The sequence below is a fragment of the Lactuca sativa genome, chromosome 2, assembly GCF_002870075.4.
Source record: "Lactuca sativa cultivar Salinas chromosome 2, Lsat_Salinas_v11, whole genome shotgun sequence".
NCBI lineage: Eukaryota > Viridiplantae > Streptophyta > Magnoliopsida > Asterales > Asteraceae > Lactuca > Lactuca sativa.
The window spans coordinates 46,855,252-46,927,340 of record NC_056624.2 but is presented as its reverse complement, the minus strand read 5'-3'; positions in this window follow the sequence as shown (position 1 = coordinate 46,927,340).

The following is a 72,089-nucleotide window of genomic DNA, read 5'->3' as shown; positions in this document are numbered from 1 at the left end:
TTTTAAATAAAAGCACATTCAACAAAATGTATATAAGTGGTTTCCCTGCTCATATATAAATGTATTGTGTACACTCTCAACGTTACAATGAGTCCCTATAATTGAGCTCCTGATTGTATATAATGCCCCTCCTTACGGTTCGTTGGACATCGTAAATGTGTAGTCAATTATAACCTGGCATGAATTGAGCGTCAAGGTTGTAGCTACCAACCACATATTGGGTTGTCCACCTATATAGATCTATACATAACTCTCTCGCTTGCTTAATATTAACCATTAAAGGTCAAGGGTCTTCTAAGTAATTCACTTATGTAATGAATATGTCTCATGTAAACCTGTGAGTGAAATGCTTCTAAAAGTTGTAACCCCTAACTTATATACCAAAGTTTCCAAGTAAAACTTCGACAACATAATTGTAAGGCATAAGTTTAGTAATCATAAGTTCGATAGTGTAAATAAATACAAATTCGTATGTATAAACATGCGTTTAAATAACAACTAAATAAAAGTTTGACATGTATTCTCCACCGAAAATGTTATACCATTATAAAAAGGGGTCGTGAAACTCACTTGAAGGTTAGTGTAGCCTTAAAATCAATTTATGAAAGTAATGTAGAAATATGTATGAAAAATACCTGGTTAGAGTATCACTTGTTGGATGGATGTTAAATTTTCAGATGAATAGTGATCAGCAGAGTTTGGTCATAAGTTGGTTGGGAAAATATCGATGGTCCCTGAAATAGTAGTTGTCGGCATCATAAATAGAAACCAAAGGTAGCTGTCAATAACAAATGATCGGAGGAAGGTTGGATGGAGCAACAACAGTTGGCAAGTGGTTGATCAGATCTGTAGGCGGCTAATCGAAGGCTTCCACTGGCACGTTCCGGTGGTACTGTTGCAAAGGAGGGTTACCGGCAGTGGTGCTCATGGTTAGAAGTCGTGAGAGAGAGAGAGAGGGGGAGAGTGGGAGAGAGTTATATGTAGAGAGAGTGAGAGGTGAGGCTTCATATAGGTGAGTGTTATTAGATTGGAGGTCCGAGATCATTTCTAAGCGAGTGGCGAGATTATCCTCTGTGTGGCTCATTTCTAAGCCACACGTAGCAGTCTTGAGGTTTGATTTTTTTTCAAGAAAAGTTAGAGTGCTTTTAAAATACAAGATTAAATTACGCTTCTTAGAATATTAAGATGTTGTTATGAAATATGAGATAGCTAGGCAAACGAATCATTTGATGTTTCGTTAAAGGTAGGATCTACCTTGTTGTGATTCGTTCTAATCCGTAACAGTGTTGGTTTTTCATGAGAAAGAGAAGTTAGAGTTCTATTCAAATACTAGATCGTTTTATGCTACATGGATACTTATTCACATTTGCTAATTCACATTCTAAAGTGCCAAACAAAACTTTTTAAGTTTCATTATTTCAATTATGGGTCGTGTACTAAAGTTCGTTTGTTCGTTTTCTATGATTAATCAAAACGTTTGCACATGTATTCCGTTTTTGATGTTCTTTTTGTCCATGGTTTGGTAATTTCGTGTACTCTTTGTTTAGTGTATCATCTATGGATAATAATACTTAATATATATATATATATATATATATATATATATATATATATATATATATATATATATATTTCAATCATATGTAACAAATCATTACTTATGAAAAATGAAAAAAGTTTGCTCGTTAAGGATCTACACTAATTACAGATTTCACTGATAATCTAAGGTCCCGTTTGATAATTGCTGACTGAGAAAGTATTGATTAGGAAAGGCTGTATGGGTAAGAAATCCTGACTGGGTAAGATACCATGTTGTTTGATTTTATATCTGACACAATGTGCTAACTGATGAAAAAATGACTATTTTACCCTGCTATATATAGTGATGGATGATGTTGTTGAAGAGTTATAAAAACATACAAATTGTCATACAAAATATAAATTACGCACAAATCATTTAAAAATCCAAATAAAAATTATAAAAGGAATCTATCATTGAATGAATTGTACTCAATCCACATATTTCTTCAAATAAAACACATATTTTTACAATGAATTGTTTTTCTATATATAAAAAACATATTTTCATAATCTGCATTCGTAAGGAACAACATGTTTACTATAAAAATAAAAATAAAAAATCGTTGGACCATCAACTCTTGGAACAAATGATGCATACTTTTACTTGACATTAATATGCATTTTCTACTTCTTCGCGGTGAGAGCGAACAAGATGGCATGTTATCAAGCAAAAAAAGATGCAAACGACTCTATTATCAACCATCAATGATCAAATAAAGCAATCCACTAGGCTTTTGTTCTTGAGTACTTATCATCAACAAAAGAAAATTAAACCACCCTCAAATTGTATGAATCAAGTACAAAAAGTATGTTATTATGACATTTCAACATTAAACATCAATTTAGTAGCTTTCCATGGAAATACTTAACACCATATTATTCCATCAGTATGCTTTTAATGTTGTACCCATATTCTCCAATCACATATACACAATGCATCAACAGAGCAGAAAAATCGAAACAAAAAACATCAACAGAGCAGAAAAATCGAAACAAAAAAAAAAGAAAATGCAGGTGAAAGAGAAGATCAGTGTACCTGATGAGTGATGAGAAGAGGAGTGTCGATCGATGGAGGGCAGGAACAAATCGTCAATCTCAAAGAATATTTGTTATCGCTGAAAGAAGATGAGAAGGTAGCTTTTTTAAGGCTCTGAAAAGGAACGTAGGGAGGAGATCTGAAGGGAGATGGCAACAATTAGGAGGGAGCTATCGATGGAGGCGTCTGGAGGAGGCATCTATTTTTGGGCACTCTTTCTTTTAGGTCACCAGAGAATAGAGGGTAGGATAGTCTTTTGGGAGAGTCAGCAAGTTCTTCCAATCTTACCGAGTCATACAAACCAAGTCAGATGGGTATCAAACATGCCCTAAATGCATCTCAAAATATAACAATTTATTTGCACCAAAATGATTTGTATATATTACCTTAGCTCTATTACATATGTATTCAAAGTGATTGTGTTCGATGAATGTTGACTTGATTTTCATAGTTATCACATTCTCCCCATGCTAAAAGAACTTCGTCTGAAAATTTGGCTTGCACTGCTTGTAGCCAGGGCATTATCGAACAGTTGGGGGTATTTGTGTTTCATATGGTCCTTGCATTCCCCAGTAAACTCTAGTCCTCGCCTAGATTTGTATTAGACTTTCACTATGGGGATGTTACTTTGTTATAACCTTTTGATCTCTCGATCCATAATTTCTGCTTGTTCTTCTACAAAGTGAAACTCACAGTTGATTTGCATTTTAACGATAGGGGTAGCAAGAGTGTAATTGGAAAAATACTTATTGAGGTTTGAGACATGAAAAGTATCAAGTAGAATATTAAGTTCATGAGGCAACATGAATCAATAGGCTACAGGGCCAAGTTGTGCCAAAATTTTGAAGGGTCCTATGTATCATGTATTAATCTTATCCCGCTTTCCAAATCATATAACACATTTCCAAGGAGATACTTTCAAGATAACCCAGTCTCCTTGTTGGAATCCTGATAGCTTGCATCTTGTATCAGCATAACTTTTTTGACGATCACATGTCTTAATTATGTCTCTTATATGAACAAAGTTCTCAGTTCATTATTGAATAAAAAATGATCTTGTTTATTATAGCTTTAGATCTAAAGCTATAATAAACAAGGTCATTTTATGAGCTTTTCTAGTCCCAATCTTCCTATCTTTGTAGTTTGGGTGAATTCCAGAGCATTTAAGAGCATTATCTAGCTTCTAGACCATGGTGTTGGTTGGAAAGTAGTCTTGTGTGACCTAGTTTGTGTCCATGCTTTTGGTGCCACCATTAAGATCTTAGGATTAAAGGCATTGACTTATCGGAATGTATTAATGGATACATTGGAAACGTTATCCATCAAAACCTTGAGGAGATTTAGATATGACCTTTGGAGCTCTTAGAGTAAAAGGATAAGAGCTTAATCTATTTACCACTCCCTGTTTAGTTGTCAAGACATGGTGGCATGCTTGCTATGATGTGGTGGCTAGTTTGGTCAAGACTGTTTTGTTGTAAGGCTGCCACGACGTGGAGATCATTTGGGGTGAATTTGAAAATTTACATTTTATCTGGTTGACTTTGGTCAAATAGCTAGTGTGGACTGTAGATTAAGGATTAATCTTCGATATTCGATTGGTGGGTTGTAGCACCCATTCCAAGATTAGTTCGAGTTGTGGTTGATCCTATTTGAGTGTGAGGTGAGTCTTTTCACTATACTATGTAGGATGCTAGTTGTCATTGTGACTCTTGCATGTATGTTGGGCGGGGCCCGTTATGTGGGTGGGGCCAGATGTTATGTATGGTTTGTGGTATTTTCGGGAACTTACTATTCTTTATGCTTATGGTTTTGGTGTTTAAATGTTTCAGGTACTTCTGGCTCAAAAGGGAAGGGCCTGACTTGATTGCTCTGTATCCCCTGGAGTTTGATTCCACATTATCTTTTTATGAATCACTCTGATATTTGAGAACACGTTACAGTTTGATTGTCTTTTGAACAAATGAATGAATGTTTTGGGTTACTTAAAATGAAATTTGTTTACTTGATATTTTAGGGAAATTACATCTGTTTTATTTGTGTCTAAGTCCATAACTATAATCGGTATGTACTTGACCCGAGAGTAGCATGGTCCATTTGGGTTGCATATCACCAGGTCAATTTGATAGGATGGACTTTTGAGAAGAGGTTATTTATGATTTGTTAATATAATATAAGTTATAATATATTAATATGAAATCATATTACTTAATTATTATTGATCAAGAATTAGTTTGGAATTAATTTTGTGATCAAAAGACACTAATTAAATATTTGGGGATTGATTGATAAATCATTCATTCTTATGGTGTGGGCCAATGATCCATGATTCCTTAGGTTGGGCTAAACCCATGTGACAACCCATGGAGCCTAATGAATATGGAAGGTCATACACATTAGGGTTTACATGGTGTAACCCTAATCTTGCCACACTATATAAGAAGCCCCTTAGCATCTAAAATTGGCTACTAGACGGGTACTAGTTCTTGAAAGATCATTCAGCCAATTTTGGTGTGAGGATATTCTCTCAAAAATCAAACTTTGTCCAAAGGTGTGTTGTGATTCCATTTGAGGCATTCATACTATTTGTGCTATGTTCATAAAGGCCAAAACTGATGGGTTTTAGCCATAAGAACTTTCCTATGTGCGCATGCAAAACCCTAATGCTTGGATCTAGGCTTTCTAATTAAACATGCTTTCAATCCAAGACTTCTAATGACTATTTAGGTTAAATAACAACATGGAAACAGATCTAGAACCATACCTTTGAATTCCTTGTTGATCTTGTTGTCTTGGAGCTTCTAGAGTCACAATTGTCACTCCTCTAATGGCTTACAAACATCAAGTAGCAAGGAAGATGATTTGGGAGAGAGGAGAGGGGAGGAATTTGGCCAGGGCTTCTCTTTTTAGGTGAAGTACCGAATTCCCTTAGCCATGGTGTCTATTTATACTTGTAGACTCCTTAAGGGTTACAACCTAAACCCTAATTAGATAATCTTCTCTTAAGGCTATCCAAATCCATTCCTTAGATAAGAAATGGACGATTTGAGCTATCCTTTAGCTTCTAGAATCCGTCCCATCTATATCTATATGGATTTATAGTCTAAAGTTTAACTATCAAACAATTGATAGTTTATACCCTCTTATTTAATTAATCTCTTTAAGTCACCAAATTAATTCTAATTAATTCTATGACTTATATTAATCAAATAACAATATTATTATTCTTTATATTATTCTCATAATATATTAATAATATTTAATCTCTCTTAAAAAAATCATCCTATCAAGTTGCTATGGTGAAGGCAACCCAAAAGGACCATGCACAACCGGGTCAAATACTTGCCTAATATAGTTGCAGCCTTAGGCACTATTCCAACAAAAACTACAAGCTACAACAAATAGGTCATTCTATAACTCATTTCTATGATGTTTATGTCATTTGTATGCTAGTTGTAGGCTTAATGTTTTGGAAACAATATTGCATGTATATTAGAGAAAACATAGATCCAAAGCATCTAGGGTTGCATGTAAACCAGAGAAGTGTAAGAATTGTCAAAACCCAACAGTGGTATCAGAGCCTACGGTTGTTTTCCAATATACTTGATGCTACTTGCTTTCAAAAGCATAAAAAATCGATTTTCTACTTTCTGGACAGTGGAATCGTTAAGTCCACTGGGGAAGTCACGGATTCCCCTCACAAAACTAACAAACTCGCCGAGTCAGTTCATGCACTCGACGAGTTGGTGCTCCAGAATGCAGATTTTCGAGTTCTAAGGCTGGAATTGGACTAAGATCATTACCCTAAACTGTTTTTGAACTTATAAACTGTTTTTGATGTAGTAATGATCATGCTTATCCAATTTAAAAGATAATTATCAAATTTTCATGCTTTGTATTAGTTTATATGGTTAGGCTAATTACATGAAATTTTTTGATATAAATTGTCTTGTTCTTATGAATTTAATTCAGATAATAGACAAATTGTTTGATTTTGTAAGTTACAATAGTTGATCTAAATGTTTTTGATGAATTACGTAACTTGTCCTCAAGTTATGGAATGTGAAGAGTCTCATTTTTAAATGTCATATTAAATGATTTTATGTCATCCATAACTTGTCCTCATGTTATGGAACATGAAGAGTCCTTTTCATAAATGTTTTTTGAACTCTGTAACTTGTCCTCAAGTTATGGATTTTCTAGAGTCTTTTCATTAAAACCAATATTAAACTCTTATGTTATGGATTCCAAAAGTTTTTGAATAGTTCAAAACTTGACCTCAAGTTTTAGAATTTGTAAATGGAAAGTCCTACTTTGAAACATTTAGATCCAAACCGTAGAATTTTAAAAGTTTAAAATTCAACCCTTATACTATTATAATATTATAGGTTTAATATTTATATATATGTATAAGAGTAAATTCAGTCTTACCGTTAGTAGGCCTCATTCACGAAGCCGATCTATAAGAGGGGTATAAGTTATTGTCTATAAAATGGCAGTTTAATTGGTGTCCACTCTCACCTTATAACATCCGTCCATAAGACGTACGTTGGGTGTAACCTGGAGTACGCATGACGTAGTGGCCACATTGGATTCGAGGGACTTGGGGCGTACGCGCAGCGTACCTAGAGGTATGCCTAACGTATGCGGGAAGATGCCAAACCCTAATTTTTAGGGTTTAAGACATATAAATACCCCATTATAGCCTCCCCTTTGGCCTCCTCACCTGTCCCTCACCCTCAGAAAACCCTAATCCACCTTATACTCCATTGTGTGTGTGTTTGACCTTCTTGAGCTCATTTTTGTGAAGAAAGGTTGGAAGAAGCTAGAGAAGTTTAAGGAGAAGAACTTGAGTACCTTGAGCTCAAGGATCTAGAACAAGATCATCATTTGGCAGCAAAAAGGATGTATAAAGATCCTATCTTTTCTCTTAGAAGCCTAGATGTAAGGAAGAAAATTTTCAAACAATTTATTCATTTTTAAACACAATAAAAACTCGTTTCATAATTCTCAAATCACAAATGCATCAATGTCAACAAATAAAACAAAATCCCAGAATCATAAAAATAACAATCTCCTGCCGGTGTGTACGATCATCCTGGTGCCTTGTCGCAATCCTCAGAGCTACCTGAAACACATAACACATAACACGGTAAGCATAAAACTTAGCGAGTTCCCTAAAATACCACACATAGCACATTAGCCACTCGAGGCTATAACTCAATAAGACCCTCTGGTCGATGTGTCTCAGTGGGACCCTCTGATCCCACAACTCAGATGGACCCTCTGATCCCTTTAACTCGACATCTCAAATAATACACAAAAAACATAACACAAATACATAGCAGGATATCTCATTACACAACTCATGCACATAAGACCCTCTGGTCACACATAAAGTTTACCACTCAAGGTAAGTATAGTGAGAAGACTCACCTCGTAAGCTAATGAATGAAAATCTCGCACTCGGGATCTTGATCTCTACCCACCGGTCTAGCCTCTGCCTAACCCATAATAATTATCTCTAATTAATATTGGCCCTCAAGAAGCTAGACCAACCCTTTTACAACTCACAGAAGGGTAAAGTACCATTTTACCGCTCCAAAGCTTAATAGTCCTCAATCTTGACCAAAACCCTAAAACTCAAAAAATCAACAGCATGGAGTACGCTGAGCATTCCAACTCCCTATGCTGGCCGTACTCGGATGCTATCCAGAATCTGGGTGCTCGGCCCCTATGCGGCGCGTACTGGGGGTTACGCCCAACGTACACCCCAATTTTGCTCTACTCATACTCATGGTCTTCATCAGTTAAGACATAAGCTCATATCTCAGATCTGGACCTTCTAATGCCTATTAATCCATAAATTCATTGACTTTAAGCCTTTGCATGGCTGAAAAGTCTCCATCCTCCAAAAATACACTCTTTTGTCCCAAGGGTCTCATAACTCATGCATGGAGTGCTTTCACCAACAAAGATTGGATTTTTATGACATAACACTACTCATACACTCAAAAGGGTTGGTCCTAGACTCTGGAGTTCAAGATCTTATCAAGACTCCACCTTTTTGAGACAAAACCCTAAAATGCTCATCACAACATACTCAAGAAAGAAAAAGCAAAGTCTAAAACTTTATACCTCAAAGTGAAGCTTCCCAACGAGATTTTCTCAGGTCTAGAAGCTTAGACTCTAACTCTCCTTCTTCAAGGCCTTCTCTTTTCTTCAAAACCACACAAACACCCTCTCAAAGCTCAAACACACACACAGACAAGCTCTAGAATGGAGATAACGGCACTCTTAGGGTTTTCTCTCTGGAAATGGTGGCCATAAATGAGGCCATCATGTTCCTTATATAGGGGACTCACCCCAAATTAGGGTTGCATTCTGGGCCTAGTACGCCCAGCGTACCCACGAGTACGCCCAACGTACTAGGTGGTCTCTACGTTTCATGCACGCTGACGAGTACGATAAGCGACCCTCAGGTACGCCCCACGTACTCGTTTTCACTCTTTTATAACTTAAGGCCAAAAATGACAATAGCTCAAAAGATCAAGGTTCTTGAGGTATACCTGAAGTCGGGATGTTACAATTCTCCCCCATTAGGATCAGACTTCGACCTCGAAGTCATGCTCCTCAAATAGCTCCGGATGCTGCTCCCGCATCTCGGACCCCTTCCAATGTTGCCACTGAACCTGAACCAGGGGAACCTCTTTGTTCCTTAACACTTTCACCTTTCAGACCATAATCGTGATAGGTCTCTCGATATAATTCAGGCTTGCATCCACCTAAATATCCTCTAGTGGTACCACTGTCGTCTCGTCGGCCACACACTTCCTTAGTTGGGACACGTGGAAGGGGTCATGGATCTAGCTCAACTCCGCAGGTAGCTCTAAACGATATGCTACCTTACCCAATCTAGCGGTCACCCTAAAAGGGCTGATGAATCGGGGCCCCAACTTGCCACTCTTCCTGAACCGTATTACCCCTTTCCACGGGGATACCCTCAGGAGAACGAAATCTCCAACCGGAAACTCGAGTTCGGACTGTCACCTGTCTGCATAACTCTTCTGGCGACTCTGAGCCGTCAGTAACCCCTGTCTTACCTGTTGAATCTGCTCAGTCGTCTTGAGCACTATCTCAGTGCCACCCATCACTCGCTGACCTACCTCTCCCAAACAGATGGGGGTCCGACACCTCCTCTCATAAAGGAGCTCAAAAGGAGGCATCCCGATACTGGAATGGTGGTTGTTGTTGTAAGAGAACTCAACTAGGGATAGGTATGTGTCCCAACTTCCACCAAAATCCATAACATACACTCGAAGCATGTCCTCTAGCATCTAAATCGTCCGTTCACTCTGTTCATCTGTTTGTAGGTGGTAGGTTGTGCTAAAATGCAATCTTGTTCCCAATTCCTCGTGGAACTTCTTCCAGAATCTGGAAGTAAAACGCACATCCCCATCGGAAACTATAGATGTTGGCACTCCATGCCGAGCCACCACCTCTCTCACATATATCTCTGCCAGCCTCTCAGCAGAAGAGCTCTCACCGATAGCAAGGAAGTGAGCGCTCTTTGTCAACCGGTCCAGAATCACCCAAATCGCGTCGACGCCCCGTGCGGTCCTCGGCAACTTGGTGATAAAATCCATGGAAATTTGTTTCCATTTCCACTGGGGAACCTCTAGTGTCTACAACTTGACATGCGGACGTTGGTGCTCGACCTTAACCCGGCGACAGGTCAAGCACCTCTTGACTACCCAAGCCACATCCCTCTTCATACATGGCCACCAATAGTCTCTTTTTAGGTCCAAATACATCTTAGTGGCCCCATGGTGGATTGAAAATCTCGATTCGTGTGCCTCCTCCATTAGTACACGTCGTGCTCCGCTGTAAAGGGAACCCAAATCCTTCCTTGAAAGGTCATAATCATGCGGCTGTCCGTCACAAACTCGGACACCTGCCTAATCACCTGCTCGCTTTTGCGGTTCTCTGGTCTCACCACTCCGCCTGGGCCTCTCGAATGGTATCAAAGACTAGAGTCATCATTGTCATCCTCATACAAATGTCTCGGATCAGAGCACTCTCTGCTCTACGACTCAGGGCTTCGGCTACCATATTAGCCTTGCCCGGATGGTACAGGATCTCGCAGTCGTAATCTTTCACCACATCCAACCATCTCCTCTATCTCATGTTAAGGTTGGGCTGATCCATAAGATATTTCAAACTCTTGTGGTCTGTGTATATGGTACACCGAACCCCGTACAGATAGTGACGCCAGATCTTGAGGGCAAACACTACTGCCCCCAACTCCAGATCATGGGTGGGATATCTCGTCTCATGAGGCTTCAAATGCCTCGATGCGTACGCTATCACATGCCTGCTTTGCATCAGAACCACACCCATACCCGTAATAGATGTGTCGCAGAAAACCACAAAATCCTCCATCTCCTCCGGGAGGGCCAACACGGGAGCCTCGCACAATCTCTGGCGAAGGGTCTCGAATGAGGTCTGCTGCTCGGGACCCCAAATAAATGCGACACCCTTCCAAGTCAAACTGGTGAGTGGGACGATAATCTTAGAGAAATCCATGATAAATCTCTGATAGTACCCGGCCAGTCCTAGAAAACTCCTGATTTCGGTGGGGGATATCGGAACCTCCCACCTCATGACTGCCACAATCTTGGCCGGATCGACCAAAATACCATTCTAACGAGGTGTCCCAGGAACTGGACCTCTCGCAACCAGAAATCACATTTAGAGAACTTGGCATAGAGCCTCTCCGACCTCAGTATACCTAAAATCTCTCTCAGATGCTCCTCATGCTGCTCTCTGGTCCTCGAATATACCAAAATATCATCGATGAACACAATCATAGAACGATCCAACATGGGCCTGCACACCCGGTTCAAGAGGTCCATGAATGTCGCCGGTGCGTTGGTGAGCCTGAAAGGCATCACCATAAACTCATAGTGCCCATAACGCATCCTAAAGGCCGTCTTCTGGACATCCTCCTTGCGGTATCTCATCTGATGATACCCAGACCTCATATCCATCTTGGAAAACCAAGATGCCCCCTGCAACTGATCAAACAAATCATCGATCCTCAGAAGTGGGTAACGGTTCTTGACCGTCAACTTGTTCAACTCCCGGTAATCAATGCACATCTGGTGTGAACCATCCTTTTTCTTTACAAAAAGGATCGGGGCTCCCTACGGCGAACTACTCGGCCTGATAAACCCCTTCCCCAGCAGCTCCTGGAGCTGTGAGGATACCTCCTGCATCTCTGGTGGCACAAGGCGATAGGGTCCCTTGGCAATAGGAGCTGCACCTGACACCAAATCAATCCGAAACTCTACCTGACTCTAGGGAGGCACACCCGACAACTCCTCGGGAAAAACATCTGGAAACTCGCACACTATCAGAACCTCAAAGAGAGAACTAGATCTCTCCACAGAAGCCCGAGCATCTAACACATACGCAAGAAACCCCGTACATCCCTGCTGCAAACTCTGCCTCGCCCTGGCAATAGAGCATAACGTTGATCCAGATCTAGTGCCCTCGTCGTATACCGTAAGTACTCCCCCACTAGGGTCTCGTATAGTCACTAGCTGGCGCTCACAGTCGATCATAGCTCCAAATTGACTCAACAAATCCATGCCCACGATGACACAGACATCCCTCATCGCGATCGGCACCAGATCTAGCAGAAACTCAACTCCGAAAATATCAAGCACACATCCTCGGATCACATCAATCGCAAACACCGAATGCTCATCAGCTATGGAAACTCTAAGAGGTCGACTCAATGCCTCTCGACGGATACTAAGGTGATGAATAAAAACTAAACATTATAATGACCGACTCGCACCCGAGTCAAATAACACCAAGGAAGGCACATAACACACAAAAAAATAACTATAAATAATCACAATATAAGTACCAAATAGCTCAAAGAATAAAATAAGAATATGTACCGGCCACAATGTCAGGTGATGCACAGACCTCCTCCGCTGTCAGCTGAAAAGCTCTCCCATGAACCTTCGGTGTCTCGGCCTTCACTGGACGGATCTCAGTAGCACACATAAAAGTAGGTGCAGATACCTGCGCTGATCCTTGCACTAGCTGGGGGCGCTCGGCTTTCTAGTGGCTGGTCTGGTTGCAATGAAAGCAAAACGAAAATCCCTTGGGGCAATCCCTCGCCATGTTCCCCTCCTTGCTACATTTGTAACAGATCCCCGTACGATAAGAACCCTCGTAACTCTTGCCGCACTTGCCACAAGTGTGGCCCTTCTGGCCCCCAACTCTGGAATTAGCGGGCTTGGCCCGCTTCGTCACCGGCAACAACTACACTGTTCTCCGGTCCCTCCCCCGGGACTCCTCCTCATCATCCTTGGTCTGTAACTCAAGCTTAATCTCCCTCCTCCTGGCATTGGCCTGAAGCTCGGCCAATGTCCGGTATGACGAGTTCGCCACGAACTCTCGTATATCCCTCCTTAGTATGCTCAGATATCGGCTCACATGTGCCTGATCGGTGGAAACGTGTTCAGGGAAAAAAATCACCCTCTCATAGAACATCCTCGAGATCTCAGTCACTGACTCTGTCTTCTACCTGAGAGACAGAAACTCCTACGCCAAACGTTCCCTATCCACCGGGGGAACATACTCGTCTCGAAACATCTGAACAAACCTATCCCATTTCACTACAGCATGATCTGCATTGGTAAAGCCAGTTGTCGCAAACTTCCACCAGTCCTCCGCTCCCAAGCGAAGCTGGTTCAGCGCAACACAAAATCTCAAATTGTTGGGACAGGAACACGTGTAAAAACACCCCTCGATATCAGAGATCCACCTCATCGCAGCAATCGGATCCTGCGTCCTATCAAACTCCAATGGCTTGATGTTGCTGAACTCTCGGAACAGTAACGAGTCACCTCCCTGTGGCCTAGCAGCAGCGACGACTACAGTGGCCGCGACAGCAGCTGCCTCAGTGGTAGCAGCGTATCACCCTTTAAACATCTGAATCAAGGTTATCTTGATAGACCTAAACATCTCCGGAATCTCTGCTCGGATAGTTGCAGTGTAACATCCTGATTTCCTAGGTATATTATTTTATTTAATTATTTTGGAGTTTGTGCAGGAACTCGGCGAGTTGGACCCAAGACTCGCCGAGTAGGGTCGCGGATGTTCATCCGGGTTCACGTCCAGACTCTGTGAGTCCATGTTGTTTAATGAAACCCTAATCCCCCAGGTTTGGAGCCTATTTAAGGGCACTTATAGCCTCCCATTGCGGCTACCAGTCCCTAGAGAGAACCCTAAGTGAGCCAAATCGTTGTGAGGGAGAAGAAGTCACTTTTTGATCCATGTACCTTTGGTTTAGCAAGAAGAAGGTGACAAGAGCAAAGAGGAGGTGCGATTCAAGCAGTTCTAGAGTTCAGAGACTTCATTTTGAGGTAATAGTTCGAACCTCCTTCAATTTTGGTGTTGATCATTAGAGTTAGGGTTTTCTAACCCCTTTGGAGAGTGATTATGTGGACCAAATGGTCCCTCTTCGAGGTTGTGCCTTGGATCTGGACTCAAAGAGGTCCAGAGACCATAACCCTTGTAGCTTTATGGATCAGTTTGGGGTTATTGGACTTAGGTTGCCATTTTTGGGACTAAATGTCCTTTTGATGCCTTGTTGTGGTTATACAAGCATCAAGTTTCGAACTTTACGTGACATTCATGCTTGGGGAGGCCAAATCTATGGTTTGGGGAAACAAATATGACCTCAGGAGGTCAGTAGAGTTTGTACATGGCATGAACTCGTCGAGTTGTTCTTGGGACTCGGCGAGTAGGGTTAGGGTTTCACGTAAATTGCTCAGTGAGTAGACTTGCCGAGTTGGGGGATGACTTAGTGAGTCAGGAGGGGGTTAGAGGACTGGAGTTCAAGGAGGTACTCGCCGAGTTGTTCTTGAGAATCAGCAAGTTGAGTCGGGGTGGCCACGCGATTCATGCCTGGTATGACTCGTCGAGCATAGGGAAGGACTCGGCGTGTCAAGCGGGACAAAGAGTTAGAGGACATGTGTGAACTCGCTGAGTCACCAGGGTGCACTCGGCGAGTAGAGTCAAAGTGTGACCGTTGACTTTTTTTGACTTTTAGGGTTTGGTCATTAATGGAGTCCTTGTGACAAAAGGGGGGGTAAAATAGTCTTTTACCCTTCTGAGGGTGCCAATGGCAGGTTGAGTCTAGTCTCGAGAGTTATATTTATAAGAGTATTTATTTATGTGAATAGGAGGAGGCTAGGCAATATTTTCCATCGAGTCAGAGATTTACCAAGACGCCTAAGGTGAGTCTTCTCACTATACTTTACCTAGTGTGGTAACAGAGTTATGTGACAAAGTACTATTGAGTTATATGCCAGTGTATTTGCATGTTATTTATGTGTTGTGATTTATTGTGATATGTGATATGCATGATTCAGAGTTATAGAGTTGGGACTTTCGGGTCCCTAGAGTTAGGGTCAGAGGGCCCACAGAGAGTTGGGGCTGGAGGGCCCCACTTAGACACATTAACCAGAGAGTCGACAGAGTTACAGCCTCGAGTGGCGATTATGTGTTAGAGTGGTATTTTGGGGAACTCACTAAGCTTATGCTTACAGTGTTACGTGTTATGTGTTTCAGGTACCAGTGATGACCGAGGGAAGGCGCCGGCTTGATTCGTACATACACACGGGATTTTATGTATTTTGATCTTGGGAGATATTTTGTGAAACAAAGACGTGATACTATGATATTTTATGAATGAATGAGTTTGTAAAAATGTGTTTGAAAATGCGAAAAAATTGTTTTAATTTTTACGGTGTTACAAGTTGGTATCAGAGCCTTGGTTTGAGGGATTTGGGTGCACTTTCGGGCGTATCTGAACTCAAACTGAGGATTTGAGGAAATTTTGATAATAAAATAAGTTTTCAAAAAAAAGAGAGAACTTAAGAGACAAACAGAGCAGAGTCGTGTGTACGAACAGCCAGCGCCCGAACGGTGATTTCCCAAAATACCATTACGATAAGTGTTATAAGATATGATGTGATATGTTATATGATGAGTTATGCTATGCATGCTAGAGTAGACTAGGTATTCTTATTAGGACTAGGGTGGCCTCATATGTGATGCCTGAGTCTAGGAGTCTTGCTGCTAGGAATACTTCAGAGTGTTTAGGTAGCAGTGAGGAGGTTATGAGAGATCTGCTAGCGAGTATCAAATGATTAGAGAGAGTAGAGTACTTGTGATTTGAGACTCTGGGAGGAGGACTTGGGGTGAATGATGATACGGTGTGGACGGTAGTATTGGGCCCGTACTACTAAAGACACCGGGTCAGTGCACAGTCCAAGTAAGAATCCTTGGAGTACCAAGGGACAAGTAGGGTGGAGTATTCGAGTGTGAGCATACTCGAGCGAGTCCCTGGAATTTATTCTTGTGTTGTATTTCAGAGAGAGGGAGATCATGGTTGGGACATGCCACACACCAGGGACCAGCGGTACGAGTGATGAGGAGATCCAAAGGATCATCCAGGAGGAGGTGGCTGCAGCCATTAGGGCAGAGATACCAGAGATGTTCGGGTCTATCAAGACCACGCTGATAGAGACATTTGATGACAAGTACGCTGCACTTTCTGAGGCTGTTGTTGTTGCAGCCACAACAGCTATAGCTACGACTAGGCCGCAGGGTGGTGATGCGTTGCTGTTCCGAGAGTTCAGCAACACAAAACCACCAGAGTTTGACGGGACCCAGGATCCGATTGCGACGATGAGGTGGATTTCAGACATAGAGGGGTGTTTCTTTACTTGCTCATCTCCAGGGCATTTGAGAGTTCGGTTCGCGCTGAACCAGCTTCGCTTGGGAGCGAAGGATTGTTGGAAGTTTGTGACGGAACACTATACGCCTGCTGAGCTTGCTGTAGTGACCTGGGAGAGGTTCACTGCTATGTTCCGAGATGAGTACTTTCCCCAGGTGGAGAGGGAGCATTTGGCCTAGGAGTTTCTGACCCTCAAGCAGGGTATTGAGTCTGTTACCGTGATTACGAGGATGTTTCATGAGCGGGCGATGTTCTGCCCAGAGCATGTGTCCTCCGAGCAGGCACGTATGAGCCGATATTTGAGAATTTTGAGGAGGGACATACGAGAGTTCGTGGCAAACTCGACGTATCGGACATTTGTCGAGCTTCGGGCAAATACCCGGAAGAGGGAGATAGAGCTGGAGACCCAGGCTAGGGAGGAGGCTGAGTCTCAGGGGAGGGATCGGCGACCGGTACAGTCTCATCCGGTAGCCAAGCGGGCCAAGCCCGCTGATTCGAGATCAAGGAACCAGAGGGTCCACACTTGTGGCAAGTGCAGCAAGAGCCATGGTGGGGTGTGCAAGCAAGGTTTTGCTACAAATGTGGAAAGGAGGGGCATATGGCCAAGGATTGCCCCAAAGGGTTTGCAGTATGTTTCATGAGCAGGCGATGTTCTGCCCAGAGCATGTGTCCTCCGAGCAGGCACGTATGAGCCGATATTTGAGCATTTTGAGGAGGGATATACGAGAGTTCGTGGCGAACTCGACGTATCGGACATTTGTCGAGCTTCAGGCAAATACCCGGAAGAAGGAGATAGAGTTGGAGACCGAGGCTAGGGAGGAGGCTGAGTCTCAGGGGAGGGATCGGCGACCGGTACAGTCTCATCCGGTAGCCAAGCGGGCCAGGCCCGCTGATTCGAGATCAACGAACCAAAGGGTCCGCACTTGTGGCAAGTGCAGCAAGAGCCACGGTGGGGTGTGCAAGCAAGGTCTTGCTACAAATGTGGAAAGGAGGGGCATATGGCCAAGGATTGCCCCAAGGGGTTTGCAGTATGTTTCACTACAACAAGACCGGACACCGGAAGGCAGAGTGTCCGCAGCTGCGGTGATCAGCACAGGGAGCATCTCAGGGATCTGCCCCTGCTGCCATCAGAGCTACTAAGAGCCAGCCAGTGAAGGCCGAGGCACCGAAGGCACGAGGGAGAGCCTTTCAGTTGACCGCGGAGGAGGTCCGTGCAGCGCCCAATGTCGTGGCTGGTATGTATTCTTTCGTGTATTTATTTTGATGTTGAGATATTGTGCTTATATTGTGTTATGCGTAGGTACTTTTCTTGTGAATTTTGTACCTGCCTTAGTGTTATTTGACTCGGGTGCGAGTTGGTCTTTTGTATCTTCGGCTTTTAGTCAGCACATCAATGTTAGTCGTCAGGCGTTGAGTCGACCTCTAAGAGTTTCCATAGCTGACGAGAGGGCGGTATATGCCACAGAGGTGATCCAAGGGTGTGTACTCGATATTTTCGGTGTTGGGTTCCCGATTAATTTAGTTCCTATTGCGATGGGAGATGTTTGTGTCATCGTGGGCATGGACTGGTTGAGCATATTCGGAGCGGTTATCGACTGCGAGCGACAGTTGGTGACCATACGAGACCCTATTGGGGTAGTTCTTACGGTGTATGGCGAGGGTACATATTCTCGGTCAGCATTTTGTTCGGCCGCTAGGGCAAGCCAGTGTCTATAGTAGGGCTGTAGAGGTTTTGTAGCGTGTGTGATGGATACTCGGGTTGATTCAGAGAGACCGAGGTCAGTTGATGAGGTTCCGATAGTGCGTGAGTTCCCGGACGTATTTCTAGAGGAGTTGCCGGGCGTGCCTCCCGTGAGGCAACTGGAGTTCAGTATCGATTTGGTTCCGGGGGCCGCGCCTATCGCCAAGGTGCCCTATCGCCTTGCACATCCAGAGGTGAAGGAGTTGTCCTCGCAGCTTCAGGAGTTGCTGGGAAAGGGGTTTATTTAGCCGAGCAGCTCGTCGTGGGGAGCGCCTATCCTTTTTGTCAAGAAGAAGGATGGTTCACACCGGATGTGCATTGATTACCGGGAGTTGAACAAGCTGATGGACAAGAACCGTTACCCGTTGCTGAGGATCGACGATTTGTTCGATCAGTTGCAGGGAGCATCTTGGTTCTCCAAGATCGATTTACGGTCTGGATATCATCAGGTAAGGGTGCGAGATGAGGACATCCAGAAGACAGTGTCCAAGACTCGTTATGGGCATTACGAGTTTGTGGTGATGCCCTTCGGACTCACCAATGCCCTGGCAGTGTTCATGGATCTCATGAACTGAGTGAGCAGGCCGATGTTTGATCGCTCGGTGATCGTATTCATCGATGACATTTTGGTGTATTCGAGATCTAGAGAGCAACATGAGGAGCATTTGAGGGAGATCCTCGGAGTTTTGAGATCGGAGAGGCTTTATGCCAAATTCTCCAAGTGGAATTTCTGGTTGCGAGAGGTCCAGTTCCTAGGGCACCTCGTTAACCAGAAAGGGATATTGGTCGACCCGGCGAAAGTTGAGGCAGTGATGAGTTGGGAGGTGCCGAGGTCACCCACCGAGATCAGGAGTTTCTTAGGGATGGCAGGCTATTATCGGAGATTTATCAGGGATTTCTCCAAGATCGTCGTGCCACTCACCAGGTTGACCCGGAAGGGTGTCGCTTTTTCATGGGGCCCAGGGCAGCAGGCCTCCTTCGAGACACTTCGCCAGAGGCTATGCGAAGCCCCGGTGTTAGCCCTCCCAGAAAGAATGGAGGACTTTGTGGTGTATTGTGATGCGTCGATCTTGGGGTTGGGAGTGCTGCTGATGCAGAGAGGGCATGTGATAGCATACGCATCGAAGCAACTAAAGCCTCATGAGACGAGGTATCCCACCCACGATCTAGAGTTGGGGGCAGTGGTGTTCGCCCTAAAGATCTGGGGTCACTACCTCTATGGGGTTCGGTGTACCATATACACGGACCACAAGAGCTTGAAGTACTTGATGGATCAGCCCAACCTGAATATGCGCCAGAGGAGATGGTTGGATGTGGTAAAAGATTACGACTACGAGATCCTATACCACCCAGGTAAGGCTAATGTTGTAGCCGATGCATTGAGCCGAAGGGCGGAGAGCGCCCCAATGCGAGATATTTTTTTGAGATTGACCGTGATGGCTCCGGTGTTGGACACCATTCGTGGGGCCCAGGCTGAGGCCGTGAGATCAGAAAACCAGAAGAGAGAGCGAGTTGTCCGGTTGGTATCGGAGTTCGTTACCGATAGCCGGGGGCTTATGACATTTCAGGATCGTATCTGGGTACCGTTTGTGGGCGGGACGCATACCATTTTGATGGAGGAGGCTCATTGGTCGAAGTTCTCGATCCATCCTGGGGCCACTAAGATGTGTTTAGATCTGAAGAGGGAGTATTGGTGGCCCTGTATGAAGAGGGAGATCGTGTGGTTTGTTGAGAGGTGCTTAATATGTCGTAGGGTTAAGGCCGAGCACTAGAGACCGCATGGTAAGTTGAAGCTATTGGAGGTTCCCGAGTGGAAGTGGGAACAGATTACCATGGATTTTTCACCAAATTACCAAGTACTGCTAGGGGAGTCGATGCAATTTGGGTGATTATGGACAGGTTGACAAAGAGCGCCCACTTCCTTACTATCAGTGAGAGCTCTTCCGCAGAGAAGTTGGCAGAGATGTACGTGAGGGAAGTGGTATCACGGCATGGAGTGCTGATCTCGATTGTCTCAGACCGAGATGTGCATTTCACTTCCAGATTCTGGATGAAATTTCATGACGAATTTGGTACTAGGCTGCACTTTAGTACCACATACCACCCCCAGACTGACGGACAGAGCGAGCAGACGATTCAGACGCTCGAGGATATGCTCCGAGCATGTGTGTTGGATTTCAGTGGGATTTGGGACATGTATTTTCCCTTGGCAGAGTTTTCCTACAACAACAGCCATCATTCGAGCATTGGTATGCCACCTTTTGAGCTGTTGTATGGGAGAAGGTGTCGGACCCCCATTTGCTGCGAAGAGGTCGGGCAGCATGTTATGGGTAGTACCGAGATCGTGCTTCAGATGACTGAGCAGATATAGCAGGTCAGGCAAAGGTTATTGACCGCTTAGAGTCGTTAGAAGAGTTATGCGGACAGGCGCCGGTCCGAGCTCGAGTTCCAGGTCGGCGACTTTGTACTCCTGAAGGTCTCTCTTTGGAAAGGAGTGATCCGATTCAGGAAGAGGGGCAAGTTGGGACCCCGATATATCGGTCCTTTTCGGGTGATCACGAGGGTAGGCAGGGTAGCCTACTGGTTGGAGCTACCTGTAGAGCTAGGTCAGATTCATGACACTTTCCATGTGTCCCACTTGCGAAAGTGTATAGGCGATGAGTCGGCAGTAGTGCTATTAGAGGATATTCAGGTGGATGTGGGCCTGAACTACGTTGAGAAACCGGTGGCTATTCGGGATAAAAAGATCAAGGTTCTGAGGAACAAAGAGGTGCCTCTGGTGCAGGTCCATTGGCAACACCGGAAAGCGTCAGAGCTTACTTGGGAGCCGGAGCGCGAGATGCGTGAGCAGCATCCGGAGTTGTTTCCAGAGTGAGACTTCGAGGGCGAAGTCTGATTCTAGTGGGGGAGAATTGTAACATCCTGATTTCCTAGGTATATTATTTTATTTAATTATTTTGGATTTTGTGGAGGAACTCGGCGAGTTGGAGCCAAGACTCGCCGAGTAGGGTCGCGGATGTTCACCCGGGTTCACGTCCGGACTCGCCTAGTCCATTAGTGGACTCGGCGAGTCCACGCGGTTTAATGAAACCCTAATCCCCGGGGTTTGGAGCCTATTTAAGGGCACCTATAGCCTGCCATTGCGGCTATCAGTCCCTTGAGAGAACCCTAAGTTAGCCAAATCGTTGTGAGGGAGAAGAAGTCACTTTTTGATCCTTGTACCTTTGGTTTAGCAAGATGAAGGTGACAAGAGCAAAGAGGAGGTGCGATTCAAGCAGTTATAGAGTTCAGAGACTTCATTTTGAGGTAATAGTTCGAACCTCCTTCAGTTTTGGTGTTGATCATTAGAGTTAGGGTTTTCTAACCCCTTTGGAGAGTGGTTATGTGGAGCAAATGGTCCCTCTTCGAGGTTGTGCCTTGGATCTGGACTCAAAGAGGTCCAGAGACCTTAACCCTTGGAGCTTTATGGATCAGTTTGGGGTTATTGGACTTAGGTTGCCATTTTTGGGACTAAATCTCCTTTTGATGCCTTGTTGTGGTTATACAAGCATCAAGTTTCGAAATTTTCGTGACATTCATGCTTGGGGAGGCCAGATCTATGTTTTGGGGAAACAGATCTGACCTCAGGAGGTCAGTAGAGTTTATGCATGGCATGAACTCGCCGAGTTGTTCTTGAGACTCGACGAGTAGGGTTAGGGTTTCACGTAAATTGCTCAGTGAGTAGACTTGTCGAGTTAGGGGATGACTCAGTAAGTCAGGAGGGGGTTAGAGGACTGGAGTTCAAGGCGGTACTCACCGAGTTGTTCTTGAGACTCGGCGAGTTGAGTCGGGGTGGCCCCGCGATTCATGCTTGGTATGACTCGTCGAGCATAGGGAGGGACTCGGCGTGTCAAGCGGGACAAAGAGTTAGAGGACATGTGTGAACTCGCTAAGTCACCAGGGTGCACTCGGCGAGTAGGGTCAAAGTGTGACCGTTGACTTTTGTTGACTTTTAGGGTTTGGTCATCAATGGAGTCCTTGTGACAAGAGGGGGTAAAATAGTCTTTTACCCTTCTAAGGGTGCCAATGGCAGGTTGAGTCTAGTCTCGAGAGTTATATTTATAAGAGGATTTATTTATGTGAATAGGAGGAGGCTAGGCAATATTTTCCACCGAGTCAGAGATTTATCAAGACGCCTAAGGTGAGTCTTCTCACTCTACTTTACCTAGTGTGGTAACAAAGTTATGTGACAAAGTACTATAGAGTTATATGCCAGTGTATTTGCATGTTATTTATGTGTTGTGATTTATTATGATATGTGATATGCATGATTCAGAGTTACAGAGTTGGGAATTTTGGGTCCCTAGAGTTAGGGCTAGAGAGCCCACAGAGAGTTGGGGTTGGAGGGCCCCACTGAGACACATTGACCAGAGGGTCGACAGAGTTACAGCCTCAAGTGGCGATTATGTGTTAGAGTGGTATTTTGGGGAACTCACTGAGCTTATGCTTACAGTGTTACGTGTTATGTGTTTCAGGTACCAATGATGACCACGGGAAGGCGCCGGCTTGATTCGTACACACACACACACGAGATTTTATGTATTTTGATCTTGGGAGATACTTTGTGAAACAAAGACGTGATACTATGACAATTTATGAATGAAGGCGTTTGTAAAAATGTGTTTGAAAATGCGAAAAATTGTTTAAATTTTTACGATGTTACACGCAGCCACCTCCTCGTGGATCATCCTCCGTATCTCCTCATCACTACTCCCACTGCTCCCAGGGTTGTGGCATGTCCCCACCTTGACGTCTCTGAAACACAACACAATATCATCAGAGATTCGCTCGAGCATACTCACACTCGATCACCCTCCCCTACTTGTTCCTTAGCATCCCTAGGATTCTTACCTGGGCCGCACACTGATCCGGTGCTTCCAGTAGTACAGGTACAATACTACCTTCCACACACCATCAATGTTCACCCCAAGTCCACCACCTCGGATCCTAATTTACAAGTACTCTATGCCTCACAAGCTACATTCACAGTAGTTCTCTCATTAGCTCACTCCTGCTAGGTACTCATACTCAAGCTAAGCACTAATAGTAGAAATCCCTAGGCTAAGGCATCACAAATCAGGCCACCCTAGTCCTAATATATATGAATCACTTAACCTACTCTCTAGCATGCATTATATCACATAAAATATCTCATAACATAAAATGAGGGTATTTTGGGAAATCACCGCTCGACTCTGGCTGATTGTACACACTGCTCCGGCTCAACTTCTCTTAAACTCTTGCTCATTTTTCGAAAAAGTTATCTCTTTTTGAAAATCCTTATCAAATCCTCAGTTTATGTCCAAACACACCCGAGGGTGCATCCGAATCCCTCAAACCAAGGCTCTGATACCAACTTGTAACAACGAAAATTTTCAAGCAAATTTGTCATTTTTAAACACAATAATAACTCGTTTCATAATTCTCAAATCACATATGTCTGAATGTCAACAAATAAAACACAATCCCAGAATCATAAAAATTACAATCTCCCACCGGTGTGTACAATCATGTCGGTGCCTTGATGCGATCCTCGGAGCTACCTGAAACACATAACACATAACACGGTAAGCATAAAACTTTAGTGAGTTCCCCAAAATACTACACACATAACATTAGCCACTCGAGACTATAACTCAATAAGACCCTCTGGTCGATGTGTCTCAGTGGGACCCTCTGATCCCACAACTCAGATGGACCCTCTGATCCCTTTAACTCGACATCTCAAATAATACACAAAAAACATAACACAAATACATAGCAGGATATCTCATTACACAGCTCATGCACATAAGACCCTCTGGACACACATAAAGTTTACCACTCAAGGTAAGTATAGTGAGAAGACTCACCTCGTAAGCTAATGAATGAAAATCTCGCACTCGGGATCTTGATCTCTACCCACCGGTCTAGCCTCTGCCTAACCCATAATAATTATCTCTAATTAATATTGGCCCTCAAGAAGCTAGACCAACCCTTTTACAACTCACAGAAGGGTAAAAGACCATTTTACCCCTCCAAAGCTTAATAGTCCTTAATCTTGACCAAACCCTAAAAGTCAACAAAAGTCAACAGCAGGGAGTACGCTGAATGTTCCAACTCCCTACGATGGGCGTACTCGGCTGCTCTCCAGAATCGGGGTGCTCGGCCCCCACGCAGCGCTAACTGGGGGTTACGCCCAGCGTATGCCCTAGTTTTGCTCTTCTCATACTCTGGGTTGGTGGCTTGGCGAGTCGTGGGTTGGGTTAAGTTTATGTTTTCTGACCCGTTAACCTGTCAACCCGCGAGCACAAACCCATACCCGATTATAAGGCCTGTCCGTGGTTGATATAAACTTTAGACCCAAAAGATGGCCTTCTTTGGACGTTTTGTTATGTATTCTTCTTATTATCTTACATTGCTTTGGACGAATTTTGGATTCTTTTAATAGTTTTTTAGAACCGACTGAAATCGCAACGAGATTTGAAATGTCTGTGAGAAATAATAAATCTGGAAAATATCTTCAAAATATTAATATTTTTTTTCACGCTTAACTCTAGCCGACTTGCTTTCCCAAAACTTCACAAAATTATATCCAAATAGGCCTCTTGAGATACTATTCTGTTCCAAATATAAATATAAAAGAATTATACACATTTTCACCATAAAAATGCCTATAAAAATATCTGAAATATACCTAAAAATATGTATAATTTAGGACATATCAATTTATCATAAACCCAATCCTTTTTCATCTTCATCAGAAATATGGAGTTTGCAAACGATTTCTAAAGTTTGTAAACGGTTCTCTTAAGCCACAGATAAAGAGAGAAATGAGAGAGAAAATACATAATAAAAAAGAGTGAAGATTGAAGTCGTGAGTTTGGAGTCGTCGAAACACATCTATTTTGAAGGAAGATGTCATGGTTGTGGAAGCCACTTATACCTATAATTGCCTATCAAAAAAGTGTATTTTATGATAAAAGAAATGAGAGCTTAATGTTTTTTGAAAATATACCTAAAAAGGATAACTAATTTTATACATAGATTAAAGTTGGTTATCCCTTCAAATCATTAACCATATTATTTGCCATATTATTTAGGGGTGGCAAATCGTGCTATCATTTCGTGTTTCTGTCTAACATGACACGACACGACAATGTTTAATGTAACACGAACACGACACGACACGATGTCGTGTTTTTTTAACTAACACGAAAACGAACGAATTAAAAAACGACAAACACGACACGACACGAAAAATATAACATATACTAAAAACTACTTTGTTTAATGAATACTTTATCAAATATAACACGACAAAAACGAAAAGCACGATAAAGAACTGCTAAATCGTGTCAATTTCGTGTTGAATTTTGAACACTAAGACGAACACGACACAACACGACATTGTGTTTTTTTACGGTTAACACAAACACGAACACGAATTCAAATATTAGTTCCGTCCCAATTTCGTTTCATGTAGTGTATTTTTGTTCTGTCGTGTCATAAATTGTCACCGGTAGTATTATTGGTGATCTATGGCTTTCTTTCGGAAGTACGCCTATACTAAAAGAGTCATGCTTATATACATTAAAACATGCATTTTCCGCCATAAACATGAAATTCATTTATTTGGAAAAAAACCTCCATTTTATGCATTTTCCTTCGAAAACATGTAAACGCATCTACATATTAATCCAATAATTCCATATTATGAAATAAACACAGCATAATGCCTAAAAAATTACATTTAAATGTCCAAGACGAAAGCTGAGCGCCAACTCAACCAATGCATAGTCATCTCTTTTAATGAAATACAACAATATATATTTTTTTTTTATAATTTTTGATACCTTTGGAAGTTTCTGCGTCCCTTAATTATATTATAAATTTACTTTCGTACTCGCTATAGATCATTAAAACCTTTCATATTAGCATCTAATGGGCAAGTCATCCTTAGGTTCATCAATCATCAAAATCCACATATTAAAAAATTAGGTATAATACTTATGTATTATATTTGTTTATTTAAAAAAAAAATATATGAAATTTTAACAATTTGAGAAGTTTGAATTTATAAGAAAAATAAGAAAAAAATTTAAATGATTAAAATTAATAAGACTTTAATATATTGAATACATTACATACATAAATCCTTTATAATAAATACCTTACATATAAATACCTTACATATTAAATATGGAATTTTAATTTAATAAAATGAAAAATACAATAAAATGACAAGTGAAAAATAAAAAATTCAAAAAATTCTAGAAAATATCATGTGTCCAAATGAAATAGAATAGGACATGTGGCAAAAGGATTGGACTTTTAGAAAATAGACTGTTGCATATTATTTTTTTTTTCTTTCCAAATTGCGTTTGAAAAAGACATTGAATTAACGAGATATTACAAGTTATCGTCGGTTTATCCCCAATTGGCGGCTAAAATTAAAATATGGAGGCTAATTTCTTTGCAATGGACCATTATATTGCACCAAAATTTAGTGAAAATAAACTTAGATACGTCCTACGAGACATACTTAGAGGTGTGCACCTTTTTTGGTCCAGAACTTGGCCTTGAAATGGTGCTAGATTGGGCTTAAGATTGCTCTAAAACGCCTAATTCCGGATATAACCCGGTAAATGTTCATAGCGAGTGGTGAGGCCCGTTTGTTTGTTGCGATGAGTTTCTTAATCTTACTTTGAGTTGAATAGATTAATTTGAAAGTTGGTACAATTTCTATAATTTTGCTATTAATTCGAAAGTTGGTAATATTTATGAAATTATGCTATTATACATGAACTAATTTATATAAAATAATATTACATTATGACCATGTATGTTGCAATTTGTTGCCATAAGGACTATTTTTGTAAATTTTTAGGGACAATTTCTTTAAATATTTCTCTACATGTTAGGAAATCAGACGATATTTGTCAATACCTAGAACAAATCTGATGGCACTTGCCAAGTTCTGATGACTCTTGTTAAGAAGTAATGCGGATAACACACAAAACTAAAAGCATATAAAGACACAATATTTACGTGGTTCGGTTAAGGTGACCTATGCCCAGGAACAAGTGATGCATATTCTTTATTCCAGAGTTCTCAAATAGAGGTTATAAGTACAATTCACCAGAGATTCATCTAACTTACTAAGGATACAAAAGACACAACACAAATGACTTAACATGCATCACTATTTATACTTGAGGGATCAGACCTAAAAACCATAATGGGCCAAACCCATTAGACCATAGGTTCATGAATGGTGTCAACTAATCACAATCTGCCATGCAACAACTTCTAAAACATTCATCCTTGCATGAGCATCAACAACACATATGATGGAGCATCATGATCCATAGTGACACATCTTGATGGAAGAGTGGCGCATCAAGATCACCATGGCATATCAACCATCATGGTGGTGCACCAAACAATAATCCTTGAACATCTTCAACTTCTGAGCTTCCTTGAACAATCTTAAGCATCATAGGAGAATTCATAACATACGACTCATCAAGGGATACCTTGGCATATCAAGGAACCAAGTGGTGCATCATTGCATCAAGATGTCACATCAGGCATGCGAATGACACTTCTTTTCAAGGGATGGCTATAACATCCGGATTCCCATGTATTTTATTTTAACCTTTTATCTTGAGTTAAAGAGAGGGACTCGACGAGTTGACGCCTAGACTCGTCGAGTAGGATCGCGATAGGCTTACTGGATTAATGAATGGACTCGACGAGTCGGCTTGGTGACTTGATGAGTTTGTGCTGGCGGCAGAAACCCTAAATCTTTGGGCCTGTGCCCTATTTAAAGGCTTTTATGGCCTTTATTTGCGGCAGCTACACCCCTGAGAAACCCTAGAGAGCAGAGAGAAAGCTTGTAGAGCAAGAGCAGGGCTAACTGATCATTCTTTGGTGTGTTTTAGCAAAGGGAAGGAAGGATTTCAAGCTAGGCTGACTTGTGGGACTTAAATGTTCCATCATTTTATTCAGAGTTGCTGTGGGAGGTAAGGATTCATGTCTATCTTCATTTGAGTAATAGATTTCATGAATCTAGGGTTTCTTCTCTTCACTTTTGGTAAGAGATCTAGTGTGTGTTATGTCCCCTTGTGACAATATTATCAGATCTGGACCTTGAGAGGTCCAGAGAGTCCCTATTCTTCAGCTTTATGCAATCCTTTATGAGTTTTGGGGCCTAGATTATCATATAAAGGTTTATTTTGGCATATAGAGATGATAGTGTGATGCATGGGCCTAAATTTCGAACCTTTACGTGACTTTTGAGTGCTAGAAGGTTAGATCTACTAGTTGGAGAAGCAGATCTGACCTCAGAAGGTCGTTTGAGTGTTGCCATGGAAGGAACTCGCCAAGTCTATAAGGGGACTCGACGAGTAGAGTCGGGTTGCCCTGCGATTCATGACCAATGGTAACCCGTCGAGTGGAAGGTTCGCTCGACGAGTCGAGTGAGCTTTAGATAGACCCATATGACACACTTGGACTCGCCGAGTCACCTATGTGCACTCGACGAGTCTGGTCAAAGTTGACCGTTGACTTTCATTGACTTTTAGGGTCTAGTCAATGTTTGGACTTTTGAGCCATTAGAGGGGTAAAATGGTCTTTCACACTTCTGATAGAACTTAGAGAGGGTTTAGTCTAGCCTTTGAGAGTTGTATTCATTAGAGTAATTGTTCCATGTGATTAGGCAGAGGCTAGACCAGTATTACCGTGTTTGAGATTTACCAAGCTATCCGAGGTGAGTCTTCTCACTATACTTTACCTAGAGTGGTAATTAGAGTTATGTGGCAGAGTATGTTGTATGCTATTATATGATGTGATATCTATGTGATTCTATGCTATATATGATTCAGATTTTACAGAGTTAGGACCGAAAGGTCCACAGAGTTAGGACCAGAGGGTCCACAGAGTTATGGGACTTGAGGGTCCCACTGAGACACTTTGACTAGAGTGTCATACATAGTTACAGCCTCGAGTGGCTAATATATGTTGTATTTGGTATTTTGGGGAACTCACTAAGCATCCATGCTTACAGTGTTATATGTTATGTGTTTCAGGTACTAGTGACGATCGCGGGAAGGTGCCGACACGATTCGTACACACTAACAGAGGATTTCATTTGTGATCTTGGGATATGTTTTATTTGATGACAACTGTTGAACATGAGATTTGAGAATGTTTAAATGATAATTATGTTGTTTGAAAACTGAAAAATTGTTTTGAAAATTTACGTTGTTACAATGACACTTCTTTTCTTCCAAAATGGCGCTTCTACCTCCAGAATTGCGCTTGTAAAACCGTAGTGGTGCTTCTACTTTCAAAGTGGCATATTGTAACATCCCAAAAACCAATAATAAAATATTCCATTGAAAAGTCTATCAAATCATTCATTAAATGTTCAAAACCAACACTAAATCATAATATTCAAAACATCATAGTACAATTATTTGAAATGCAGAATTCATGAGGGGAGGATGTTGTGCAATCACGTCGGACCCTTCCCTTTCGAACCGGAAGTACCTGAAACCGTAAACATAAATTGTAAGCACAAAGCTTAGTGAGATCACCAAAGTACCACATACCAAACATACAACTAGGCTTAACCCTATGGTATAATCCAACCCAATATATGCTTATGGACCCTACCCTGAGGTGTATTTCAACCCAATCAACACATATAGGGCCTGCCCTTGGGTCTAATTCAACTCGAACACAATGCAGTGGCCCTCGCCCTGGGGTATATTTCAACCCAAACATACTATAATGGGCCCCGCCGTGGGGTGTATTTCAACCCAACATAGAATCACATATACACCACATAACAACTATCAATATACGTAATAAAATAATGGGTCGGTATTGGTGCCTTCGACCCATGGATATAGTAAGAAGATTCACCTCACAGACAGATGAGTAAACCGAATAACATGCCGCTCCGAGATCAAATCTACCAGTCACCTTAATAAATTCAGTAACACAAACTTAGCGCACAGGTCAAAATACCTAAAATAACCCTAGGTCAAACCCTAGTAAAAAAGTAGGTCAAAGTTAATTGAGTCAACAGAGTTAACTCATTAAGCATGTGGGGCGTACTACACGATTGACCAAAAGTCGGGGAGATGACCATATACGTGCAACGTACCCCTTGGTATGCCCAACATGCACGACTGCTCACCACTTTAACCATTAACTGCTTAATCCTTAAGCACTTACATCTAAAATCTAGATCTAGGCTAAAAAAATGTCCTTAAATATAAAGTTTCGAACTTTATGGTTTAGCATGGTTATTAAGACCTTGGCTCCAAAAACCCTAACTTATTTACTGATTAAGACAATCTAGCTCACGCACGGAAAGAAATTGATGACCAAGAACACATTTTTATGACTAACAGACCCTAAAACCTCTAAAAGGACAACTCCAACATCTTGGAGTATCTCCTACTCACAAAGATCAAGTTTGCTACAAAATGGTGACAACTTTGAGCTAAAACTAGATCCATAAGTACTATACATCAAGGTTGAGGATTTCTACCTCGAAAAGATACACAATGAAGTGAAAATGTTGGATCCAAAGTCTTGAGAGCAAATAACTTCCTTGACGATCTTCCTTCACAACCAAGAAAGCCCATAATTAACTCAAAAGCTCAAAATGCTAAAAATATATTAGGGTTTGCAAGGAGGGTTGATTTTGGGATGGAGGCTGATAAGAGGAAGGGTTTTGGGACTATAATGGTTCTTATATATTGCACAAAACCCTAAATGTTAGGGTTTGGTTCAAATTGTGTACGCCTGGTGTACTAGTGTACGCTCTGTGTACAAGCACGGGGCCAGGTACATCCCACGTACCCATCTTGCACCCACTATTGCAAAAATGCCATTGGTGACCAATATTGGAATAAATCTTAACTCAGGGGTCAAAAGAGAATACCTAAAAAATTAGATGTTACAACTCTCCCTCACTTGAACTAGACTTTGTCCTTGAACTCTGTTTTCTCGAATAAATCAAGGTAGTGCTCTCGCATCTCCGCCTCAGGCTCCCATGGCCATTCAGAACCCTTACTCTGTTTCCACTAGACCTTGACTAGTGACACTTCTTTGTAACACAGAGTCTTCGTCTTCCGATCTAAGATCTCCACTGCTCTCTGCACATAATTTAGGCGATCATCAACCTGAATATCATCCAGAGGAAAAACTGCAGAATCGTCGTCCACACACTTCTGAAGCCGAGACACATGGAAGGTGTTATGGATCTGGCTGAGCTCCTTAGTAAAATCCAGTCGGTGTGCAACCTTGCCCACCTGGGCCAAAATCTTGTAGGGTCCAATGAATCTGGGGTCCAGCTTACCCACTTCCGAAATCGGATGACACCTTTCCAAGGTGACACCTTCAAAAGTGCCAAGTCTCCCACCTGAAACTCTAGTTCCAAATGTCGCTCGTCTACATAACACTTCTGCCGGATTTGTGCGACTCGCAACTTGTCGCGCACTTGCTGAATCAACTTAATATTCTTGAGTACATCCTCTATAATCCCCATGACTCGATGCCCAACCTCCCCTAACAAATCGGGGTCCTAAACCTTCTTCCATACAACATCTAAAATGGCGGTCAATCAACACTGGCATGATAACTATTTTTGTAGAACTCTGCCAGTGGAAGGTAAGTATCCCAACTCCCTCCAAAATGTAGCACACAAGCCTGGAGCATATCTTCGAGTGTCTGACTACCCAAATCCTGATGAAACTTCCTCTAAAGTCTAGAGGTGAAATGAACATCCCGTCCTGAAACCACGAAAACTGGCACCCCGTGTCGAACTACCACCTCACAAACGTAGATGTCAGCTAACCTCTTTGCGGATATGATCTCGACAATTGATACGAAATGCGTACTCTTAGTTAATCTATCAACAATGACCCTGTTGGGTTGAAGATTCGTTTAAGTGTTGCGTCATTGGGCTCGGTTATTAGTCCAATTGTTTTGTACTCCGGTTTGGGCCTGTCCAACCGTGAGCCTGTTAGGTTTACTATATAAAAATATGCTTGCATGCATATTAGGTTAACGTTTTAGAGAATAGACGATTGATACAAGAAGACAGCATTACATAGTTCTTTCTTTATCGATCCTGTAAACCTTGTAACCCTCTACAGTTGATGTTCTTGATCGAGATCTTCTGAGGGTTATTTTATAATCATTCGACACGTTTGATTCATTCTTTAGTTGTTCATTATTTCCGTGTTCTTGCTGTTTAATCTTTATTTACCTGTTTAAGATCTAATCGATCTTCAAGATTAAGTTTTAATCTCATCAATTGGTATCAAAGCAGGAGGCTGTGTAATCGATACACTTCTTTTCTGTGAAAAGGTTTCAATTAGGGTTTTCTGCAATTACTGATATTTATTGAGCCGTCATCTCATTATTGACGTATCTTGATATTTATTGTTTTGCCCTAATCTGATTTATTACAAGTCTGATCTTTGAATAGGTTATTCGATCATTATGGACGAGTCGCAATCGAATCCCATCAATATTTCCAACAGCATTGGATCAACCACGAAGATTCCCATCCTATACACCCATGATTATGAAGTCTGGGCGCATCACTTTGAAGACTATGTTATAGGATCTGAGGATAATGGATACCTCATCTGGGAAGCAATTATCAATGGGCCGTTTTCTCATTCTGCAACTTCAAGGATTATTAAAACTCAAAAGGAGTATAATGATCTACTGAAGGACGTTAAAGATATTGCGCAAGATGAAAAGGATAAATTCCAGTGCAATATCAAGGCGTTAAGATTGATCAGATTCGCCCTTCAGTCCGACACTTTCAGGTTGGTAAGCTCATGCACGACGGCAAAGGAAGTTTGGGATAGGCTTCGTGAATTGTACTCTACAGACGAGGACCTTGAACACTCTATCCAAACCTTGCTCTTATCTGAGTTTGGAGAATTCAGGCAAGGAGCCGAAGAAACTGTGACCCAAACGTTCGATCGCTTCAATCATCTTCTCAGCAAGATGATCAAACATGACATCGAAAGGAAGCTTATCGAGCAGAAGGTTACGTTTTTAAATGGTCTAAGATTAGAGTGGAGAGCAGTGGTGTCTACAATTAAAGCCCATGAGCAGTTTAAATCATATTCTTTGGCGAAACTGGTGGGTATTCTCAAGTCTCAGGAGAAGATTGTGCTACAGGAAAAGAATGTTGTCTCAAGCCTAGGTTCGTTGGCCCTCCTGTCAAAAAGTAAAGTTGTGATGGAGGACGAAGACCTCAACTTGGAGGAGTATGACCTCACGTCTGAGGATTATGCTATGATGGTGTCTAACCCCAAGAGGTTCATTAAGAAGAGATTCCCTAGCAAAAAAAACCGAAACTGGCAGGGGAGTTATAGTTCAGAAAAGGTTAACAATGAACCGAAGGTTGAAGAGTCTAAGAAGGAACCGAAGGCAGAAGGTGATTCTGGAGTTAGCTGTTACTACTGTGAAGGGAAAAACCATTATGCTAAGGATTGTGTCCTCAAAAAAGATGGCTGAAAAGGATGAGGAAGCTTCGCTGCAGAAAAAGCTTGATGAGATGAGGAAGAAGAAATCTACCGCTAACCCTTCCATGAATGCTCTAATTGTGCAGGGTTCGGTTGCTGATGACGAGTTCGGTGGCGTGGAAGTTTGGTCAACCGACTCTGAAGACGATGAAGTGAGGAAGCCTTCTCATGGTAAGGCTTGTGTGGCAAAAGAGGAGAGCAGTGGAGGAAGGTGCTTGATGGTGTCTGAAGTATCTCAGATGAGGGGATACAACACTGATGGTGGAAGCAATGAACCGAAGGAGCAGCAGGATATGTGCTTTACAGCCAAACCGCTCAGCGTGCAGTTCAACGATCTCGATGAACTAATCAAGAAGGTACAATCGGTTTTTGTTTCATTTAAAGTACCACAATGCTCCTATGAAAAGGAACTAAAAAGTGTTAATTCACGAATCTCTCATTTAGATAGTAGTTTAACTCAAACTCGTGTCACCAATTCTTACCTAATTGATCAATTAAGCAGGGCGTCTTCGAAGAGTGAGGAACGGCGCATGTGGATCGAGTTGAAGGAGTCAGAATTAGTTAAAATAAAAGATGAAAACATTTATTTACAAAGAGACAATTTAAAGCTGTTAAAACAGCGAAATGTTTTTTGTTTAATTGCAAAATGTCTTTACACTAATATTACTCAGCTTCACTTGGATTGTGAAATAGGACAAAAGATTCATCGCATGCTTTTGACCTTCCTTGAGTTTAAGGAGGATGAAATTGATGCTAAAGCTTATAATTGTGAGAGTGTGATATCATCTAACGACGTCAATCCGACCTATATGTATGGACTGGACAAAATAGAATCTTTCATTAAATCCAAAGACCATAAGGACATGCTTAAAAACCTTTTGGATGAAAATGATAGACTTAAACTGAGAACCGAAACCATACAAAAATTTTACTCTTTAAACGCCAACTTGAGCTCAGAAAACAAAATTGATGTTGAAAATGCATCTGAGCTTAATGAGGATGACAATATGAGTGAAATTTCTGTAGAGGACACGGTTGACTGCTCAGAATTTGTGAAAAGCGAACCTGAAAACCACAAGAATCTAATTTCAGAAAATTCAGTGGAGTTCGCTTGATTGTCCCAACAAAAGTCCCCGATCTTAGTAGAGAAATCCGTTGTATATCAAAAGGTTAGGACCACTCCAAATCAAGTGTACAAGGTCACAGGAGTAACCGAACATCAAACTGCTGAACTCACAACAATTGTAAACGAAGACAATGCTGATGGCTGCGATGAGTTCTTCTGGTCAGCTCCAATCGACAATGCAGATGAAACGGTAGGCTTATCAGAAAGGACCTCATGGATAAGTAAAGGTAGATACATACCAGAACCCTTGAACAAGCTAGATAATTTCGATGTGCCAAGTACCAGTGGTACGAAAGACATTCCTCTAGAGAATGGAAGTTCGGCAAAAGAAGATACTCCCTCTAGTTCTTCAGTTCAAAGTGAAACTTCCACAGTTCAAAGTGAACCAATGAAAGAGAAACCAAAAATGAAAGCCAATATCCATCATCAACCGAAACAGATGAGGAATCAGAAACGTCAAAGGAACCAGAGATACAAGAAGAATCTCTCTGAAAGGAAACAATTCTGGCAATCCCAGAATGCATATTTCTCACATCAAGACAAGAATCTAAAGGTTGAGAATAATCCTGTTAAAAAGCATGAGAGCCACAACAACCGAAAGCTAAGGTTCGGTTCGGAAAAGAATACCAACCGAAAGCAAAGGTTCGGTTCTGAGGATGACTCCAACCGAAAGCAAAGGTTCGGTTCAGAGAATGACTCCAACCGAAAGCAAAGGTTCGGTTCTGAAATCAAAAGAGATCAAAACTCTAAGGTCAGTCCCACCAATGATCAAAAGCAAAAGGGTCACCTAGAGTCTCCAGCCAAGAAGTCATCTCAATCTAAGCCTTCTCCTTCTCACTCATCTAATTCTTCTAATTCTTCCAATTCATCTCCATCTCGCTCTAAAGTTCACTCAGTTCATTCTCAAAAATCTCATTCGTCAGCTGAACAAAAGGGCAAACAGAAGGTTTCTGCATTCAAACCAGAGTCTAAACCGAACGCACCTAATCCTAATAAAATCAAAGTTTTTACCATCAAAAAGAAAGATGAAACAACACTAATAAAACGAACATATCTTGTTGACATCTCTCTTACTATTCCTGTACCTGTGAAAGGCTCACGAGGACCCAAGAAACTTTGGGTTCCTAAATCTGCTTAATTTTTGCAGGTTATAAGTGACGAGCAGTTTGACGAAGAATGGTACATCGATAGTGGCTGCTCGCGTCACATGACAGGGAGGAAAGAAGAGCTCAGGGAATACAGGTCTCTTACAAATGGTGGCAACGTCAAGTTTGGAAACAATTCCTTCGGCACCATAAAGGGATACGGAATGATTACTAATGGTGATTTTACTATAAGGAAGGTGGCATATGTGGAAGGACTGCAACACAACCTCATCAGTGTATCTCAGCTTGTTGGAGGTACCGGTCTCAAAGTCTCCTTCGACAATGAAGGTTCTGAAATTATTGAGAAGAAGACGAAGAAAGTAATTCTCAAATCAGAGCGCAAGGGTGAAATGTTTCCTCTAAACCTCAAACCCATCAAAGGAAACCCAGCTATATGCCTGTCATCAAAAGCACAATCTGACGAAAGCTGGTTGTGGCACCAAAGACTCTCTCATCTCAACTTTAAAGATATCAACAAACTTGTCACTGGAGGCCATGTTCGAGGTCTTCCATTGCTCAAGTTCGACATAGATCATCTGTGTGCTGCATGCGAAATGGGGAAGCAGAGTCGTCAAAGTCATCCATCTATAATTAACACGAAAGTTGTTGAACCACTCGAATTACTTCATATTGATTTGTGTGGTCCATCATCTATCGAAAGCATCGGTGGTAGCAAGTATATTCTTGTTATTGTTGATGACTTTTCGCGATTTACATGGGTGTTCTTTCTAAAGCTCAAATCTGAAGCGACTCATAAGCTGAAAGTGTTCATCAAGCAGATTGAAGTACAGCTCAAGAAGGTCGTTCGCAACATCAGGAGTGACAATGGTCTGGAATTCAAAAACAGAGAATTTGAAGAATTTCTGGCAGAAAAGGGAATAAGTCACAACTTCTCAGCTCCCTACATACCTCAACAGAACGGAATTGTCGAAAGACGAAACCGATCTTTGTGTGAAGCTGCCCGAACAATGCTAAGTTTCGCTTCCTTACCTCTTTATTTTTGGGCTGATGCTATTTCTGCTGCTTGTTTTACACAGAACAGGTCATATCTCAACAAGCGATTCACGCTCACACCTTATGAGATTCTCAACAACAGGAAGCCCAATGTGAAATTTTTCCACGTGTTCGGCTCACGGTGTTTCATCTTTAACTCTAAAGAACACCGCAACAAGTTTGATGTCAAAGCCGACGAGGGAATCTTTCTAGGCTACTCTCTCACTTCCAAAGCATACAGAGTTCTAAACAAGCGTTCGAGAAAAATCGAAGAGACTTATTACGTGACTTTCGACGATAGCTATGTCAAAAAGCTACAGGCTAAAGAAGACACAGCTGGGGAAATTTTTCCTCAAACTGGCCAAGTCACAATCTCGATCGCCAATCTATTCGAGAATTTTATGGAGCTATTTGACGAACCAGAGAAAGCTACTCTCTCAGAAGCAGGCGCAGCAGACAACAAGGTAGACCATATGAAGCAAATTGTCGAAGAAGCTGCCAGGAGAATGAACGAAGGAGGATCGAATTCTGATGAACCTCCATCCAACGATGCTATAGTCGAGGGGGAGCCAAGCTCACATGTGGAGGGGGAGCCAAGCTCTCCAATTGCTCCTGAAAGTACTTCTCCAACCGAAGGTACTCCTCAAACCGAAAGTGCTTCACCATCCGAAGGTGCATCAACGCCTGAAAGCCCAGCACCACAAGAAACCTCTGATCCTCAAGTTTCTCAAAGCATTCCAGAAAGCTCATCTATCGAGGGGGAGCAAGCTGATATGTCATTCGACTACGAAAGCCAATCCGAACCAGAAGAAATGATCAATGCTGAACTGGACCCAACCTTTGATCCAAACTACCTTCCCCTAATCAAATGGACCAGAGATCATCCTGTCTCTCAAGTGGTTGGTGATGTCTCTGAAAAGGTTCTGACCCGATCACAACTCAAGGCAAAACAGACATCCTTATTTTCAAAAGTTGAATTTTGCATGTTTAACTCATTCGTATCAAAAGTTGAACCGAAGACAGTTAACACTACTCTCGATCACTCCGATTGGGTTCAAGCGATGCAAGACTAACTGAACGAATTTGAAAGGAACAATGTCTGGCGTCTCATTCCAACTCCTCCAGATGCCTCGGTTGTTGGTCTCAAATGGGTCTTTAGGAATAAAATGGACAAGGGAGGGAACGTTATAAGGAACAAAGCTCGTTTGGTTGTAAAAGGATATTGTCAGGAGGAAGGGATTGATTATGAAGAGACTTTCGCTCCTGTAGCTAGGCTGGAATCTGTAAGAATATTTCTTGCTTATGCTGCCCACAAAAACTTTGAAGTTTTCCAAATGGACGTCAAGTGTGCCTTTCTTAATGGGGAACTCGAAGAAACAGTGTATGTGGAGCAACCTCTTGGTTTCGTGAACGAAAGGTATCCCAATCATTGCTATATTCTGGATAAAGCTGTGTATGGACTCAAACAAGCTCCGAGAGCCTGGTATGAAATGCTAACTAAATTCTTAAAGATGTCCAAATTCAAACAAGGTTCGGTTGACCCAACCTTCTTTCGCAAAAAGGAAGGTAACCACCTTATGATCGTTCAAATTTACGTCGATGATATCATCTTTGGCTCAACGAATCCCAGCCTAACAGCTGAATTCAGAAAGCTGATGGAGACTAAATTTGAAATGAGCTCAATGGGTCCTATTAACTTTTTCCTTGGTTTAAATATTAGACAGAGACCCGAAGGCATCTTTATCAATCAGGAAGCTTACACGAAGACTCTCCTAGCAAGGTTTGGTATGATGGGAGATTCCAAAGTCAAAGTCCCAATGGCATTCGGCACCAAGCTAATTCCATCCCTAGACAAACATGTTGTTGATATCACGCTCTATCGTCAAATGATAGGCTCACTAATGTATCTTACTGCTAGCAGGCCTGACATCATGTTTTCTGTGTGTTACTGTGCTAGATTTCAGGCAAACCCACGTGAACCTCACATGCTTGCAGTGAAGAATATTTGACGATATCTCAAGCGAGCTGCCTCCTTAGGTCTATGGTATCCTTCCAACTCAGGCTTCTTCATTCAAGCCTACTCAGATGCAGATCTTGGAGGATGTGGACTCGACAGAAAAAGCACCACTGGTGGCTGTCAATTCCTTGACGGGAAGTTGGTTAGCTGGCAATCAAAGAAACAAACGTGCATGTCGTTGTCTACTGCCGAAGCTGAATACATAGCCGCTGCATCCTGCACCTCCCAAGTGATTTGGATCCAGAGTCAACTTCGAGACTATGGACTCAATATGAAGAAGATCTCACTATATTGTGACTCTGAAAGTGCAATTAGGATTTGTCATAACCCAGTGCAACACTCTAAAACCAAACATATAGCACTGAGGTATCACTTCATCAAAGATCATGTGGAAGATGGAAACGTTGAAGTACACTTTGTTCGAACCACTGATCAATTGGCTGACGTCTTTACCAAAGCTCTTCCTGAAGCATCATTCAACAGAATTTTACAAGGGCTAGGTATGATGGAATCAGAGTCAGTACCTCAAACTACCTCTCAACCTCAAACGTAAGAAGCGAAATTGACCGAACGTTCAGGTTCGGTTAAATAATCTGACTCGCTCATCACCACAAAGGTAGATTTCTTGGTTGTAAATTTCTTGTACAAAGTTGTTTATCTTATTGTCAAAAGTATTTTCTGATTGCATGCCTCAATTCCTTGGTTTTCTAAAATTTTCCAAAACCGAAACCTACCGAAGGTTCGGGTTCGGTTTCTCAAAATTTTCCAAAATCGAAACCTACCGAAGGTTCGGGTTCGGTTTTTCAAAATTTTCTTAAACCAAAACCAACCGAACGCTCGGGTTCGGTTTTTCAAAATTTTCTTAAACCGAAACCAACCGAATGCTCGGGTTCGGTTTTTCAACTTTTTCCCAACCGAAACCAACCGAACGTTCGGGTTCGGTTTTCCAAATTTTTCCAAAGTTTTTTTTACTCTCTCCAAGTCTTATTTTTTTTTCTTGCTTATTTTTTTTATTATTTTCTTTTCTTTTACTTATTTTAATATATATCAAAAACTCCAAAAATATTTTTCTCTTTTAATTTTGTTTGTGTGTTCGTTCGTTTATGGGGATATAATTGTTGGATTACTTAAGTGTCCCTAGAAGCATGCTGCTGTATGTGTCTCAAGCCTAAAAAGATTTTGAATAATAGCCTTAATGAATTGGTATAAACAAACCTTGTCTTCCCAATTAGGCTATCACATTTATTCTAATCGTGAGCTACCTCACTCTCTTCTCACATGAGATAAGAGTTTTCTGCTTGGTCCTTATTTTCGCAGCAGAGGTACTTTACTTTCTTACACCATCTCCATTACATTTCTCCATTACATTCGTTTCATCAACGTAACCCTTGAGACTCTCAAAAATTACCACTGAGGTTTATGGTTACACAACAACTGTGTTTATGATCTCAGTTTCGTGCCACTACGAGCTGAGTGAAACCCAAAATTCAAAACCAGATCTGAATTGACGGTGAACAATAAAATTGCTCAAGTTTTCACCAAAGAATTGACGGATGTATCTTACTGAAATCTCAAATTTTTATTTTTGTGTGATTCCTATGAAATTGTTAAACACTATAATATTTCTTCCATTGGGATCCAATTTTTAATTTTTTTTTGAGATTTTCTATCTTCCAAGCCAATTTAAAATTAATTCCTACCTACTTGTTCAACAGACTACACCGGTCTCACAAGTACTTTGATCACTTTCTTTCTTATTTCAAGATTAGAATTGTTGAATCAAAGCGAAAGCCACCCTTATGTAGCCTAATTAAAAGAAGCCTTTCAACACTTATTAATAAGTGTTTGATCGTCATTTAACGGGAAACCACATTAACACTTTAAGGTCTCTCTTGATCTTGAAGGAAGAGATTCGTGCCCGGGATCATTTGTTTCGTGTCATTATTGACATCACAGTTATTCCTAAAAAAAAATTGCTTTATTTCTTTTCTTTTTACACTCTTAGCACGAAAATCTTTGATTTTCCAAAATTCTGGTACTAATGATTACAGGCTGTGTTATTGCTTTGGTGGTTAATTATCGAGTTGTGGTCAAAAATCATCCACGTGGGAAATTAATTCAAAAGATGCCATTTCAAAGATAAGATGAAGGGTTGCTGACTCAGGCGGGAGATCAAAAGATTAAATTTCAAACGACGGTTAAAAAGGGATGTGTGCGAATTTGAAACGCCCATTCTTTTACTGACATAATGGACGCGTGTGCGAATTTCAAGCGGTTCCTCTCTGGCACTTAAAGGCGCGTGTGGATTTGAAACGGTTTGTTCTGAAACGGCGCTTGTTGGGCGGTGTGTTCCTAGGAATCTGACACTCTCTCTCCTACATGATCATCGCATGCCTTAACTGTCACGCATCTGTCATTCCGGAAAACCTTTTCGTATTTCCATAGAAGATTTGAACCGATTTTTCTCTCTCCTTTCACCCACTATAAAAGGCAGTCTACACTCCCATTTACCTCTTTACTGCATCCGAATTTCCAAGAGAGCAAAAACTCCCAAAAGCTTTCCTGTTCATCTTCTTCTTCCTACCTTCATCAATGGCAGAATCATCCTCAGTCCATGCCACCTCACACATCCTTCCCATTCGCCCTCAACAGTGTTTGGTGATTGACCTAACCCCTCTGTCGTACGATTCCTATATGACTCCGATCATCGAGTGCCTGAAGGACTCACAAATCGCTCCTGCACTTTCTAGGGTTGAGTCTGTACCCATGGAGATCCTATCGCAGGTGTATGCGACTGCACATTACGATAAAGCAGTCGAGCGGGTGTTCTTCGAGGTTGCTGATCATAAGACCTCCATTTCTAGACAACGATTTGGCACACTGCTAGGGTTGGCTGCTAACCCTTCAAGAATTAATCCGGAGACGATTCCGATTGGGCATCTTTACAACATGTTTTATAATATGGGGTACACGGAGGCGCTCACCTCCGTCGCGAAGTTTAAAAAGTCCTGCTTGCCGCCACAGTGGAACGGCATGTTTACAGTCCTCTTCAAGGGCTTATCTGAACGGAGCTCAGGATCCGATGGTTCTAGTCGACTGTTCTTGTCGATTATGTATGGCGTTTACAATGGAGTCAATCTTGACTATGGGTTGGTTCTCTGGCAACAACTCATTCAGAGCCTCTCTTCTTCTTCACGACACTCTGAGGTGTCGTATGCCCGGTTCTGGACACCCATCACAAAATGGGCGATGGATAAATTTGATGTCCCCACTGCTGCTGGTGCATCGATGTCTTCGATCGGTACTTTTCATACCACGAAGATCATTGTCTCTGATGCATCCAAGTTTTCTTTCATTGGCTCCATTCCGGAGACAATGTACGACGATGTTCCATCCGACAGCAGGATCATCCGGACCATTAAAGAGTTCAAGGCGTCTGGTCCTAGGGTACTCACACAGGAAATGCTCAAGTCCATCCATGACGTTGACAAGCCTGTTAATAGGGGGCAAAAAGGCGGATAAAGGGAAGCAAGTGACCAAAGCTGCTAAAGGTCCTTCTCCCAGGAAGAGGAAACCAACCAAAGCTCTACAATCCCCACAGCCGAAGAGAAGGAAGACTCAACCGAAGCGAAAGCTTATCATCGCTTCCTCTTCGAGTGACTCAGAAGGCGAGAGTTCGGGTTCGGACGGCTCTCAAAGAGGCGAAACCCCTCCCAGAGGAAACACCCCACCCCGATCACCTACCCCAGACATGGAAATTCATGTCTCACCCATTCCCTCTCCTACTCAAACAATCCCTAATTCCATTCCCACCATAAACCCCACTACCACCATTCCTAAAACCTCTATCCCTATACCACCACCCATTTTCACAGATACAACTACAACAACTGCAAAGGTTACAACCAACGTATCTGATACGGGGGTTCATATTGACGCAACCGAAACACCACCTGTAACCGAACCTCCTCATACAACCAAAACCCAGCATACAACCGAACCTACCCACACTCAACCACCACCCGAAACAACCCCTACCAACACTCAACCTGAACCTACCCAAACCACCACACCCCCAGCTTCCCCACCCCCAACATCTCCAGATCATGCCTCTGATGGAGATAACCCTTTCCTTGGAGGGGAAAATATGACCTTCGATTCGGTCTACTTTAGTCCGTTTCAGGTTCAAAGCGACGACGAGGACGATGCTCTAGTAACAAAGAAGCATCTTAAGGAGCTAAACGAGAAGGTTGACTTGCTTCTTGCTTCATCCTCCAACACCCAGTCCTCTCTCTCTGAAGCCGCTCTTCAGAAGATTGTTGATGCCTTCTCCCAGGCTCAGCATGATTCCGTCGCTTCAGCCACTGCAGCCATAGACGCCTCCACAAAAGCTTGTGAGGTTGCGACTGCAAAAGTCGATAAACTATTCTCTGAAGCCTCTACCCTGTTGAAGTCCCTACAGGAGAGTGTTAATTCTACAAAGACAACGTTGGAACCAATCGTTCAACAATTGGCCACGTTTGTCTCAACGGAGTTGCAGTCGTTCACTACCCTTCGCCAATCCATCGTCGACGACAACTCGGCCCTTCGTGCCTCCATTGACGAGCGCCTCGCTAAACTTCAAGAGGATCTCGCTGCCGAAAACTCGTTAATGGACGTTCTGGCAAGTAAAACCACCGCCCTCAAGGTCAAGAGCACTCAGCTTTCAAACTATCAGCAACAGATTGAAGCTCTTCGATCCGAATGGGAGGTTATCAAAACTTGTGTTTCGGATGTACACGCTGCCCTATCCAACATCCTGGAAGCACACGATCCGATTCTCAATCATTCGGTGAGGCGAACCCTTGCTGAAAAACTTACTCCTGCCATGGACCTTCTCAGCAAAATTGAAGGCTTACCTAGTTTCGTGTCTAATCCGAAACAAGGGGGAGAAGTGAAGTCCGGATCGAAACCACCTCCTTCCTCAAAAGCTGCTCACACAACCGAACCACCTCCGACTGGTCAAACTTCGGGTTCGGGTGTGAAGGATAAAGGAAAGAAAATAGCTGAGGAAGAAGATGAAGATGATAAAGAAACCATTGCTGACTTGCTTAAACGCAAAAACAGTCGCAATGTTGAAAATGATAATGTTCGTCTGGCGCGCGAAGCTGAAGAAGCCGAACGCAAGAAGAAAGAAGCCCACGATCTCCTCGAGAGCAGGAAGACTCTTTTCCCTGCTTGGACTCGGGAGAGAATGATTAAGGAGGCCATAGATACTCCTAGCATCCTATGGCTTGAACCGGTGATCTCCTTCGATTGCAACAATTCTGTCGATTCGCAGTTCGATATGCCCTTGACTCGAAAGGCGTTTATCTTCCATGCCTTCTCCAACATTTATGAAATCCCTCATCCTAATCCTGAGGTTGATAGGGAGCTTATCGAATTCTATCTAAAGGCTGCTCAACCACAGTACCAAACATGGAGCGCTCAGAAGATCGTTAATGTTCGGGTTTTAAAGCCATATACCGAAGGGAGATTCATCAACGTTCGGTTCAGGGTGATAAGAGGGTCTGCAAGAACTGAACATCTTATATCCTTAGCAGATCTACCGAATCTCAACCCTCATGATTGGATCGTTTTTCATAACATCCTTTTGACGAATGAAGCTGAATATGGTCCAATTATTGACCATCTCAAAAGGATGATTGTTTGTTACATCATGGAGGTAGCCTTAATGGATCAGGAGATAGCCATAGTCTTCAAGAAGAAACCGAAGATAGCTCCTGTGGGGTCGGCCAGTGATCTCAATCAAATGAAGATGGGCAAGATTGACCCGAAGCGTAATTCGGTCATGTTCACTAGAGCAGAAGGACAAAAATGCCTATTTGCTTTAGCGGATAAACATCTTTACACCAATGCTTGTCTTGAGCATGTACTGTCGATCATCCGTCGGTGTAAAGAGAATGCAGCAGACGATGTCAAATACTTCAACGATATGATTCAATGGTACATCAAATTCAGACAGACGATACTTGCTCTTATCTCTCGTCTGTTTCAGACTGTGAAGAAGAAGGTACCTGCCGCTGCTGCTGGCCCAAGTAACAAGTGAAGATCTCGCTCCAATTGACGCAAAGGGGGAGATTATTGGGTTGAAGATTCGTTTAAGTGTTGTGTCATTGGGCTCGGTTATTAGTCCAATTGTTTTGTACTCCGGTTTGGGCCTGTCCAACCGTGAGCCTGTTAGGTTTACTATATAAGAATATGCTTGCATTCATATTAGGTTAACGTTTTAGAGAATAGACGATTGATACAAGAAGACAGCATTACATAGTTCTTTCTTTATCGTTCCTGTAAACCTTCTAACCCTCTACAATTGATGTTCTTGATCGAGCTCTTCTGAGGGTTATTTTATAATCATTCGACACGTTTGATTCATTCTTTAGTTGTTCATTATTTTCGTGTTGCTGCTGTTTAATCTTTATTTACCTGTTTAAGATCTAATCGATCTTCAAGATTAAGTTTTAATCTCATCAGACCCCAATAGAATCAACTCCACGAGTCGTCCTTGGCAATTTTTTGATGAAATCCATGGTATTATCTTCCAACTTCCATGTGGGAATCGGTAAAGGCGATCCCTGTATATTTTCATGGACCCTGGATGGATGGAAAACTTTGACTTATGCACCTCCTCCAGAACTATCTTTCTCACCCCAGATGATGCCAAAATCAAAACTCTACCACACTCTGTCAATAACCCCGACTGTCTCTGACAAATAAAGGATTTTGTCCCCTGATCCACTCAGCCTTCCAATTCTCTTTTTTTAATCCCTCCACCCAAGCCTTCTTGATCAAATCCAACAAAGGCGATGTCACAATCATCCTCAAGTAGATATCTCCGAATGAAGAACTCATGGCCTTTCCGCTCAAAGCATCAGCCACCATATTGCTCTTCCCAGGGTGGTATATGATCTTGCAATCATAATCCTTTACCACATCCAACCATCTCCACTGCCGCATATCCAGATTCGGAGGGACCATCAAGTACCTCAAACTCTTGTGGTCAGTGTAGATAGTACACCGAATACCATACATATAGTGTCTCCAAATCTTGAGGGCAAAAACCACGACCTGTGACAACTCAAAAATTTCCACTTCAATAGAAGCCAAGTCTGTTTTTGCTAACTTTCAAACTTTTGGGACAAGTTTGAGCAACTCAGGATTTACACTTAAGGAGATATCAGGAGAGAGGTTGCACTTGGGTCTTGTGCAACTCTGTTATTCCAAAACTCTATGATATTAGAGTTCTTTCCGGGAATAAAATATTTTCTGCCAAAAATCCCAGGACTATATATAGAATTATGAACCAAATTATTCATTAGTTACAATTCCAACTAGAGAAAAGCCAAATTCTCTCTCAAGGATCTTCGGACTTTTGTTCTGGAAAGTGAGTACTTCTACCTAGTGTTGTTTTAAAGCTTTATATATGCTTAATACACTAGAAATCATAGGAAAACACCAAGATCTGTGAGTTTACCGCCCAAGAACACCTTGGGGAGTAAACTCCATTTTAAGGGCCAAAGTGTGCCCAATGACCCCTAGACCTTGGAAAACAAACATGGGACAAACCTTGACATGTTTAGGCAACAAAATCATTAAAAATCAAGGACCAAATGTGAGTTCACGGCCAAGGAAGTTCTTGGGCCGTGAACTCCATTTTAGGGTGCCAAAATGCCCTAAATGCCTTCCATAAGCCAAGAGACAAGCATAGAACTTTACCTAGAAGTGTTTAGGACTCAAAACAATCAAAATATCATCTCCCATAAGTGTTTCCGGCCGCAAACACATGACCAAATGGTCTATGGGCCGAAAACTCAAGTTAGGGGTGTTTTGATGCCACAAACACTTCCAAGGGCTTAAGCATGAATTTAGAATGCTTCCTTATGACCTTTAAGACCCTCATAAACGTATTTGGCCATGAGTTTATACCTCATAAACGTATTCCCTAGACTTCAAACTAGCAATAACCCATGAGTAACCATGAGTTTATGGCTGTAAACTCCCTTGGGGCGTGAACTCATGGTAGTAAACTCATATAAGTGCCTTTATACCCTCCTAGGCTGAATCACATGTGATTCCAACACTTGGTTAAGGTGTTTCCTAGTCCCGGAAGGTGTTTCCTTTCATATAGTTGTTTATAAACACTATATTCATGTCATTACGTGTCCTTAAATATCATTTAGGACTTATTGTGTCTCGGAACTTCATTCATGGAACTTCTCATCCGTACACGCATACCCGTTTGAATCACCCACATCAGGTGAGTTCATACCCCATAATGAATCATTTAACTATTTTAAACTGTTTTAAGGGCGGGGGGGGGGGGGAATACAAGTTGAACACAATGATAATTGTGTAATTATTTGTTGTTAAACATTTTCCAATATGTTACTTATGTCATTTATAAGTCGTCTTTACATTTCAAAACTCTTTTAAGGGTTATGTTACTTTATAGTTATACAAAAACTCCATTTTTAAAGTATAAGCATAACTTTGTAGATAAATGAGTCTTTTCAGTAACAGTCCAGTTAGAGCATTAGTAAACTATTATAGGTATAGTTTAAGAGAATACTAATCATTACTTCTAGTACAATGAAGCACACCCAAAACAGCACATTACAGAACAGAACATAATAAGGTGCTATGGCGTGGAACAATTTCAGGATCTAACTATACCAATGAATCACAACGCATTGTGGTAGTTATATTGGGCATACGTGATCACATAACTTTAATGTGGATAACTTGGCCTATCAACTTGTTGAGAAAGTCAACCTTGATTCCTAGAATCTCTCGTAGGGAGAACGTTTAGTATGGGAATTTCTTATCACATTATGACCTTAATAAAAACACATATGTTTTTAGGTTGTTAATGCCTCCGTATGTCAGTATAAACGACATCAGGGTACTCATTTCTCCCATGACTTTCATAAAGTGTTGGTAACACTTGAAGGTTGATCTATTCTCTAATCTAGATAGGCTATAAACTAGGGAGAATGTACTTTTCAGTTGACAAAGGAGCAGTAGAGTCTTGGTAGAAGACTGCTTTCATAACAGTAGAGTCTTGGTAGAAGACTGCTTTCATAACAGTAGAGTCTTGGTAGAAGACTGCTATCAAACAATCGAGTCTTGGTAGAAGGCTACTTTAAAAGTTAGGACCATGATGCTAGCTTTATGATTCCTTAATGTATACACTATAGACTACGTATATGCTAAGTAGATTCCGACAACTAATAGGATGTGTGTTCTTCGCTGTATGTCCTGTTCCTGTTGGATGTGGGTTTACACCGAGGTCACCCAATCTATTATCTACCCGAATCTATATATATTTATGCTTAGTATACATTAAGTCATCATAAGGGTACCAGGTATGGATCAGGTCATAGGACACAAAGTCAATGCACAGTTTTTCTAGTACAAAACTTTCGTTTCAAAGTCAGTACTTTTGGATATACAAAACTAGTGGTTTCCCAGTTAAGGGCTTAATCCATTTTATTAAGCCAGTAAAGTTTTAAAGACTTTAAGTGAGTTAACTCTATAATACCTTAGTTTACACACCATGTTTATATATAAGACAAATATCCGACAGCTAATAGGATGTGTGTTCTTCGTTGTACGTCCTGTTCCCTTTGGATGTGGGTTTATACCGAGGTCACCCAATCTATTATCTACCCGATACCAAATTATATATAGCAGTATAAACAAAACTATTATAAAAGTAATCACCATAGTCAATATTTTATTATAAGAAATATAGGTTTTCTTAAAAGGAACTCTCCATTGGACATAAAGGAACCATTACAAATAACTCCATGAGTAACAAGTGAATACCCCAAGGTTATAAATGACAACGATCTAACAACCAATGGAATATGTGCTATCCGCCTTACTTACTGTACCCCATCGGGTTGTAGGTTGAGGGCAGATACGCATAATCGATTGTTTGTTTACTCCAAGTATATATAACTTGTACCCACTTATTACACATAGAAAGGCTTGTAGTGTCATTTTACTCAACTCCCATTTTAAGTAGGAAATATATGATTTTCTAGAGGAACAAGAAAACTTTACAAAACAACACCTTAAAGCTTACAGTACTTTACATATACATTTTAAACCACATTTTTACAGCTTACTCACATCACTAAAATCTTATGAACTCACCAGCTTAATTGCTGATCAACTCTTTCAAATAACTTGTATTCTCAGGAGACTATTAGACAGCTGCTCGTGCTGGGACTTCAGAAGATGGAGCATTATAGCTTCAAGTCTTGTTTTGTTATTTGTTTATGACTTCTATGTTTTGTGAACACATACATTGTAAACACTTTCTTTCTAAATGAAATGGTTGTTCATTACTTGCTTACCATATACATATCTCGTGATACTTGACATGATGTCCTCCACCCCCGAACGTTTACGCCGTTCCGGTTTTGGGGTGTGACAGATTGGTATCAGAGCATTATTTATAGTGAACTAAGTATATCAACCAATAAAAGATGTACGTCTATAAATACAATGGGGCTTAAGTGCTCTGGATAATGATATATTTTAGAGTATAACTTCAAGTTATAAAAATATACCTACTTGCTCATACATGTACATAATAGAACTAGGATCACAAGGAGAACAGAACTAAAAGTATTTAGAGGTTGGACACTGTCGTCAACCTGAACAGTTATGTAATCATAGCTAGGATCAATATAGCCTGATCAACTATATTCATTCGAGATGTGACCGAAATGTGTTTGGGAATGATGTGGTGTTGCAACAGGGTTAAAACTTACCTTATCACCAGTCAAGAGAGTGTTAGAACAAGTACAGTTAGAGTTAGAGTATTATAGGAGTATTCTATGATACGATAGTGCGATAACAAGTCTAGAACATAACAAGTATAGCACGTTAGGATACTATAGGAGTATTTTAGTCTAGATACATAACTTATGTGATTACTTAAAAGACCCTTGCGGATAGGCCTATACTCTTACAGGGTATATTCATAAAGTTTTATATATAATCAAGACCTTATAGACATTGAATTTGTGACCGACGCTTCGCTATCCATTCCTTTTAAGGAAGTAGTGTTGAGGTGGGATCAATTGTTCGAAGGTTTATTTGATCTTCAATTATATACAATACCAACTGGTATACCTAGTATAATTATAGGAAGATTCCGTAAGGATCACCCCATAAAGTTACCTTAAAGCTCATAGGTTCTTTAGTCACTTTCATTCTCGCACGACAAGCCCAAATAAACGTAACCACTTCCTCATAGTAGACAATAGAAGAGTTCAGGAGGAACAAGGACAAATTCATGAGAAGTTTTCAAGGAAAGATCATCCGAAGTAACCAAAACGTCTTGCGCGTCACACTAATAAATATTAATTAGGATAATTTATCGAGCGAGTGGAAACACTACATGGGTTAGAATTATTTTTCTTACATGCAGCTGGTAACAATTATTCAGGAAACAGATACTTATTCGAGGATAGTTATTTCAAATTCATAGAGTTTATTAAGTATAGACTCGTTTATGAATTGTTCCTAGAACCCTATGGAAGTCAGGACCCGATACATCCATAACTAGGATAACCTTTTCTTTTCAGCTTTCGGCTTGTGTCCGTTGCTATAGACTTATTCCGTCTCATCTTTCTTTTCTTTTAGCAAAGATGCCTCCTCGCAGATCACCCAGACACGCTACTCCGATAACTCCCATACCTTCTCCACAAATCGATGCAGCAACTCTAAACGTTGCAGTGGCCGCGGCTGTCACACCCCCAAACCAAGGATGGCAGAAACGTCCGGGGGTGGAGGACTTCATGTAGAGTATCACAACAACGAGTATAATAGTGCTCAAAGTAAATACAACCATCATAAATATAATTGAAAAAGTTACACCAAAGTATATTTTTACATGATTCGAATCAATTACATTATGATACAAAATGAACTGTTTGACGATTTATTGTCCCATCCTCAAAACGTGGTTGATTTCCTGTTTCACTGAATTCCTGAGAATACAAGTAGTTTTGAAAAGTGTCAACACAAAGGTTGGTGAGTTCATAAGCTTTTGAAAGTAAGAGTTTGAAAATCGATCTTTGTAAAGAGATGTATGTTACCAAGAAAATCCAATATTTTCCTTATAAAAGTTATATGGTCCTAAATGCCAGGTCCGAAAATGAACAAGTATTTGTCATACTTAAGGATATAAATGTGGTTTCAAACTGGCGTAAAACCCTTTCTAATTTGAGAAAAATCCCGAAATGAATGATGTGTAGTCTTAAATACCAAGACTGAAAATATACCACAATATCTGTAATTGTTGATAAAAAAAAGTGATTTTAAATCGACATAAAACCCTTGTTGATATGAAGACGCACAAGTATTTTTCCTTACTTAAAGAAATTTTAGTGAGCTAAATCGACATAACTCGCTAATTTAAAGTTAGAACCCATAAATCTTATGATTTGTTAATACCACATGTGAGCTATCATAACCATACTTGACTTAGACGGCCTCGTAATACGACGTTCTTCAGGCGTCGGAACTGTTATGACACTTGTCACCTCAGACTTGCCGGTCTAGCTGTTGCAAGCAGCTCTGGTGTGGGTTTGTCAAGCCCAATATAGATCTATACACAACTATCACGTTCTCCCTACAAGAGATTCTGGTTACAATTTACAGGACTTTTTGAATTGGTTACTTTGGAAGTAACCCGAAGCATATGACTCACAAATTTATTCATTAACAAATTTACGTGAATTAAACTGAAAACCTTTGATAAATAAGTTTGAAAAGTAAATGATACATAAAATATACCTATTATAGTTTATCCAAAATGTGTGTAATGTATAAGAACTCTTTTATGAAAACGCATTTGTGTTATGAATCCATAAACTATGCTCATTATAGCTTAATATACGTGTTCTAAATGAATGAATAATCTTATCATGAATGACTAAGTTTCAGTTTATGATGATAAACTAACAAGGAAACACATTCAATACTTAGATCTTATTGTTATACACTTTGCTCAACATAATACAAAGTGTTATGAAAGTTATATGCTGTTAACTAAATTTAACCTTCCTGTGCTGTTTTAGAAAAGTCTTAGAAAAATCATACGAAGTCAAAAACTAAATTCGTAAATTTTGAGAGTTCCTAAAATGTGTCTAGTTTACTCATAATTTTTATCATGATTTTTAATGACCTCCAACTTGGGTGAAAAAGTCCATAATCACGGACTGGTCCGGATTGGTGTTTGAAATGATAGGCAGTTTTGTAAAGATCACCATAAATTGTAGAAAACTCGTATGGAGATGTGCAAGTAGTCATTGTAAAGCTAAGAACTTTAACTACTTACACCTAAAACAGTTTTGAAAACAAAAATGTTTAAGTTGTCCAAAACAGTCCGTAAATGGAGTTGAACGTTTCTGATGAAGGCTGTTATAAAAGTTTAGTTATGTTCTTGGTGTTTTAACTTGTATTCCCCCCTACAAACTTGAGAAAACATGAAAATGTAGGGGTATGAACTCACCTTGAGTGGTTTCAGAAGATGAGTGTTGTAGATGTGAAGTGTTCAACTCAAGAACACTTGAAGATTGCTTGAAGATTCAAGAAGCTAGCACAATTTATGATGGAAATTTGCGTAAGAATCAATGATTTGAGTACAAGGAAATATATTAATCATGAGAGAGGTGATAAATCTTACCACAAATGAGAGAAAGCTTGATGATCAGCCCTTTAATCTCGAATTTGAAGGAGAGAATTTGAGAGAAAATGGAGTTTGTTCTTGATGGAAGAATGAGAGGAAATGAAAGAAATGTGAGGAGAGGGGATGAATGTTCCTGCCCTAAGGACATGGGGAGGGCTGATAATTGAGTGGAAAGGACATTGAAGTGACCTAGGTAAGGTGGGGTAGGTGCGGCTGGTCATAGAGTAGGTATGGGGGTGGTTGCTTGTGTCATAAGGTAAAGCAAAGTCAACACTCCACCTCAATTATTCACCCACTAGATTTTATTTATTAAATAAAGATTTTCATAAAAATATGTTTAAATTGTGATTATTTAGGGTCTTATATGTTAAAATACAAATCCTCCGTTAAAATCTCTAAAAACGGGCTCAAAACGCTAAAAATATTGAAAACCGGGCAAAAACTGCTAAATTCCGAAATTTGGGCCGAGGATGCGAAGGTTCGGCTCCTTAGGAGCTTAGAACCGAAGGTGAGGCTTGGTTGTGCATGGGAACCGATAGTAGAAGAGGAACCGAGAGTGGAGGGGTTCGGCTGCGCAGGCTTGCTCCTCGGACAGAAGCTCAAGCCCTCGGACTGAAGGTCAGCTCCTTAGACCGAAGGTGTAGTCCTCTCGGACCGAAAGTGAGAAGGGAAGAGCAGAAGGTCAGGCTCGGTTTGGGAATGATCAGAGGACCGAAATAAACACAGCACTCGGTCCATTTCGGTTGAGAGGGTCTCGGCTCCTAAGAGGTTTCGGTTCCTGAGAGGGTTTCGGTTCCTTGAGAGGGTTTCGGTTCCTTGAGAGGGGTTTCGGTTCCTAAGAGGAGTTTCGGCTCCTTAAGTCCGTTTTTCGCGTAGACTTCCGTTTTTGGGCTGTTTTCGCCAAATTCGAGGGTCGGGATGCCCCAAGTGATTATAAAATGTTGAGAGAGATTTTGAGAGAGATTTGGGAGAGATTTGACATTCTTGGAGAGATTTCTCATACAAAGAGATATTTAGGAGAGATTTCACATACTTACAGAGATTTGACATTCTTGGAGAGATTTCTCATACAAAGAGATATTTGGGAGTGATTTCACATACTTAGAGAGATTTGGGAGAGATTTGACATTCTTGGAGAGATTTCTCATACAAAGAGATATTTGGGAGAGATTTCACATACTTAGAGAGATTTGACATTCTTGGAGATATTTCTCATACAAAGAGATATTTGGGAGAGATTTCACATACTTAGAGAGATTTGGGAGAGATTTGACATTCTTGGAGAGATTTCTCATACAAAGAGATATTTGGGAGAGATTTCACATACTTAAAGAGATTTGGGAGAGATTTGACATTCTTGGAGAGATTTCTCATACAAAAGGATATTTGGGAGAGATTTCACATACTTAGAGAGATTTGGGAGAGATTTGACATACTTGGAAAGATTTGGGAGAGATTTGACATTCGTGGAGAGATTTCTAAATATAGAGATAGAGTGAAAACGATTGAGAGAGGTTTCATTTGTGACCTTTTTGAGTATCCGGCTTCGCAATGCAAGGTCCGTAAACCCTGTTAAGCCTTGTTTAAGGATCTTACACACTCCCGATGAGTATGCAACATTGATTTATCGGTTTGGCTCGCCACGTACCACGGTCTTAGGTTAAGGAGATCTAGATGTACGCACTTTTCGATTTATGATCTATCATTAGAATAGCGAGTTGTTTAGAAATTACATAGTGTAACTCTAGTACCTACGGGCAAATTGAGTCGAACGGTTTGACTTGTTGACTTCAGTTGACTTTGAATTGATCGGAAATTGACGGTTGTCACAGTGGCTGTGGCAACAGCCATGGCATAATATCACCCCATCAGTACAAGTGGTGGCGAAGCGCCTACCGATTCTACTCAAGGTGAGGTCCCTGTGCGCTAGGGAGAGTTCTCCTACAAGGACTTCACCAGATGTCAACCACTGTCCTTTAAAGGGACTGGAGGAGTCATTGCCCTCCTGCAATGGTTCGAGAAAACAGAGTCGGTCTTCGAAATCTGTTCATGCCCCGAAGGAAGCAAAGTGAAGTTTGCTGCCTGCACCTTCGATGGCAAGGCCCTAACATGGTGGAACAGCCATGTTAAGTCACTGACCCTATCAGTGGCAAACTCCGTAGGTTAGGAAAACCTAAAGGAGTTAATGCGGGAAGAATATTGCCCGTTAGGCGAGATTCAAAAACTGGAACAAGAGCTGTGGGATCTCACTATGGTTGACTCAGACATAGTGACGTATACGGACCGGTTCAACGAACTAGCAGCTCTATGTCCCGAGATGATTACCTCGGAAAAGAAGAAGATAGAGAGATACATTTGGGGTCTGACTGCTCCGACCCAAGGAAATATGTTATCTTCTAACCCAGCCACGTTTGATAGTGCTAAACGCTTGGCTCAACGACTCATCGATCATGGAGTCCGCCACAGCGTAAAAGTCCCTATTCCCGAGTCATCAAGGGAAGAGTACTATAATCAAGAGTCGGAGAACAAGAGAAAGAAGAAGCGAACAACACAAGACATCCCACAAGAGCAACAATCGAGTACTATGTACGCCGCTATGACGCCTACTGCTTCAGCATCTGCCAGTCGTTATGTTGGAAACCTTCCAAAGTGTGGAAAGTGCAACTTTCACCACACTAGAGTGTGCCGAGAAATGCAGTGTCTGAACTGCCACAAAAAGGGACACACAGTCCGTTACTGCAGGGCACCGGCTCAACCGATCTCCCAAGTCCTCGGAGCTGAAGAAAACCGAGCCTGTTATGGCTGTGGTGAGAATGGACACATTAAGAGGGACTGCCCAATAATCAAGAACTCAGGCGCAGATGGACGTATTCTAATGATCACCGCAGGAGAATCTACCTCGGAGTCGTCGTCGAGTAGTGGTACATTTTGAAAATAGTACTTACTTTTAGAAATTAATTTATATTCATATAAGATTAAAATTTGGGGATGACACTTAAAAGTAACTATAACAACTCACATGTTGAAATAGGTCGTAATATTCAAGGGAATTAAAAGATCCCTTAGAGAAGCTATTATGACTCACCATATACATCAGGGTTGTGTGCAACTGAGATGTTGCAGACCTAGAGTGAGCGACTCCGCTTAGGTCCCCTTTCCTTAATAGGTTGAGGATTTGAGGCAGAGATGCTCAGTCGACTACCTGAATCATCTTAAGTATTCACAACTTGTATATGACGGGCGATGGTAGTGGTACCATGGGGGATCATAATATAAAAGTATCCTTTCAGTTAGTAAAGCACTTTTATTTGTATGTATGCGCACATAGTGGTATGATACATAGTAGTGTTAATTTCAAAATAGAAAACAGGAAACTCGAGATCAATTACAAGGAGTACATTGTTGAACATACTATGAGTACAGTACCAAGCATACTAGGGATACATCGTCGTTTATCACATGTTTCTTTCATTTGACCAAAACTTTGTTCGGTATAGAGTCCGTTGTTTTTCTTTCGTCATGAGTTGGCGTGGTCCTCACCATACTGAAGCCATATGTTTCTATCGCCTCGATCGGCAAGTTCTCGAAACTTTCGTCATTCGTATAAAAGGTCCGACATAAACCTAAACTTTATGTTTCGCATTCCAAACCCCGAAGTACTCGTGCGGAGAGTACTTTATTCTCCGAAGTATTATCGTCAGATATTCGCAGACCGTCACGACATACCACTCGTCCAACAGACCAAGTTCTAGCACAGAGGCTAAGGATGAATACAGCCCGCCTATTATTATTTAGTGTATACGCGAGGGTGGTATATGAGTATGATTACATAGATATAGTATGTGTGTTTCCGCCCTATCTCCTGTTCTCCGTTGAGTTGTGGACCTAGAGCGAAGTCACACATCCGACAGTCCTACTAATCCTATAGATGGACCAAGTATGAATCCTATCAAGAACACTAGGGCAAGTTGCCAAGTCTACGAGTGAGTATTCCGCAAATCAGAGGAGCGCAACCCCAGTAGTAATGCTAAGAGAGCTAATTTCGGGACGGAATTCATTCTAACGGGGGGATGTTGTGACAACCCAAAAATTTCCACTTCAATAGAAGCCAAGTCTGTTTCTGCTAACTTTCAAACTTTCGGGACAAGTTTGAGCAACTCAGGATTTACACTTAAGGAGATATCAGGAGAGAGGTTGCACTTGGGTCTTGTGCAACTCTGTTCTTCCAAAACTCTATGATATTAGAGTTCTTTCCGGGAATAAAATATTTTTTGCCAAAAATCTCAGGACTATATATAGAATTATGAACCAAATTATTCATTAGTTACAATTCCAACTAGAGAAAAGCCAAATTCTCTCTTAAGGATCTTCGGACTTTTGTTCTGGAAAGTGAGTACTTCTACCTAGTGTTGTTTTAAAGCTTTATATATGCTTAATACACTAGAAATTAGAGGAAAACACCAAGATCTGTGAGTTTACCGCCCAAGAACACCTTGGGGAGTAAACTCCATTTTAAGGGCCAAAGTGTGCCCAATGACCCCTAGACCTTGGAAACCAAACATGGGACAAACCTTGACATGTTTAGGCATCAAAATCATTAAAAATCAAGGACCAAAAGTGAGTTCACGGCCAAGGAAGTTCTTGGGCCGTGAACTCCATTTTAGGGTGCCAAAATGCCCTAAATGACTTCCATAAGCCAAGAGACAAGCATAGAACTCTACCTAGATGTGTTTAGGACTCAAAACAATCAAAATATCATCTCCCATAAGTGTTTACGGCCGCAAACACATGACGAAATGTTCTATGGGCCGAAAACTCAAGTTAGGGGTCTTTTGATGCCACAAACACTTCCAAGGGATTAAGCATGAATTTAGAATGCTTCCTTATGACCTTTAAGACCCTTATAAACATATTTGGCCATGAGTTTACGGTAGTAAACTCATTTGGTGCGTGAACACCTCAAAAACTCCAAAGAAAGTGGTATTTCTCACCCTAGGCTAGGGCTAATGTCCCTAAATAATTCCCTAGACTTCAAACTTGCAATAACCCATGAGTAACCATGAGTTTACGGCCGTAAACTCCCTTGGGCCGTGAACTCATGATAGTAAACTCATATAAGTGCCTTTATACCCTCCTAGGTTGAATCACATGTGATTCCAACACTTGGTTAAGGTGTATCCTAGTCCCGGAAGGTGTTTCCTTTCATATAGTTGTTTATAAACACTATATTCATGTCATTATCTGTCCTTAAATATCATTTAGGACTTATTGTGTCTCGGAACTTCATTCGTGGAGTATCTCCAACATCTTGGAGTATCTCCTACTCACAAAGATCAAGTTTGCTACAAAATGGTGACAACTTTGAGCTAAAACTAGATCCATAAGTACTATACATCAAGGTTGAGGATTTCTACCTCGAAAAGATACACAATGAAGTGAAAATGTTGGATCCAAAGTCTTGAGAGCAAATAACGTCCTTGACGATCTTCCTTCACAACCAAGAAAGCCCATAATTAACTCAAAAGCTCAAAATGCTAAAAATAGATTTGGGTTTGCAAGGAGGGTTGATTTTGGGATGGAGGCTGATAAGAGGAAGGGTTTTGGGACTATAATGGTTCTTATATATTGCACAAAACCCTAAATGTTAGGGTTTGGTTCAAATTGTGTATGCCTGGTGTACTAGTGTACGCTCTGTGTACAAGCACGGGGCCAGGTACATCCCACGTACCCATGTTGCACCCACTATAGCAAAAATGCCATTGGGGACCAATATTGGAATAAATCTTAACTCAGGGGTCAAAAGAGAATACCTAAAAAATTAGATGTTACAACTCTCCCTCACTTGAACTAGACTTTGTCTTTGAACTCTGTTTTCTCGAATAAATCAAGGTAGTGCTCTCGCATCTCCGCCTCAGGCTCCCATGGCCATTCAGAACCCTTACTCTGTTTCCACTAGACCTTGACTAGTGACACTTCTTTGTTACACAGAGTCTTCGTCTTCCGATCTAAGATCTCCACTGCTCTCTGCACATAATTTAGGCGATCATCAACCTGAATATCATCCAGAGGAAAAACTGCAGAATCGTCGTCCACACACTTCCGAAGCCGAGACACATGGAAGGTGTTATGGATCTGGCTGAGCTCCTCAGTAAAATCCAGTCGGTGTGCAACCTTGCCCACCTGGGCCGAAATCCTGTAGGGTCCAATGAATCTGGGGTCCAGCTTACCCACTTTCGAAATCGGATGACACCTTTCCAAGGTGACACCTTCAAAAGTGCCAAGTCTCCCACCTGAAACTCTAGTTCCAAACGTCGCTCGTCTACATAACTCTTCTGCCGGATTTGTGCGACTCGCAACTTGTCGCGCACTTGTTGAATCAACTTAATACTCTTGAGTACATCCTCTATAATCCCCATGACTCGATGCCCAACCTCCCCTAACAAATCGGGGTCCTAAACCTTCTTCCATACAACATCTAAAATGGCGGTCAATCAATACTGGCATGATAACTATTTTTGTAGAACTCTGCCAGTGGAAGGTAAGTATCCCAACTCCCTCCAAAATGTAGCACACAAGCCTGGAGCATATCTTCGAGTGTCTGACTACCCAAATCCTGATGAAACTTCCTCTAAAGTCTAGAGGTGAAATGAACATCCCATCCTGAAACCACGAAAACTGGCACCCCGTGCCGAACTACCACCTCACAAACGTAGATGTCAGCTAACCTCTCTACGGATATGATCTCGACAATTGATATGAAATGCGTACTCTTAGTTAATCTATCAACAATGACCCCAATAGAATCAACTCCACGAGCCGTCCTTGGCAATTTTTTGATGAAATCCATGGTATTATCTTCCAACTTCCATGTGGGAATCGGTAAAGGCGATCCCTGTATATTTTCATGGACCCTGGATGGATGGAAAACTTTGACTTATGCGCCTCCTCCAGAACTATCTTTCTAAACCCACCTGATGCCAAAATCAAAACTCTACCACACTCTGTCAGTAACCTCGACTATCTCTGACAAATAAAGGATTTTGTCCCCTGATCCACTCAGCCTTCCAATTCACTTTTTTTAATCCCTCCACCCGAGCCTTCTTGATCAAATCCAACAAAGGCGATGTCACAATCATCCTCAAGTAGATATCTCTGAATGAAGAACTCATGGCCTTTCCGCTCAAAGCATCAGCCACCATATTGCTCTTCTCAGGGTGGTATATGATCTCGCAATCATAATCCTTTACCACATCCAACCATCTCCACTACCGCATATCCAGATTTGGAGGGACCATCAAGTACCTCAAACTCTTGTGGTCAGTGTAGATAGTACACCGAATACCATACATATAGTGTCTCCAAATCCTGAGGGCAAAAACCATGACCTGTGACAACTCAAAAATTTCCAATTCAATAGAAGCCAAGTCTGTTTTTGCTAACTTTCAAACTTTTGGGACAAGTTTGAGCAACTCAGGATTTACACTTAAGGAGATATCAGGAGAGAGGTTGCACTTGGGTCTTGTGCAACTCTGTTATTCCAAAACTCTATGATATTAGAGTTCTTTCCGGGAATAAAATATTTTCTGCCAAAAATCCCAGGACTATATATAGAATTATGAACCAAATTATTCATTAGTTACAATTCCAACTAGAGAAAAGCCAAATTCTCTCTCAAGGATCTTCGGACTTTTGTTCTGGAAAGTGAGTACTTCTACCTAGTGTTGTTTTAAAGATTTATATATGCTTAATACACTAGAAATCATAGGAAAACACCAAGATCTGTGAGTTTACCGCCCAAGAACACCTTGGGGAGTAAACTCCATTTTAAGGGCCAAAGTATGCCCAATGACCCCTAGACCTTGTAAAACAAACATGGGACAAACCTTGACATGTTTAGGCATCAAAATCATTAAAAATAAAGGACCAAAAGTGAGTTCACGGCCAAGGAAGTTCTTGGGCCGTGAACTCCATTTTAGGGTGCCAAAATGCCCTAAATGCCTTCCATAAGCCAAGAGACAAGCATAGAACTTTACCTAGATGTGTTTAGGTCTCAAAACAATCAAAATATCATCTCCCATAAGTGTTTACGGCCACAAACACATGACCAAATGGTCTATGGGCCGAAAACTCAAGTTAGGGGTGTTTTGATGCCACAAACACTTCCAAGGGCTTAAGCATGAATTTAGAATGCTTCCTTATGACCTTTAAGACCCTCATAAAAATATTTGGCCAGGAGTTTATACCTCAAAAACTCCAAAGAAAGTGGTATTTCTCACCCTAGGCTAGAGCTAATATCCCTAAATAATTCCCTAGACTTCAAACTAGCAATAACCCATGAGTAACCATGAGTTTACGGCCGTAAACTCCCTTGGGCCGTGAACTCATGGTAGTAAACTCATATAAGTGCCTTTATACCCTCCTAGGTTGAATCACATGTGATTCCAACACTTGGTTAAGGTGTTTCCTAGTCCCGGAAGGTGTTTCCTTTCATATAGTTGTTTATAAACACTATATTCATGTCATTAGGTGTCCTTAAATATCATTTAGGACTTATTGTGTCTCGGAACTTCATTCATGGAACTTCTCATCCGTACGTGCATACCTGTTTGAATCACCCACATCAGGTGAGTTCATACCCCGTAATGAATCATTTAACTATTTTAAACTGTTTTAAGAGCGGGGGGGGGGGGGGGGGGGGAATACAAGTTGAACACAATGATAATTGTATAATTATTTGTTGTTAAACATTTTCCAATATGTTACTTATGTCATTTATAAGTCGTCTTTACATTTCAAAACTCTTTTAAGGGTTATGTTACTTTATAGTTATACAAAAACTCCATTTTTAAAGTATAAGCATAACTTTGTAGATAAATGAGTCTTTTCAGTAACAGTCCAGTTAGAGCATTAGTAAACTATTATAGGTATAGTTTAAGAGAATACTTATTATTACTTCTAGTACAATGAAGCACACACAGAACAGCACAGAACAGAACAGAACAAAATAGAACATAATAAGGTGCTATAGCATGGAACAATTTCAGGATCTAACTATACCAATGAATCACAACGTATTGTGGTAGTTATATTGGGTATACGTGATCACATAACTTTAATGTGGATAACGTGGCCTAGCAACTCGTTGCGAAAGTCAACCTTGATTCCCAGAATCTCTCGTAGGGAGAACGTTTAGTATGGGAATTTCTTATCACATTATGACCTTAATAAAACACATATGTTTTTAGGTTGTTAGTACCTCCATATGACAGTATAAACAACATCAGGGTACTCATTTCTCCCATTACTTTCATAAAGTGTTGGTAACACCTGAAGGTTGATCTATTCTCTAATCGAGATAGGTTATAAACTAGGGAGAATGTACTTTTCTGTTGACAAAGGAACAGTAGAGTCTTGCTAGAAGACTGCTTTCATAACATTAGAGTCTTGGTAGAAGAATGCTTTCAAACAATCGAGTCTTGGTAGAAGGCTACTTTAAAAGTTAGGACCATGATGCTAGCTTTATGATTCCTTAATGTATACACTATAGACTACGTATATGCTAAGTAAATTCCGACAGCTAATAGGATGTGTGTTCTTCGCCATACGTCATGTTCCCGTTGGATGTGGGTTTACACCGAGGTCACCCAATATATTATCTACCCGAATCTATATATATTTATGCTTAGTATACATTAAGTCATCATAAGGGTACCAGGTATGGATCAGGTCATAGGACACAGAGTCAATGCACAGTTTTTCTAGTACAAAACTTTCGTTTCAAAGTCAGTACTTTTGGATATACAAAACTAGTGGTTTCCCAGTTAAGGGCTTAATCCATTTTATTAAGCCAGTACAGTTTTAAAGACTTAAGTGAGTTAACTCTATAATACCTTAGTTTACACACCATGTTTATATATAAGACAAATATCCAACAGCTAATAGGATGTGTGTTCTTCGTTGTACGTCCTGTTCCCTTTGGATGTGGGTTTACACCGAGGCCACCCAATCTATTATCTACCCGATACCAAATTATATATAGCAGTATAAACAAAACTATTATAAAAGTAATCACCATAGTCAATATTTTATTATAAGAACTATAGGTTTTCTTAAAAGGAACTCTCCATTGGACATAAAGGAACCATTACAAATAACTCCATGAGTAACAAGTGAATACCCCAAGGTTATATATGACAACGATCTAACAACCAATGGAATATGTGCTATCCGCCTTACTTACTATACCCCATCGGGTTGTAGGTTGAGGGCAGATACGCATAATCGATTGTTTGTTTACTCCAAGTATATATAACTTGTACCCACTTATTACACATAGAAAGGCTTGTAGTGTCATTTTACTCAACTCCCATTTTAAGTAGGAAATATATGATTTTCTAGAGGAACAGGCAAACTTTACAAAACAACACCTTAAAGCTTACAGTACTTTACATATACATTTTAAACCACATTTTTACAGCTTACTCACATCACTAAAATCTTATGAACTCACCAGCTTAATTGCTGATCAACTCTTTCAAATAACTTGTATTCTCAGGAGACTATTAGACAGGTGCTCATGATGGGACTTTAGAAGATGGAGCATTATAGCTTCAAGTCTTGTTTTCTTATTTGTTTATGACTTCTATGTTTTGTGAACACATATATTGTAAACACTTTCTTTCTAAATGAAATGGTTGTTCATTACTTGCTTACGATATACATATCTCATGATAATTGACATGACGTCCTCCACCCCTGAACGTTTCCGCCGTTCTGGTTTTGGGGTGTGACACGAACCCTAACTCCAAATCATGTGTAGGGTAGTTTACCTCATGAGCCTTCAACTGCCTCGAAGCATAAGCAATCACGTGACCCCTCTGCATAATAACAACTCCCAATCCTGAAATAGAGGTGTTACAATAAACTAAGAAATCATCCAAACCCTCAAGTATCGCGAGAATCGGTGCCTCACACAATCTCTACCTCAAAGTGTCAAAAGCCAACTGCTATCCGGCCCCCACTGAAAAGTCACATTCTTTTTTGTCAAATAGGTCAAAGGATCTGCAATATTAGAGAAATCCTAGATAAATATCCGATAATGCCATACGAGGCCTAAGAAACCCTGAATCTTAGATGCGGTCCTTGGAATATCCCATCGCATAATAGCCTCGATCTTGGCCGGGTCGACCAAGATACCCTTCTGGTTGACGATGTGCCCCACACATGATGTTTATGTCGGATTTCCTCATAGAGCTAACATCACTCTAGTTCACCTATCTTTAGGTGAACCATGTGCCAAATTGGTCATCTAGAATAACCATCCAACTGGCTTTCATCATTGAGCCAACCTTAACTGACCTTCCTCGTAGAGTCAGCGTTAACCAGCTATCCTCGTTGAGCCGACACAACTTGGCTATCCTCATAGAACCAACACCTATTGGCTTTCCTCGTAGAGCCAAACCTGGTTAGTTTCCCCGAGGAGCCAACCCTAATTGTGTTTCCTCGTGGAGCCACCACTACCCTTCGCCCTGCTAGTGTATTCCCCTTTTAATTAATTTATTATTAATTCATCTTTTAATGAATTACACCTTTGACCTCCTTAAGTAATCATGCATATTTGTAAACATCTTTTTCTAACATATTACTTCTTATGTAAACATGCAAACAAGTAAATACAAGATAAACCATTTTACATCACATACAAGTTCATGCTCATATCATCATTATGGTTTGACAACATCACTAGCATGCTTTTTCCTAATCATCAAAGACAAGGGTTTCCAAGAAAACATGGCATGAATAGATCTCTTAAAATCAACACAAGGCAGTCTTTCTATCATGGCCTTAATACACCTCTCACATAAGAAGATAAGAATTTTGCTTATAGCATCCCAAATCCTCATACATAAAAAGAAGCGTAACAGCCAATATCATTTTACACACAAAAGGAGCACATTCAACCTAAAAAGTCTAGGTTCATTCCAATCCATCTTAGGTATGGAATTCCATAACAAAGCACTTCAAACGTCCACACGATTAACTCACATTTGTCAAAGATGTATCATCCTCACACTTCAAGTCTTCTAAGATTTGAAGTTTCACCCTTGATCCTATTACAATACAAATAAAAGAGTATTGGAGCTCTACAATGCCAAAGGTGACATTTCCATAACCTAAACACATAAACTAAATATCAAACAAAATTCCCTGTTTTGGACCTAAAACAGCCACCTGCATAGGGCTATTTTAACACCCTTGAGAACTGTAAAATTTTTAGTTTTATTTCATATTGTAGAAGCTTAGAATTGTAGCTTTCGGGAAAGTGCTTTTAAAGGTCCACACATTTTTCTACAATTTTCTATGAAGTTTACAAAACTTCGTATCAGCGCAACTATATTCTGACCAGTTGGTGAAAAAGGCGATTTTCACCTTAGTTGGAGGAAACAAAAGGGCCTAGAAAAAGTCAAGAACAAGCTAGACTCAAAAGGAAAACTCTGAGAATTTACGAGTCATTAATCCGACTCCTAATGATTTTTCTATATTTTTCAAATCCAGGGGAAGATTTGTCAATTTCATGCAATTTCCAGCTTTGAGTTTTTTAAGGCTTTTTGACCACTTAACCCATTAAGTCACCACCCAAATCGAACAAATAGTTGAAAAACAAGTTTGAAAGGGTAGAAATATAACATGGAAGTAAAAAGATAGTTTTATGCTCCAACCATAATCCAAAGTACATTGTCTATAAAGGAAAGACAAAATACATTGTTAAAAAGAGAAATACCAACTTAGACTTTTGAATTTCTCCTACCAATTAACCACATTTGAGTACACTTGAAAACTATTTTGAGGACCTTTTGGAGGCTCCAAAACATAGTATTTTACCAAAGATTATCACTTGAATCTAAGATAGCAATCAACAAAGGAAGCAACATCCCCAAAACATGGAGTAATTCAAGGACGTATCAATAGAATTCTTGAGAGTGTTCATAAAATGATTAAGAAACTAGTAAATCATCATGACACACCCAATAAGAATGGAAGTTAACAAATTAAACAATCAAATATTGATAGGAGGAAGGATATACGATAATTAGCATCAAGTACGAAAGAGTTTGACACTAAAACTCACCCAATTGCCAAGCAATTGAGAGATACACTTGACAAGAAGAAGAAGTAGAGTTTTTTTTGTTAGAACAAAGTTCTAGAAGGATCGATAGATTCTAAGCAAAAAAATAATTAAAGATGTAATGAAGAACACAAGAAAGGTTTAACTGATGTTGAATGATCAAGCTTTAACACCTTAAAAGAGCTCGATTAAGAACTTCGACTGTAGAGGTGTTTAGGGTTACAAAACAATAATGATAATAATTACTCTCGTACCTAAGGCATACATGCATGAACTATTTATAGCTTAACCCTAATTAATAATCATAGATGGACAAGCCCAATCAGGATAAACAAAATAAAGCCCATGACGCAACATAAAATACCCAATAATCTCCCCTTTGCGTCAATGGAGCCAAGAGCTCAGTTCGGTTGAGCTATCGCAGATTTCTTTAAAATCTTGAACACGCTCGGTATAATGGCCAAAAGAGTTTGACTGAAAGTGATGTACCACCTGTGCATGTCTGTAATGTTCTTCTTGTCTGCCTCAGAGTTTTTCTTGCAACGATGGATGATATTAATTATGTGCTCCAAGCAGTCGGTGGAGAACAAGTGCTTGTCAACAAGAGCAAATAAAAACCTTTCACCTTTGTTCTCTTGTAAACATAACCGTGAGGTGAGCAAAATCAATTTGATCGAGAATCATTTTGTTGACATCTCCTGGCTTTGCAGTAGGCTTCACCGTCGGTTTCTTCCTCAAAACATTTGCAACTTCTTGATCCATCTTCGCAACTTCGTAGATACAGGAAGCCAACATCCTCTTTAGATGCTCTAAGATTTGTCGATAATCCTTCGCATTAGTAACCAAAATTTTGAATAACAGAATCCAATCATGAGGATTTATGTTGGGAAGGTCTGCTAGGGAAATCACAGAAACTGAGTTATCCAAACCTCGGTTTATTTTGAATGAGACATTAACATATTTCCCTGCAGGCGATGGTTTCAGCACCTTGACCGTAGTAATCTTTTGCGCACTCCAGGTTAGATATTGAGGCTGACCGAACTTGAGATGAAAATTGATAAGTTCACGATTAACTTGAGGATGGGGTGAAGGGACTTCGACCGTCGGTTCAAAATAGTGAAAAATAAATGCCTTTCGAGTAATAGGCATGTCGAACTATAAGTCCCTCGTATTCTGACAATCAAACGAAGCTACAGGTTCCAGCCAGTACACGCTTGGAAACTCTATCGCTTCTTTGATCAATGTATCCCTAGTCCAAGGAGGAAAAGAAGGCTTTTTGCAATCTAACGCATCTTGCTCTTCCTTGTTCTTTCGCTCCCTCACTTTTGCTTCCTTTGCAACTCGAAGGTTGTCATCTAATTCCTTACCCCTTTCCTTCCGTTTCTGGGCATCGACAATCGTTTCTTCTTCATCACTATTACCAGCAAGTCCCTTCTTGTTATCTTGATTACCAAAACTCGAAGCTTCATTATCCTTCGATTCTGTTTTGACACTGACCTTCGGTTTAATACCTTCTCCCCCTTGTTGCGGAGGAACAATCCTCTCCGAAAAACCCTTCATTTCTCTTAAAACTCCAATTGCTGGAAGGAGCTTGGAGGTCAGGTGATTCCGAATAGTAAGAGTAAGAATGGGATCGTAGGAAGAAACAACGTTGTTCATCATATTTAGCACATTACCGTGACAATTACGAAAAGCAGCACGCTCGGTCTTTAACAAAGAAATCTCCCATTATGCTCGTGCAAGTTCAACCTTCTGGACTTCAATGGTAATGGCCTGTTGAACAAGATCTTCGCATAGTTTGTGTTCCATTGCGAAATCAGCAGCGAGCTTCTCTAACTGAGAATCAACCAAAGACAGAAAAGTCTTGTTATTAGCAGATATGTCGGATCGAACAGTCTCAAACTTGGCTTGCTCGCCTTGAAGTGACTAAGAAAGAGTATCAACGAACGCATTCACCTTGGCAGCATTTGTAGCAGCATGACCAGAGAGAGATTCTAAGAAAACTCTGGAATCATGAATAAGATGTTTGATGTCAGATGTTGCTAGTTTTCATAAGGAAGTAGAATCATCCACAACGGCCGTGGATTTATCAATGGACTCATGATATTGATGCAGGGCTGTATCGAAGAAGGCTTTCAAAACAACATCATTATACTTCTTCGTGGAGCCGATCAACGTATCAAGCTTTTCATTAACACTGTCAAGCTGTTCCTTGGTTACCGAAGTAGCCTCATCTTCATCACATGGAATTCTGTATGGGCTATAGTAAGTAGAATCAAACTTGAATTCAGCTCCTCCAAGAGCAGGACTAGACTCACTGGAATGAGTTGGGGAAATAGGCTCAGTTGTGACTTTAGGAGGATCTTCAGTCTTCGCCCCCACATCAGATGTGTTGACGTTTATTGAAGAATCAGTTGTTGTGGTGATGATGGGTGTAGAGGTAAGAGTTGCTTCTGTTGCTTGGGAAATAATGGGAGGTGGTAGAGGAGAAGTAGAGATTAGGGTATTGCTTATAGGTGGTGGTAGAGCAACTGTAGAAGTAGGTTGTGATGTAGTTGGTGGTGGAGGAGCAATCGAAACCTGAACAATTGTCTTCTGTGGAGATGGATGAGGTGTTGGAATCTTGTCATGAAGTTGTTCAGTAGGAGTTGGAGAACGAGGAGGTGTATTACCTCTTGGTGAACTATGATGCTAAACTTCTTCTTCCTCATCTGCCAATCGCTCCTCATCATGGTCTGAGCTTGAAGGAGAAGGACTTTTTGATTTTATAGCCATCTTCTTAACTTTGTTTTTAGCTGAAGGATCAATGTTTTTAACCTTTCACTTTTTAGACTTGATAGGCTTAGACGAAGGACTTTCGGTTGCCACTTTCTTGGTATCTGCCCTTTTTCCTTGCTTGGCTGGCTTCTCCACAACATCTAAAGCAGCTTGCTGTTCAGGAGTCGGTTCTCTTGGTCCTTTGGGAGTAAGCTTTCGGTAGTCTGCCATCAATTTACTTTCATTTGTCACACACCTATACATACTTTCAGGAATTGATCCAATGTGAGGAAAACTGGTTGGATCAGTCACAATTATCTTGGTTGTATGAAAAGTTGTTACTGAAGAAAGCAGAACATCCTGCATGACTAGAATTTGAAAAGAATTGATTGCCCTTTGAGTGACAAGGGTCAAAAAATGACCACATGAGATTTTGGAATGCTTAGTCGAAGATTTCAAACTCTACACCAACTGAAACCAGATTAAGGAAGCATAATCTAAGTTGATTCCATTATAGAGACCATACATCATGGTCATGAAACACTTTTTTGAACCATCTGATCCTCCAACCCGTTCAGATAATCCCTTGTGAAGAATGGTGAGCATCCCATTCCATTGTGGAGGCAAACATGATTTCTTGAATTTTGTGAAAGTGGTAAGCACCTCAGTATAACCCATTTCATAGAACATCGAAAATAGTTGGGTTGTGGTAATGAAATCTGGAGATATGACTGAAGCGTCAACAACAAGTGCCAGCAAAGAACATAATCGACCTTCAGAAATTGAAGCCTTGTGATTAAATATCTGAAAGTAAATCCTCTCCTTGTTCTTGTCATAGGATGCAGTACAGTACACTTAAGAAAGCAATGACATGGGAACAGATTCCACTTGTGTGAGAGCGATTACCAGAGGGGAGTATTTGAGACATTTGATGACTTGAAGCAAGTATGAATCATACAGGAATGGATTCAATTGAATGATCATGTTCTGATTAGGTTTAATCACGAGTAATGAAGATGAAGCCGTCTGATCTTGAAGAGATGAAGATTATGCCATTGTTGATGTTATGAAGATGAACAATGGGATATCGTCAGTTATATTTGAGAGAGTTTCGAGGAAGGTAAGAAGGTATAATGGTGTAACAAATCCTTTATATACAATTCCCAGGAGAGAGAAAGAATCTTTTTGTAATTATGACACAATCTCTGGAAAAACGCCTGGAAAATAAGGATTTGACAGCTTGGTTTCCCCAGATAGATGTCATCAGGCGTGGTATTAGGAGCCGTTTCAAAATTCACATGCCAAATTTTGAACTTATCCCCAAACACGTTTCAACTTCTTATTCGATCGACTACCCCGTTCCTTTATTCATTCGCGGTACATAATACCACTATCGCTTCCTTAAATCTTTTTAACTGTTAGAGCCAAAAGTACATATAAAACAACTCATAAGCATCAGGTACTAGAATTTTGGAAAATCATGAAGATTTTCGTGGATGAGTGTGCCAAAGAAAAAGGAATAAATCAAGATGTGTATGGGATGTGAGTGATGTCAAATAAGACATAAAGCAACTGATCTCGGGCACGAATCTCTTCCTTCAAAGTCAAGAGAGACTTGAAGTGCGTGTTTGGTTTCCCATTAGAATACGATCAAATGTCTGTTAAGAAACATTGAAAGGAATCTTTTCATACATAGGCTCTAGTGGGTGGCTAAAATTCAACCAAACTTCGATACTTAACATATGACCGAAACTTGGCCGAAGTACTTGTGAGATCGATGTGGTCTGTTGAACAAGTAGGTTTGATAAATTATGAGGTGACTGGAAGTGGGATAGAAATCTCAGAAACATAAACTAAACTGGTTCTTTTGGGAAGAAATGCCTTGGTTGTAGACAATTTCATCAAGATCACTAAAAAAATGAGACTTCTTTAGATAATAAGTGAGAGCTAGAATGTTAAAATTCACCGTCAATTCTTTATGGGTGTTGGATTTTGGGTTTCACTTAGCACGTGGTGTACGCATCTAAGATCATAAACACAGAAATTGTGTAACCATAAACCTCAGTGGTTATGTCTGAGAGTCTCAAGGGTTATGTTGATGAAAAGAACTTTGATGGAGAATTTTAGAGGAGAGGGGTTAAAGATCCGAAAGTACCTCTGCTAGATAAAAGTGACAAAGCAGAAAACTTCTAACTCATTTGAGAAGAGTAAGGTAGCTCAGAACTAGAGTGAGTTTAGCAGCCTGATTGGAAAGAAACGATAGGTATAATCGGTTCATTAAGGCTTCACTCGTAGTCATCGAGGCTTCAGTCTACATGCAGCTACATGCTTCTAGGGACAGTTAACTAGTTTAAAACAAGAATTTCATACCTATCCTATCTCCAATTTATGATGTACTTGGTACGTAGTAAAGAGAATAAGAAAACAAACAAACCACACAAAGAAAACAAGCAAAACAAAAAATACGTAAAAATAAAATAATAAAAAAAAACTTTTTTTTAAATATTTTTGAATTTTGAAGTTTCTGAAAAACAAAAAATAAACAAAATGAAATTAACACTAAACACACTTGAAAGAGGAAATAGAGTAAGAAACAGACATAAAAGAGAGAGTAAACAAAGTATACAACCGAAACCAAACCATAAAAGAATGAAGCGAAATAATTCGAACGTTCGGTTTATTTTGGTTCCCTAAGATTCTGGAGCCGAAATAGACCGAGCATTCGGTTCATTTCGCTTCCCGAAAATTATGGAGCCGAAATAGACCGAGCGTTCGGTTCATTTCGGTTCCTGAAAATCCGGAACCAAAATAGACCGAGTGTTCGCTCTATTTCGCTTGTCTAATTTTTTGAGAGAGGTTTGAGGGTTCGGTACCGACTCTGCTTCCATCATTCTTACACCTTGTAAAATTTTATTGAAGCTCGCTTCTGGTAAGGATTTAGTGAAGATGTCAGCCACTTCATTAGAGGACCGAACGAAATGTACTTCCACGTTTCCATCTTTAACATGGTCCTTGATGAAATGATATATCATTGCAATATGCTTTGTCTTTGAGTGTTGCACTGGATTGTGACATATTCTTATTGCGTTTTTTGAGTCACAATAGAAGATATTTTCTTCATACTCAGTCCGTAGTCTCTTAGTTGGCTTTGTATCCATATCACTTGTGAGGTATAGGATGCTGCAACAATATACTTAGCTTCTGCTGTTGAAAGAGACACATAGGTTTGCTTCTTGGACTGCCACTTTACAAGTTTACCATCAAGAAATTGGCATCCTCCAGTTGTGCTCTTCCGGTCTAGACTGCATCCTCCAAGATCTACGTTAGAAAAGGCTCGAACAAAGAATCCGGATCTAGCAGGGTACCAGAGACCGAAAGAAGAGGTTCGCTTCAGATAACGGA